At 43.5% G+C, this 72,089-nt stretch overlaps 1 long non-coding RNA gene across 2 annotated transcripts; it reads right to left on the bottom strand.

Annotated features, from left to right (window-relative positions):
* Positions 1–12,572: 12,572 nt before the first annotated feature.
* LOC135229523 (uncharacterized) lies at positions 12,573–64,942 on the bottom strand. 2 transcript variants are annotated; one of them, XR_010320208.1, is made up of 3 exons: positions 64,893–64,942; positions 20,979–21,482; positions 12,573–14,264 (listed from the first exon to the last, which is right to left on the bottom strand). It is a non-coding gene; the product is annotated as an uncharacterized LOC135229523 (long non-coding RNA). The 2 variants fall into 2 exon arrangements; XR_010320209.1 differs by lacking the exon at positions 64,893–64,942 and having other exon boundaries at positions 20,979–21,217; positions 21,335–26,007.
* Positions 64,943–72,089: the final 7,147 nt, after the last annotated feature.

The following is a 72,089-nucleotide window of genomic DNA, read 5'->3' as shown; positions in this document are numbered from 1 at the left end:
CTCTTTACCACTTACGCTAGGATGTCAGTAGGCAAGGTGCCCTTCCTCAGCATCTATGGCCCCTCTCTGGATGAGTTCATTCAGAGGAATCTCTTCCTTCTACCCCTGAGACACATCACAAGTATGAGGGGCCTGACAGAGAGCCTGGAGATGAAACGGGGGAGGCTTCTGGCTGGACCGCTTCCCCGTGGGTAGACAATAGCAGGTAGTCTCTCTGGAAGGTCTTAGCTTCTGTTGATTGACATGGGCAATACAGTAGGGGCGGTCCCTGGCCAGGTGGAGCTTGTGGGCAGATGCAACCTCTCCGGCGACGAATAATCCCGCTGCTGCTTTGTTTGCTGAAAACCTCCCCCCGCCAACTCGGATGGGCAGAGAACATTCACCCACACCTGCCAGGGGCCTTTCCTGGGACTAAAGATCCCAACCTGGTCTCAACGTCGTCACCCTCTCAGCACACACCTTTCCTGCACACATAATCCTGCCTTTCTCCGTCAGTGCCTTATCCTACTAGGAAACAAAGCATGCCGCTCAAATAGGCCGATGCCGGGGAAATTGAGGAGACACTGCCATTTTCCAAATTTTTGCTGTCTACATGTCCCCGCCTCCGGTGCAAGGCTGCGTATGTGGCCGGGCTCCGAAGGCAAGGCCGAAATCCTGGCAGCCTGGGCCCCGGCAGTCCAATGGTTTATGGACGTGGGGACACGGATGACCTGTTTGCCACATACAGGAGAAATCCTTGGGCCCTTCACTGGCTCGCCATTCAGCTCCACGACGTCCACTCCTGGCCCTGGCCTTCGGCCGGTGCCCCATTCAACGTGTGCTCAGGAGCCATGTTTCTCCACCCATCGCTATCATTCTGCCACCAGGGGATATGTGAGTGTGGGAGTCACCATTTGTCACTGGCAGCAGCGTCACAACTCACTAGACTTCCAGGGACCCGCAGACCTAGGCTGCCTTCTGCCTCAGGCAAGGTCCCGAATCCTTTATCCCAGATGCTGACACCTGGCCACTGGCCGACATTCATTTTGATCAACACAGAGGTCTGAGTGAGGGTCAGCAGGCCGGGTAGGTGAAGTGAAGGCCAGGTGGGCGGGACTAAGGCTTCTTTGCCATCACCATGGAGACAGTCTCCCCACCGGAAGAGTAGGCGCAGCTTATGATGGGCCTGGTGACAAGGCTCAGCCAATGGCAGAGATCCAGCCCACCAGGCAGATGACACAGGGCCCTCCATTGTGACCCAGGACACCTAGTGGCCACAGGATTTGAGCACACCCTGGGAAAGGCTAGGCAGGCACAAGGGAGCCCCTGGTGCGGACTGCTTCAGGGCATTGGCACAGCAGGCCAGGGTCCAATTTTCCCACTTTCCTCAGGATATCAGTACGCAAGACATCCCCACTCAGCATCTCCTGCCTCTCTCTCTGTCTCTCTCTCTCTCTGTATGTGTTCATTCTCTGAAATCTCTTCCTTCTCCCCCCCAGGCGCTTCACAGCTTGGAGTGCCTGACAGAGTGTCTAGAGACGAAAGGGCAAAGGGGGAAGGCCTCTGGCTGTACTGGTTGCCCAAGGGCAGAGAAGATCTGGTAGTCTATCTGGAAGGACTAGGGAGTAGTGACTGATTGGGGAGCTACATCACGGGTGAACCCTGGCCGGGTGAAGCTTGTTGACACTCCGGAGACTACTAATTCCGCTGATAACATTGTATTCAAATACCCGGCTGAGTGCCATGGGCAGAAAACATTGACACATACCTGCCAGAGGCCTATCCTGGGTCTGAAAAGTCCACCCTGGTCTCCAGCGACTCATCATCTCAGCACACACTTTGCCGGCACACATGGAATCCGCCTCTCTCCAGGAATGCTTCTCCTGCTAGGAAACACAGGATGGCACTCAGCCAAAGGAGAACACAGGCAAAGTCAAATGAAGCCCGCATTTTCAAGATTTTGCTTCTGCTGGGCCACAGCCCCCGGTGGCACACTGCATGCGCGTCACTTCTCCAAAGACAAGGCCGAAATCCGGGCGTCCAGGGCCCCAGCAGTCCAGAGTCTGCGGATGGCGGCATACTCTGCAGATGGTGCCACCTATTTGCCAAGCACAGGACGGAGGCCTGTGCCCTAGACTGGCTCCGCTAGGGCTCCACGACCTCAGCTATTTTCCGAGACCTTTGACCCGTGCCCTCGTGAGTGTGTGATCTCTAGTTACACTTCTCCTCCGACCACTCTCAATCCGCCACCTGCGGATACCTGAGCGTGGAAATCTACATCTATCACTAGCTGCAGTGTCACAGGTCACTAGGTGTTTAGGCTCAGGCTGACCTTGGCTGTCTTCTGCCCGGGCAAGGAGCGAAATCCTTCAAAGGAAATGAGGACACGTGGTCACTGGCCGACATCCTTTCTTTCATCCACACGGCCGTCCAGATGAGGGTAAAGAGGCCACGTAGGCCAGGTGAAGGCTGAGTGCGGGGCCTAAGGCTTCTTCCCCAATCACCATGGAGACAGCCACCGGAAGGCTGGCCGGAACTTCTGACGGGGACGGGTCACAAACACTGAGCCAATAGGAGAAGTCCAGCCTAACCGGCCAGTTCTGCAGAGCCCTCCATGGTACCCATGGACACACAACAGGCCCTTGTGTCTTTGGCCACAAAATCGAGGGCACCAGGGAATAACTTCACAGTAGCCAATCCCTGATGCGGACACGTTCGACACACTGGGACAGCAGGCAGGTACCTCTTTACCACTTACGCTAGGATGTCAGTAGGCAAGGTGCCCTTCCTCAGCATCTATGGCCCCTCTCTGGATGAGTTCATTCAGAGGAATCTCTTCCTTCTACCCCTGAGACACATCACAAGTATGAGGGGCCTGACAGAGAGCCTGGAGATGAAACGGGGGAGGCTTCTGGCTGGACCGCTTCCCCGTGGGTAGACAATAGCAGGTAGTCTCTCTGGAAGGTCTTAGCTTCTGTTGATTGACATGGGCAATACAGTAGGGGCGGTCCCTGGCCAGGTGGAGCTTGTGGGCAGATGCAACCTCTCCGGCGACGAATAATCCCGCTGCTGCTTTGTTTGCTGAAAACCTCCCCCCGCCAACTCGGATGGGCAGAGAACATTCACCCACATCTGCCAGGGGCCTTTCCTGGGACTAAAGATCCCAACCTGGTCTCAACGTCGTCACCCTCTCAGCACACACCTTTCCTGCACACATAATCCTGCCTTTCTCCGTCAGTGCCTTATCCTACTCGGAAACAAAGCATGCCGCTCAAATAGGCCGATGCCGGGGAAATTGAGGAGACACTGCCATTTTCCAAATTTTTGCTGTCTACATGTCCCCGCCCCCGGTGCAAGGCTGCGTATGTGGCCGGGCTCCGAAGGCAAGGCCGAAATCCTGGCAGCCTGGGCCCCGGCAGTCCAATGGTTTATGGACGTGGGGACACGGATGACCTGTTTGCCACATACAGGAGAAATCCTTGGGCCCTTCACTGGCTCGCCATTCAGCTCCACGACGTCCACTCCTGGCCCTGGCCTTCGGCCGGTGCCCCATTCAACGTGTGCTCAGGAGCCATGTTTCTCCACCCATCGCTATCATTCTGCCACCAGGGGATATGTGAGTGTGGGAGTCACCATTTGTCACTGGCAGCAGCGTCACAACTCACTAGACTTCCAGGGACCCGCAGACCTAGGCTGCCTTCTGCCTCAGGCAAGGTCCCGAATCCTTTATCCCAGATGCTGACACCTGGCCACTGGCCGACATTCATTTTGATCAACACAGAGGTCTGAGTGAGGGTCAGCAGGCCGGGTAGGTGAAGTGAAGGCCAGGTGGGCGGGACTAAGGCTTCTTTGCCATCACCATGGAGACAGTCTCCCCACCGGAAGAGTAGGCGCAGCTTATGATGGGCCTGGTGACAAGGCTCAGCCAATGGCAGAGATCCAGCCCGCCAGGCAGATGACACAGGGCCCTCCATTGTGACCCAGGACACCTAGTGGCCACAGGATTTGAGCACACCCTGGGAAAGGCTAGGCAGGCACAAGGGAGCCCCTGGTGCGGACTGCTTCAGGGCACTGGCACAGCAGGCCAGGGTCCAATTTTCCCACTTTCCTCAGGATATCAGTACGCAAGACATCCCCACTCAGCATCTCCTGCCTCTCTCTCTGTCTCTCTCTCTCTCTGTATGTGTTCATTCTCTGAAATCTCTTCCTTCTCCCCCCCAGGCGCTTCACAGCTTGGAGTGCCTGACAGAGTGTCTAGAGACGAAAGGGCAAAGGGGGAAGGCCTCTGGCTGTACTGGTTGCCCAAGGGCAGAGAAGATCTGGTAGTCTATCTGGAAGGACTAGGGAGTAGTGACTGATTGGGGAGCTACATCACGGGTGAACCCTGGCCGGGTGAAGCTTGTTGACACTCCGGAGACTACTAATTCCGCTGATAACATTGTATTCAAATACCCGGCTGAGTGCCATGGGCAGAAAACATTGACACATACCTGCCAGAGGCCTATCCTGGGTCTGAAGAGTCCACCCTGGTCTCCAGCGACTCATCATCTCAGCACACACTTTGCCGGCACACATGGAATCCGCCTCTCTCCAGGAATGCTTCTCCTGCTAGGAAACACAGGATGGCACTCAGCCAAAGGAGAACACAGGCAAAGTCAAATGAAGCCCGCATTTTCAAGATTTTGCTTCTGCTGGGCCACAGCCCCCGGTGGCACACTGCATGCGCGTCACTTCTCCAAAGACAAGGCCGAAATCCGGGCGTCCAGGGCCCCAGCAGTCCAGAGTCTGCGGATGGCGGCATACTCTGCAGATGGTGCCACCTATTTGCCAAGCACAGGACGGAGGCCTGTGCCCTAGACTGGCTCCGCTAGGGCTCCACGACCTCAGCTATTTTCCGAGACCTTTGACCCGTGCCCTCGTGAGTGTGTGATCTCTAGTTACACTTCTCCTCCGACCACTCTCAATCCGCCACCTGCGGATACCTGAGCGTGGAAATCTACATCTATCACTAGCTGCAGTGTCACAGGTCACTAGGTGTTTAGGCTCAGGCTGACCTTGGCTGTCTTCTGCCCGGGCAAGGAGCGAAATCCTTCAAAGGAAATGAGGACACGTGGTCACTGGCCGACATCCTTTCTTTCATCCACACGGCCGTCCAGATGAGGGTAAAGAGGCCACGTAGGCCAGGTGAAGGCTGAGTGCGGGGCCTAAGGCTTCTTCCCCAATCACCATGGAGACAGCCACCGGAAGGCTGGCCGGAACTTCTGACGGGGACGGGTCACAAACACTGAGCCAATAGGAGAAGTCCAGCCTAACCGGCCAGTTCTGCAGAGCCCTCCATGGTACCCATGGACACACAACAGGCCCTTGTGTCTTTGGCCACAAAATCGAGGGCACCAGGGAATAACTTCACAGTAGCCAATCCCTGATGCGGACACGTTCGACACACTGGGACAGCAGGCAGGTACCTCTTTACCACTTACGCTAGGATGTCAGTAGGCAAGGTGCCCTTCCTCAGCATCTATGGCCCCTCTCTGGATGAGTTCATTCAGAGGAATCTCTTCCTTCTACCCCTGAGACACATCACAAGTATGAGGGGCCTGACAGAGAGCCTGGAGATGAAACGGGGGAGGCTTCTGGCTGGACCGCTTCCCCGTGGGTAGACAATAGCAGGTAGTCTCTCTGGAAGGTCTTAGCTTCTGTTGATTGACATGGGCAATACAGTAGGGGCGGTCCCTGGCCAGGTGGAGCTTGTGGGCAGATGCAACCTCTCCGGCGATGAATAATCCCGCTGCTGCTTTGTTTGCTGAAAACCTCCCCCCGCCAACTCGGATGGGCAGAGAACATTCACCCACATCTGCCAGGGGCCTTTCCTGGGACTAAAGATCCCAACCTGGTCTCAACGTCGTCACCCTCTCAGCACACACCTTTCCTGCACACATAATCCTGCCTTTCTCCGTCAGTGCCTTATCCTACTCGGAAACAAAGCATGCCGCTCAAATAGGCCGATGCCGGGGAAATTGAGGAGACACTGCCATTTTCCAAATTTTTGCTGTCTACATGTCCCCGCCCCCGGTGCAAGGCTGCGTATGTGGCCGGGCTCCGAAGGCAAGGCCGAAATCCTGGCAGCCTGGGCCCCGGCAGTCCAATGGTTTATGGACGTGGGGACACGGATGACCTGTTTGCCACATACAGGAGAAATCCTTGGGCCCTTCACTGGCTCGCCATTCAGCTCCACGACGTCCACTCCTGGCCCTGGCCTTCGGCCGGTGCCCCATTCAACGTGTGCTCAGGAGCCATGTTTCTCCACCCATCGCTATCATTCTGCCACCAGGGGATATGTGAGTGTGGGAGTCACCATTTGTCACTGGCAGCAGCGTCACAACTCACTAGACTTCCAGGGACCCGCAGACCTAGGCTGCCTTCTGCCTCAGGCAAGGTCCCGAATCCTTTATCCCAGATGCTGACACCTGGCCACTGGCCGACATTCATTTTGATCAACACAGAGGTCTGAGTGAGGGTCAGCAGGCCGGGTAGGTGAAGTGAAGGCCAGGTGGGCGGGACTAAGGCTTCTTTGCCATCACCATGGAGACAGTCTCCCCACCGGAAGAGTAGGCGCAGCTTATGATGGGCCTGGTGACAAGGCTCAGCCAATGGCAGAGATCCAGCCCGCCAGGCAGATGACACAGGGCCCTCCATTGTGACCCAGGACACCTAGTGGCCACAGGATTTGAGCACACCCTGGGAAAGGCTAGGCAGGCACAAGGGAGCCCCTGGTGCGGACTGCTTCAGGGCACTGGCACAGCAGGCCAGGGTCCAATTTTCCCACTTTCCTCAGGATATCAGTACGCAAGACATCCCCACTCAGCATCTCCTGCCTCTCTCTCTGTCTCTCTCTCTCTCTGTATGTGTTCATTCTCTGAAATCTCTTCCTTCTCCCCCCCAGGCGCTTCACAGCTTGGAGTGCCTGACAGAGTGTCTAGAGACGAAAGGGCAAAGGGGGAAGGCCTCTGGCTGTACTGGTTGCCCAAGGGCAGAGAAGATCTGGTAGTCTATCTGGAAGGACTAGGGAGTAGTGACTGATTGGGGAGCTACATCACGGGTGAACCCTGGCCGGGTGAAGCTTGTTGACACTCCGGAGACTACTAATTCCGCTGATAACATTGTATTCAAATACCCGGCTGAGTGCCATGGGCAGAAAACATTGACACATACCTGCCAGAGGCCTATCCTGGGTCTGAAGAGTCCACCCTGGTCTCCAGCGACTCATCATCTCAGCACACACTTTGCCGGCACACATGGAATCCGCCTCTCTCCAGGAATGCTTCTCCTGCTAGGAAACACAGGATGGCACTCAGCCAAAGGAGAACACAGGCAAAGTCAAATGAAGCCCGCATTTTCAAGATTTTGCTTCTGCTGGGCCACAGCCCCCGGTGGCACACTGCATGCGCGTCACTTCTCCAAAGACAAGGCCGAAATCCGGGCGTCCAGGGCCCCAGCAGTCCAGAGTCTGCGGATGGCGGCATACTCTGCAGATGGTGCCACCTATTTGCCAAGCACAGGACGGAGGCCTGTGCCCTAGACTGGCTCCGCTAGGGCTCCACGACCTCAGCTATTTTCCGAGACCTTTGACCCGTGCCCTCGTGAGTGTGTGATCTCTAGTTACACTTCTCCTCCGACCACTCTCAATCCGCCACCTGCGGATACCTGAGCGTGGAAATCTACATCTATCACTAGCTGCAGTGTCACAGGTCACTAGGTGTTTAGGCTCAGGCTGACCTTGGCTGTCTTCTGCCCGGGCAAGGAGCGAAATCCTTCAAAGGAAATGAGGACACGTGGTCACTGGCCGACATCCTTTCTTTCATCCACACGGCCGTCCAGATGAGGGTAAAGAGGCCACGTAGGCCAGGTGAAGGCTGAGTGCGGGGCCTAAGGCTTCTTCCCCAATCACCATGGAGACAGCCACCGGAAGGCTGGCCGGAACTTCTGACGGGGACGGGTCACAAACACTGAGCCAATAGGAGAAGTCCAGCCTAACCGGCCAGTTCTGCAGAGCCCTCCATGGTACCCATGGACACACAACAGGCCCTTGTGTCTTTGGCCACAAAATCGAGGGCACCAGGGAATAACTTCACAGTAGCCAATCCCTGATGCGGACACGTTCGACACACTGGGACAGCAGGCAGGTACCTCTTTACCACTTACGCTAGGATGTCAGTAGGCAAGGTGCCCTTCCTCAGCATCTATGGCCCCTCTCTGGATGTGTTCATTCAGAGGAATCTCTTCCTTCTACCCCTGAGACGCATCACAAGTATGAGGGGCCTGACAGAGAGCCTGGAGATGAAACGGCGGAGGCTTCTGGCTGGACCGCTTCCCCGTGGGTAGACAATAGCAGGTAGTCTCTCTGGAAGGTCTTAGCTTCTGTTGATTGACATGGGCAATACAGTAGGGGCGGTCCCTGGCCAGGTGGAGCTTGTGGGCAGATGCAACCTCTCCGGCGACGAATAATCCCGCTGCTGCTTTGTTTGCTGAAAACCTCCCCCCGCCAACTCGGATGGGCAGAGAACATTCACCCACACCTGCCAGGGGCCTTTCCTGGGACTAAAGATCCCAACCTGGTCTCAACGTCGTCACCCTCTCAGCACACACCTTTCCTGCACACATAATCCTGCCTTTCTCCGTCAGTGCCTTATCCTACTAGGAAACAAAGCATGCCGCTCAAATAGGCCGATGCCGGGGAAATCGAGGAGACACTGCCATTTTCCAAATTTTTGCTGTCTACATGTCCCCGCCTCCGGTGCAAGGCTGCGTATGTGGCCGGGCTCCGAAGGCAAGGCCGAAATCCTGGCAGCCTGGGCCCCGGCAGTCCAATGGTTTATGGACGTGGGGACACGGATGACCTGTTTGCCACATACAGGAGAAATCCTTGGGCCCTTCACTGGCTCGCCATTCAGCTCCACGACGTCCACTCCTGGCCCTGGCCTTCGGCCGGTGCCCCATTCAACGTGTGCTCAGGAGCCATGTTTCTCCACCCATCGCTATCATTCTGCCACCAGGGGATATGTGAGTGTGGGAGTCACCATTTGTCACTGGCAGCAGCGTCACAACTCACTAGACTTCCAGGGACCCGCAGACCTAGGCTGCCTTCTGCCTCAGGCAAGGTCCCGAATCCTTTATCCCAGATGCTGACACCTGGCCACTGGCCGACATTCATTTTGATCAACACAGAGGTCTGAGTGAGGGTCAGCAGGCCGGGTAGGTGAAGTGAAGGCCAGGTGGGCGGGACTAAGGCTTCTTTGCCATCACCATGGAGACAGTCTCCCCACCGGAAGAGTAGGCGCAGCTTATGATGGGCCTGGTGACAAGGCTCAGCCAATGGCAGAGATCCAGCCCGCCAGGCAGATGACACAGGGCCCTCCATTGTGACCCAGGACACCTAGTGGCCACAGGATTTGAGCACACCCTGGGAAAGGCTACGCAGGCACAAGGGAGCCCCTGGTGCGGACTGCTTCAGGGCATTGGCACAGCAGGCCAGGGTCCAATTTTCCCACTTTCCTCAGGATATCAGTACGCAAGACATCCCCACTCAGCATCTCCTGCCTCTCTCTCTGTCTCTCTCTCTCTCTGTATGTGTTCATTCTCTGAAATCTCTTCCTTCTCCCCCCCAGGCGCTTCACAGCTTGGAGTGCCTGACAGAGTGTCTAGAGACGAAAGAGCAAAGGGGGAAGGCCTCTGGCTGTACTGGTTGCCCAAGGGCAGAGAAGATCTGGTAGTCTATCTGGAAGGACTAGGGAGTAGTGATTGATTGGGGAGCTACATCACGGGTGAACCCTGGCCGGGTGAAGCTTGTTGACACGGGGCAGCCTCTCCGGAGACTACTAATTCCGCTGATAACATTGTATTCAAATACCCGGCTGAGTGCCATGGGCAGAAAACATTGACACATACCTGCCAGAGGCCTATCCTGGGTCTGAAAAGTCCACCCTGGTCTCCAGCGACTCATCATCTCAGCACACACTTTGCCGGCACACATGGAATCCGCCTCTCTCCAGGAATGCTTCTCCTGCTAGGAAACACAGGATGGCACTCAGCCAAAGGAGAACACAGGCAAAGTCAAATGAAGCCCGCATTTTCAAGATTTTGCTTCTGCTGGGCCACAGCCCCCGGTGGCACACTGCATGCGCGTCACTTCTCCAAAGACAAGGCCGAAATCCGGGCGTCCAGGGCCCCAGCAGTCCAGAGTCTGCGGATGGCGGCATACTCTGCAGATGGTGCCACCTATTTGCCAAGTACAGGACGGAGGCCTGTGCCCTAGACTGGCTCCGCTAGGGCTCCACGACCTCAGCTATTTTTCGAGACCTTTGACCCGTGCCCTCGTGAGTGTGTAATCTCTAGTTACACTTCTCCTCCGACCACTCTCAATCCGCCACCTGCGGATACCTGAGCGTGGAAATCTACATCTATCACTAGCTGCAGTGTCACAGGTCACTAGGTGTTTAGGCTCAGGCTGACCTTGGCTGTCTTCTGCCCAGGCAAGGAGCGAAATCCTTCAAAGGAAATGAGGACACGTGGTCACTGGCCGACATCCTTTAACCAACACTGAGTCCCTGGTCAGCATCCTGGTGTCCTGGCAAGAAGAGCCAGGCACCTCCAGGAGCATCTGGAGGAGGAGACAAGGGCTGAAGAGAGTGCCACACCTACTGGTGCTGCTACACATGTGGGAGACCGGGCTGCAGAGGGTGCAGGCATGGCCTGAAGGTCAAAGGAGAAGCATCTGAAGACGTGCTAGGCCTCTTAGGCTGAGAGAAGGAGGATGTCTGGACTGAAAATATGCACCCTTCAGGGAAGAATTTCATTCAGGCTTCTTAAACCCACCTCTCCTGGAAGATCCATCCTTTTAGCCTTGTGCCCCTTCCACGCTCCCTCTATTACATGGAGAGATCCAGCCCTAGAGCACCAAGGTGGAAGAAGGCCCAGGATAGCTGTCCGAAGACATGGGGTCCACTCAAAAGCTCCCCCTGCCAAGGAGAGAAGAGGACAAGACTCATCTGCAGATGAGGTCTCAGGGCCCTGAGAACGAACATAATGTTTGTAAGGAAAGAGAAAAGGGATTTCAGTGGGACATGGAAGTCTGAGAAAGAGCCTCTGGACAGATAGCTCTAAGGGAGGTGTGATTGTGAAGGTGGGCTGGTCACTGAGTTCTTTGTAGTACAAGGTACCAGACAGAAGCCAGACTCTGGGGGGAACCTGCCTGCCAGTGAGCAGTGGGCATAAAACCCTAAACCAATGAGAATCGAATCCCTTCCCAGCAGCTTCTGCACAGATCAGTGATGTTTGCTTGGTCTTTGTCTTCTCTGTGGTCTAACCTGATCTGTTCTGAGATCAGAGAGTTGGAATGGAAAAGCCTGACTGAGATGAAACGAGCAAAGAGAAGACAAGGCCTCCTAAATCTGGTGAAGACAGAACACAGATAATCAAAGGTGAGGATGGGAAGAAACAGATTGAGTTCCAAGTCCAATCCACAGTATCCCAGGGCCTGGGAATCCCTGGAAGTGCCAGAGGTGTGTACTCCCTGGGAGATGTGACGCCAAGTGTCAGAGGAAGCCCTGTGGAGCAAGGAAGGGAGGGCAGGGCCTCTAGGATGGGCACTTCCCTACAGGCTGCCCATGTGAATTTCTCAGAGTGACCGTGACAGATCCTGAGAGGGACAGTTTGAGGCAAAGGAAAGTAAGTTTTCTGAAGAAGGCTGAATTCCGCCTTCTCCTGACAATGAAACAGAAATCCCGTCCTGCTCAGAGGTACTGAGTAGGAGGGATTGTGAATTCCCATCCTGCACAGAGGTTGGCTGGGAAGTTCAACTGTCTAAAGACAATGTGGCCAAAGTCTTCTTTATCTTTCAAAGATATATCTTTAACTTCTTGCAAATTCAATCCTGGATAAAAGCCTAGAATATACAAGCGTGGGTTTTTCAGGAGAGCAACAAGGGGAGAAGGTGATAGTGGCATATCAGAGAAGGAGAACAATAGTCTAATGGTCCCCGTGTTACTTAATGAATCACACATGGTGTCCAGCATTCTTCCTTATCTGTAGACATGTAAATGCAGTAGATGTTTGAGCAATAACTGAATTAATCCTCACAGAATTCTTTTTGGCCATTTCCAGGCATAGAGACCAGAAGAAGTCATTAGTTACAAGAGCAAGCAATAATTCGCTGGTCTGAATTTTGTTCAATTTCTGTGTTTGCCCTTCACAGATGGATAAAAGTCTCTGAATCTGGCATTGAAGACAGTGTTTTCTCTATTGTTATGGATTGAATAGTGTCCCCCAAAATATGTGTCAACCTGGCCAGACCCTGATTCCCAGTATTGTGTGGTTGTCCTGCATTTTGTGATCTGATGTGATTACTTATGTGTTGTAAATTCCAACCTCTGTGATGTTAATGAGGCAGGATTAGAGGCAGTTAGGTTAATGAGGGAGGACACAATCTACAGGATTAGGGTGAGTCTTGAGTCAGTCTCTTTTGACATACAAAGAGAAAAGTGAGCAGAAATGAGAGGGACCTCATACCACCAAGGAAGAAGTGCCTGAAGTGGAGCACGTCTTTTTGACCCAGTGTCCACACGCTGAGAATTTCCTAGGCCAGGGGAAGATAGATGACAAGGGCCTTCCCCCAGAGCCACAAACAGAGAAAGCTTTCTCCTAGAGCTGGTGCCCTGACTTCAAACTTCTTGCTTCTTAAACTGTGAGAGAATAAGCTTCTGTTTGTTAAAGCCATCCACTTGTGGTATCTCTGCTATAGCCACACTAGATAACTAAAAAACACATATATAAAATAGTCAAAACAGAAAAAAAGTTTCAAATACACACACATACACGTATGATGTTATTAACTTTAAAAGGTTTTACATTCTTATAACACATTTAACAATAGAGATTTGTATACAGAAGTTATAATAAGAGCCAGCCCCACATAAGTATATTGTACCAGCTCCCCTGAAGTGTCCAGTGTCCAAAGATACACATGTACCCTTTTACACACTGCTTTTTGCCGGGACACACGTAAGGACATTCATTTGTTTGTTTTTATGGAAATTAGGTCACACTCTACCCATGTTTTTCTCTGAATCACTCTTCACTTGACAATTTTTCATGGTTCCTCTAAATCAGCAGACATGGAAGAAGCACTCTTTTTGGTTCTTCTCATTTTTAACTCCCACCACTCTTCTGTCAGTTTGTTGTAGTGTGGTGGCTTGCATGTTGCTGTGATGTTAGAAGCTATGCCACCGGTATTTCAAATACCACCAGGTTCACCCATGGTAGACAGCTTTGAGTGGAGCTCTGGATTTAGACAGACTAGGAAAAAGGACCTAGTGATCTATTTCTAAAAAAAACTGGCCAGTGAAATCTTACAAATAGCACTGGAACACTGTCTGATTGAATGACAGAGGATAACCCCTTAGGTTGGAAGGCACTCAAAATACGAGTGGGGAAGAGCTACCTCCTCAAAGTAGATCCCACTTTAATGACATTTCCTGATGGGGCATAACTCATAATGAGAAGAAACTGATGCAAATATCCTTTAATAATCAGAATGTGGAATGAAGGAAGTATGAATCTAGGGAAATTGGAAGTCATCAAAAATGAAATGGAATGCATAAAGGTCAGTAATCCAAGGCATTAGTGAGCTGAAATAGCTTGGTTTTGGACATTTTAAACTAGACAATGATATGTTCTACTATGCCAGGATTGAGATACTAAAGAGAACGGCATCATATTCATCGATAAAAAGAACATATCAAGATCTTTTCTGAAGTACAACACTACAAGCAATAGGATAATATCCACAGGCCTACCAGGACGACCAGTTAATAAGACTATTATTCAAATTTACACACAAATCATGAATGTGAAAGATGAACAAGTTGAAGGTTTTTACCAAGTTATACAGTTTGAAACTGATCAAACGTGATGCATTGATCAATCATTTAGAATGCGAAGTTGAAAACAAAGCAGACAAATCAGCAGTTGGAAAATAAGGTATTGATGATAGAAATGACAATGAAGCTTACATGATAGAATTTGGCAAGACCAGTGACTTATTCATTGCACATACCTTTCATCAGGAACATAAACGGTGACTATACTTATGAACCATTCCAGGCAGAATAGACAGGAATCAAATTTGTGGAAGGTGATGATGGAGAAGGTCAATATCATGAGTCAGAATCAGGCCAGGGGCTGACTGCAGAACAGACGATCAGTTGCTCATATTCACGTTCAAGTTGAAGCTGAAGAAAATTAAAACAAGTCCATGAGTCAAAGTATGCCCTTGAGTATATCAAACCTGAATTTAGAGACCATCTCAAGAATAGATTTGATGCACTGCACACTAATGATCGATGACCAGATTAGTTGTGGGATGATAGCAAGGACATCATATATGAAAAAAACAAAAAGTCATTAGAAAGACAGGAAAGAAAGCAAACACCAAAGAGGATGTCACAAGAGACTCTGAATCTTGCTCTTGAATGTACAGTAGCTAAAGAGAATGGAAGGAAAAATAAAGTAAAAGAGCTCAATAGAATACCTGAAAGGGAAGCTGGAGAAGACAAAGTATGATAATATAATGTGAACAGATCTGGAGTTAGAAAACCAAAAGGGAAGAAAACACCTGGCATTTCTCAAGCTGAAAGAACTGAAGGAAATATTCAAGCCTCTAGGTGCAATACTGAACGATTCTATGGGCAAAATATCGAACAACACAGGAAACATCAAAAGAAGACGGAAGGAATACACAGACTCAATACACCAAAAAGAATTGGTCAACGTTCAACCATATCAGGAGGTAGCATAGGATCAAGAGCTGATGGTACTGAAGGAAGAACTCCAAGCTGCACTGAAGGCATTGGCAAAAAACACGGCTCCAGGAATTGATGGTGTACCAAATGAGATGTTTCAACACACGGACGCAGTGCTGAAGGCGCTCACTTGTCTATTCCAATATATTTGGAAGACAGCTACCTGACCAAATGACTGAAAGAGATCTATATGTGTGCCCATTCAAAGAGAGGTGGTCCAACGCAATACGGAAATTATCAAGCAATGTCATTAACATCAGACGCAAGAAAAATTTTGCTGAATATAATTTAAAAACAGTTGCAGCAGTGCACAGACAGGGAACTACCAAAAATTCAAGCTAGATTCAGAGGAAGACATGGAACATGGGATATTATTTCTGATGTCTGATGGATCTTGGCTGAAAGTAGAGAATATCAGTAAGATGTTTACCTATTTCTGTTTCCTATACAAGCACACTCAACTGTGCGGCTCATGACAAATTATGGATAGCTTAGCAAAGAATGGGAATCCCAGAACACTTAACTGTATTCATGCGGAATATGTACATAGACCAAGAGGCAGTCATTTGAGTAGGGCAAGGGGATACCGTGTGGTTTAAAATCAGAAAGTTATGTGTCATGGTGGTATCCTTTCACCATACTTACTCAATCTGTATGCTGAGCAAATAATCTGAGAAGCTGGTTTGTAAGAAGAACATGGCATTAGTTTTGGAGAAAGATTCACTAACAACCTATGATATGCAGCTGATACGACCTTGCTTGCTGAAAGTAAAGAGGACTTGAAGCAGTTACTGATGAACAGCAACCACTACAGCCTTCAGTATGGATTACACCTCAACATAAAGAAAACAAAAATTCTCACAACTGGACCAGTAAGCAACACCATGATAAACAGAGAAAATACTGAAGTCATCAAGCATTTCATTTAACTTGAATCCATAATCAATGCCCACAGAAGCAGCAGTCAAGAATTCAAACAATGTATTGCATTGGGCAAATCTATTGCAAAAGACCTCCTTAAAGTGTTGAGAAAGAAAGATGTCACTTTGAGGACTAAGGTGTGCCTGAGCAAAGCCATGATATTTTCTATCACCTCACATGCTTGAGCAAGTTAGACAATGAATACGGAAAACTAAAGAACTGATTCATTTAAAATATGGTGTTGGCAAAGAATACTGAATATACCATGGACTGCCAGAAGAATAAACAAATCCATCTTGGAAGAAGTACACCAAGAATGCACCTTAGAAGCAAGGATGGCGAGACTTCGTCTCACGTGCCTTGGACATATTTTCAGGAGGGACCTGTCCCAGGAGAGGCTCATCATGCTTGGAGAAGCTGAGGGTCAGAAAAAAAGAGGAAGGTGCTCAACAACATGAACTGACACAATGCCTGCAAGAATGGGCTCAAACATAGCAATGATTGTGAGGATGGTTCAGGATCAGGCGGTGTTTCATTCTGTTTTACACAGGATCGATGGCATCTAACAGCCACAACTAACATATGTATGCGTATATATATGTATGTGTGTGTGTGTGTGTGTGTGTATGTATATATATATATATACCCATTGCCGTCGAGTCGGTTCCAACTCATAGTGACCCTACAGGACAGAGTAGAACTGCCCCACAGAGTTCCCAAGGAGCGCCTGGTGGATTCGAACTGCTAACCTTTTGGTTAGCAGCTATAGCTATTAACCATTATGCGACTAGGGTTTCCATACACACACACACACAGAAACACACATATATATACACACACACTCATATATATGTGTGTGTGTATATATATATATATATATATGTTCTCTTCACTAGTTTTGCACCTCTAGAGATCCCAGGCTAAGACATTTGGTACCTACACTGGTTCTAGAGGAACCAAATCTTAAGGATGAGTTTTCTGAATTGATTCTCAAGTCTGGCTAATCTTAAAGGCACTGATAACTGTCTCCAGGAGTAAACAGGCTATTGTTAATCCATGGTGGAGGTGACAATAGAAATACGCAAAATACTACTACAACTGGATCAAATATTTGTGAGAGACAAGGCTCTGTCTGATTATATATTTGATACTTTTCTATAATTTTGTCAGCATAAGAATAATAAGGAAGCTGCTTGTTTGGTCCTGCTTTTGCTAGCCACACTGGTGAATGAAAGAAATGGACTCAAAGCTCAAGCACCACATACAAGATCTGAAAGCTGCCACTTGTGCCCAGAAAGAAAACCATATTTCTTATAGTAACAAGGCTAATGCTGCCAAAAATAAACTCAGATTCTTATCATTAGAGTGACTGAATTAAAGCGCCAGTTGAATATCCAACCTCAAATGGTGTCTGAAGTTAGAGTGAGGGCATTGATTGGGAAGAAATGGGATCCTGAAACTTGGGATGAGGACATATGGGCAGACAGTCAGAAAGCGGGGGACAATGAACCTCCAATTTCTGTTGAATCGCTCTTCCTAACAGAACCAGATCTTTTACTACCATCTGAAGAGATTCTCTAATTTTGCCTGCTAAGGCACCCTTCCCAGTAAAACAATTATCCCTTCCACCTCCATCTGATGAGATTACCCCAGCTGTGCCTGAAGTGTCTTGTTTGAGTTGTCTCCTGGGGTGGTGTCTGGGGCATTGCCTGGGGCATCACCTTAGGCAGATGCCTTATAAGACACGGCTGAACATCCCACTGCCACTGCCCATTTTTGCTTCTAGACCTATACCTAGGCTTCAGTCCCAACAAGCCCCAAAAGGTGAACTATAAAGTGTGACCCAGGAGAAGGTATGCTAAACTCCAAAAGAACTGCTTGATTTTTCTAATATATACATACAGAAACCTGGTGAATATGTGTGGGAATGGCTATTCCGGGTGTGGGATAATGGTGCAAGCAACATAAAGGTGGATTAGTCTGAGTTTATTGATATAGGCCCAGGAAGCATGGATTCTTCATTCAGTGTTTCAGCTTGAGAGGTTAGAAAAGGATCTCATAGTTTATTTGGTTGGTTTACTGAAGCATGGATTAAGTGGTGGCCTACAATAAATCAAGTGGAAATGGCAGATCTGCCATTGTATAATGTAGGAGAAGGTAACCAAAGGCTGAGGGAAATTGGCAGGTTAGAATGGATTTATTAGGCTGGACCCACAGACCCACACACGGAGTGCCCAGGGGGCTTTCTTTTTACCATAGCGGTGAGGTACAAATTTGGGAAGCAAGCCCCAGCTTTACTGAAGACTTCTGTGGTTGCTATTTTATGTAAGTAAGAGTCCACAGTGAGAACTGCCCTAACTGAATTAAGACACCTAACTACAATGCAGTTGACTGGAGCCCATGGTGGTAGCAGCCAAGTGGTGGCACTCAATCAACAAAGACAAGGTGGGTGTGGTTACCATAACAGACAGTAGAGTCAAAGCAGTAATCAGAATAGTCTGCTCGCATGGATTTATGGCATTGGCTACTTAGTCATAGTGTCCCTGGGAGTGAAAGAACTGGGAAATGTACATCTCCTGGTACCTAGTGTCTTAGACATCTAGTGCTCCTGTAACAGAAATACCACAAACGGATGACTTTAACAAAAAAAATTATTCCCTCACAGTCCAGGAGGCTCTATAAGTCCAAATTCAGGGTGCCAATTCCAGGGGAAGGCTTTTTTTCTCTGTCACTCTTAGGGGAAGGTCTTTGTCACCAATCTTCCCCTGGACAAGAAGGTTCTCAGCACAGGGATCCTAGGTCCAAAGGATGCACTGCTCCTGACACTTCTTTCTTGGTGGTACTGAGGTCCCCCTGTCTCTCTGCTCTTTTCTCTTTTATATCTCAAAAGAGATTGACTTAAAACACAACTTAATCTTGTAGATTGAGCCCTGCCTCCTTAACATAACTGCTTCAAATCCTCGCTCATTAACATCATAGAGGTAGGATTTACAATACATTGGAAAATCACACCAGCTGACAAAATGGTGGATAATCGCACAATAGTGGGAAGCATAGCCTAGTCAAGCTGATATATACATTTTGGGAAGACAGAATTTAATCCGTAACACCTAGTATGCAGCTATCGACCTGTTAATGCCTTTTTCTCCATACCTGTTTCGAAGTATCACCAGAAACAGTGTGCCTTCTCTCTGACCTAAGTATATAAGGACCAAATAATATAGAGGAATCTCTGTTACATTTTCTCCATCTTACCGTTATTTGGCCTCATAGGCAGACCCAGTCACTTAATTGCACGGCAGAATGAAGAGATTAAAGCCCCTACATTCTTGCCAGTGGACCAGGAAGGTAGCTGCTCAGACATCAGAGAGCCTCAGAGAGACAGAGAACAGGCGGCTCAAAAGAGGGATACCATAAAGTTGTTTTTCATACCCCCCCACCTCCCATAGTTGCATATGCTTTGCTCTGACCCTAAGAAGTAGATCAATCCTTTGAGAACTGCATTATGGGTTAGAACACCAACAAGGTCCCAGACTGAGTGACACTCCCATAGATTACATCCAAATATCACCGCAAAGTCTTCAAAATCTGAACCGACATCTGAGCCACAGCATACAGAAGGTGGGAAAGAACCTGCAGCCTGAACATAACTGGGTCAAGTGATTCCTAAAACAAACAACATCAACATTTTCTGTAAGTCTTGGAATCATAGACAAAAACTTTAAAAAGCTACTTTAACCACGCTCAAAGAAATAACAGGCACACCTTAGAAAAATAGAAAAATACATAGAAACCATTCACAAATGAAAATTTTAGACAGGAAAAATAGAAAAATAGAGATAAATAATTCACTTGATCAGCTCTACAGCGGAATGCTGTTGACAGACAAAAGGATCAATGAGATGAAAATAGTTCAACTGAAAATATCCAATCTGAAAAAAAAATGAACAGAGCCTCAAAAAAATCCAAAAATATCTAACATTTATTTATTGGAATTCCATAAGGTGTAGAGAAAATATGTGGTGTAGAAAAAAGTATCTGAAGAAATACTGGCTCAACACTTTCCCAATTTGTTGAAAGACATAAACTTACAGATTCAAGAAGCTCTGCAAACTCCAACAAGTTAAACTCACATAATTTTACGCCCAAATGCCTCACTGTCAATTGTGGAATAACAAGGACCAAGAAAGTATCTTCAAAGAAGCTAGAGAGAAAACAACTCATTTCACACAGGAAAAACAATTGGAATGACTCCGTATTCATCATCAGAAGCCATGGAGGCCAAAAGGCTGTGAAAACAACATTTTTTCAACACTAAAAGAAAAGAAACATTAACCCAGTGTTCTATAGGCTGTTATTTCCTTCATGAGTAAAGGAAAAATATTGACATTCTCAGGTGAAGGACGCTTAAGAGAATTCATCGCCACCAGACTTGTTCTAAATGAAACACTAAAGGAAGTTCTTCAGGTGGTAGACTTGGAATTTCAGGAATTATGGAAAGCAACAAAGTCGAAAGTACCTTCTGAAGTTCGCCCTTCAGCCAAAGATTAGACAGGTCTATAAAACAAACAGTAACACACGTGAAGAAAGTGTTTCTTAGTTCAATCGTGTGTATGAGACCAAAAGTGCAAAACCTGCCCAAAAGCACAGAAAAGAGGGCAGGATGGAACAGGAATCATGGCAGATGGAAACGGGGAACTGGAGCATAGAAGAGAATACTGACACATCATGAATATTGCCACCAATGTCACAAAACAATTGTGTATAAATGGCTGAACAAGAAAGTAATTTGCTCTGTAAAGTTTCAAGTAAAACACAATAAAAAATTTTTAAAAAGTGGTAGGTATCTGGGTAAACATATTATGCCAACCCTGCTGTCACTGCACAACACGGCGCAGGACTCCCCTCTTTGGAAAGACTTTCTAGCCTATTGGAAACACTTTGGAATATACTCTTGGTGGCAAATTAGTATTAGAGAATGGGATTAATTTTGAAAATATGAGATGTCTGTACTCATGTCTGGTGAATAAACTGGATAATAACATTTTCAGAGCGAAATGAGATGTTCTAACAGAAAAATAGGCCTGAATTCCCACGTGGGCCATGAGCCTACTACTCTGAAGGCCTTTCCCAGAGAGGCATTTCAGGCACTTCTAGAGCAGCAGGAGCACTGGGGAATGCATGTATCAACCTCCCCCAGGGCCTTCTCTGAGGGGTAAGTACCTGCTTTAGTACTGAGTTTAGTGGTTCATAAATAGTCATTCTGCATAAGGTCTTCGGGTTCAAGTCTGTAATCCAGCTGGGATTTCTGTGTGTGTTGCATCTCTGCATCAAAAGAACATACTTCTAGAAGCAGAATGCCAGGAGAGAGGCGGTTGGGCAGTTGGGGGCGGAGGGTGCTGCGCAGACAGGGGTGCCCAAGGGAGGCACAATATAGTCATTCTGCAGGAGGTCTAGTCATTCTGCATAAGAATTAGAATGCTTCTGTCAATGCATAATAGTTTACATGCAGGACATAAACAAAGTGACTGAAGGACAAAGTCGAATAGTAAACCAAGCCACTCCCCGTCAGTCCTTACCTGAGAGGGTCTTCACAAGGACTTCCGGGGATGGAGAAGGACACAGTAAACGCTGATTTATTTTACCTCTTCCTTCCTCAAGAAACAGGAACTGGTGTTAAGATGTCAGATGTCAAGCCCCAAACTCCTCTTCTGGTCTGTATTTAAGCTGTATAATAAAACTGGGAATCAGGCAATCAGCCGTGAGCAGACAGACCCAGGAGTATTCCCAGTGCCCCACATCTTTGAGCTCCAGTGAGATTCTGTTCTTAGTTATTACGTTAGCAGAGGAGCTGAAAGACTGAAATTCTGTGTTTTAAGGCAACTTGGGCTTCAAACAGTCACTTATTGCTAAAGTCGTATTTCTCTATGTTAGTTTATGATCCTTAACTCAAATCCGGAGTTTGGAGCTCATTTTGATAACTCCTCATTAGTCTGCATAGACTAGAGTCTGCTCACAGTCAGTGATGAGAATGGAGGAAACAAAGTCCCTAGCCCAGAGTAGGGACTGCTCCCCATATTTGGGGCAATGCCCCTGGGAAGCATTGGCGAGGTGCACTTTGGCCTCTGTGGCTTTGCCTTCTGCTCCTGGAATTGCACCCTGGGGGCCTCCATATGCAGACCCAGAGTCCCTGGGTGACCACAACTCCCGCCCTTCTGGGTCATCCTCCGGACACACATTGTGATATGCTTCCTGCCCTCCTTTCCAGCATAAGCTCTGCGATCACAAGTGGCAGAACCAGTTCTCAGGTCCAGACCCTAGACCTTGCCCTCCTTGGCCTTAGGCTTCCCCTAGTCCTGGTGGAACTTGCAAGCACCCGGCTGGGCGGGCTTGGGCCTGTCTCAAAAGGCTCATGGCGCACGCAGGTTCCACCTCCTTGGAGTCTGCGGGCTTGCGGTGGGCAGCCCGGCATCTCGTGCCTCCCTCGGGCGCCCCCTCTGAGCAGCAGCTCCCCTCCCCCTACCCCGCCAACCACCCAACAGTCTCACTGCCTGCTTTCTACTTCTAGAAGCACGTTCTTTTGATGCACACATGCAGCACAAACAGAAGCCCAGCTGGATTACAGACTTGAACCTGAAACGCACAACTTTAAAACTACTAGATTGGGGGAGGGGGTGTATTGGCAGTGAAAAAAGGAAAAAAAAAATAAGAAAAAGAACAATTACAAAAAAAGTATTAGAAGACTGTATCCTCACAATATGGACTCAAGAAGGCTGCGGATACACAACTGCGTAGATAGCATACTGTTGTCTCTTTCTTTGCAAATAAGTCTTAAATGAGGGAATTTGGTACCGGGAAGAGTTGCAGAGCCTGACTTTGGGGAAATCTGGGATTGATGAATTGGCTTGCATGAGGCTACAAGCCCTGATAATCAATATTTAAAGATGAGATTCGAGCACCCTAGAACATGCATCAGAATTTTTTCTAAGTAAATTAGCACCAGAAGATGCCTTTAACCACTAAATAAAGTGGGTCAGTAGTTCAACATCTCCCTACAAAGAAAACGGCAGACCTAGATCGTTTCCAGTCAGGTTCCAGCAAACATGCAAGAAACAGTCATTTTAATCTTGTACGTAGTCAACAGAGATTAGAAAATCATGAGATATTCCCCTAACTTGATCCTTAAGGCTAGTTTAAAATTGATAACAAACTAGAGAAGGATAGTAGAAGAAGAGTTAGAGGACAAGCACACTCAGTAACTGAGATGCAAAACCCTACGTAAGACGCCAAGCAAAGGAAATCCAGCAAAGTATAAACCACGTAACATGCCATGATCAAGGCGGTTGATTGTAGGCATACAAATTTGAGTGAACATTAAAGATTTAGTAATTTCATTCACCACATGCATAGGTGAAAGAAGAGAAGACATATCCTCACCTCAAGAGATGGGGGCAAAGCAGGTTGATAAAATCCAATCACACGGAGAGATAAGGGCTAGGAGCAAACATGGAACAGAAAAGGAGTTCCCGAACGTGGAAAACTACAACTAGCATGATAGTTCATGGTGACGTGTGGGACATTCTCTTTAAAATTAATAAACAATAAAATAAGGGTGCTTCTATCATTACTTTTATTAAACATTTAACACTGGAAGTGTAAGCTAGTACAAAAAAAGAAAAAGTATAAATGCTATTCATAGATTATAAGACTGTCTCCATTGAAAACTGTAGAAAATACTGGAATTAATAATAATCATAAATATAAAATAAATTGAAATTTCAATGCATCACCATCGAGCTGACTCTGTCATAACTCTTAGGTGAAAGCAAAGGACACTGATAGGGAAAGAGCAGGTTCGGGTGGGCTAGACCAAGGAGGGAAGAAAATTATTCTGCACTGGGCTGAACTTATAAGCACGGTTATGTGTGTTAGTTACCTAGTCCCTCCATAACAAAAAATATCACAACTAGATGGCTTTAAAGAACAGAAATTTACTTTCTCACGGTTTAGCAGGTAGTCGTTCGAATTCAGGGCATGGCTGTAGTGGGAGGTCCTTCCTTGTCTACCTCAGCTTCTAGTAGATGCCAGCAATCATTTGTGTTCCTGGCCTTCTAGAAGCATCTGTCTTCTTTGTCTGTCTTCCTTTTCACCTGTTTGTGTCTGTGTGTGTTCTGCTCCTTTTATAACTAAGAAGAGTTAGGCTTAGGACCCACCCTACATTGGTATGACCTCATTCACATAATAAAAGCAGGCCCCCTCTTTCCTAACAAGGTCAGATTTACAGGTACCGGGGTTAGGATTTCCACATACATTTTGGAGGGACACAATTCAATCCCTAACAGTCGACTTACCAGATACTCTGGATTGAGAGTACTCGCATGAACAGCTGAGAGTGGTTCCAATTCTTTGCTACATTCGTTGGCTGAAACTTGTCTCAATGGTCATCCATAGGAATGCTGGAGCAATTTATTGTGTAGGACCTAGCCAACCATTCCTAATCACGTCCATTGTGTGGAAAAACACACAATCCCATCACTGAAGCCTTGAGAAATTCATCGATAAGAATGGAATGGTGGTTGGAACCAAGAATTGTTTCATAGCCTAGATAACATGGTGTGGGTGTTAGATATTCACATGGAGATGTCAGGTAATAAAACTTCACCCCACATGGGGATGTCAAGAATAATACCAACAGCTAATGTTCATTGAGTACCTACACTGGTGCCAGGCACTCCTGTGCTTTTCCTTTCATGTTTGCTTTTCATGATGGCCATATGAGGAATGTATCATTATAATGCATAAAGAGGTCAATACAGAGAGTTAGGCTGACATTTCAATATATGAGTCTGGACCCAGGAGGAGTTTGAATGGATGGAGGTATAAACCTCACGTCCTTAGCTACAAATAGACAGCAGTAAACTCACTGAGGCATCCTACAGGGAGGGTGTCAATAGAGAGAGGAGCAGGCACCAAGCCCAAGGGTACTCTGGTATCTAGAAGCCTGCCAGGTGAACAGCAGCCAACAAGCCTCTCTGAAGTCCAGTGTGGTTCCTGGAGGGTTGTCTGTCCTTGCTCTCAGCTGCATTTCCCCAGTGCTCCTCCCACCTGCACTGGGTTGTCCCCTTCATGAGGACAGGGACAGTGTGTACCTTTCACCACTGTATCTGCATAACATAGACTATTTCTGGCCCATGGAATATACTGACTGAATGAAAAATAAACAAATGATAAGGACGTAAAATGCTTCGTAGTTGATACCTTGGGATACATTAAGGGGCTTCATGAGTAAGAGGGAGAAAAACTGATCAGGGCTGCTTCTGAGACCATCTCTTAGGCGTAAAGAGTGTTAAACAATAATTAAACAAAGAGATTTAATGGCAGAGATGTATGTTAAAAAGATGTAAGTATACATTGAAGATTACTAGAAACATGCACATTTATTATTGCAACTATAGTTCAAATTGTTAAAAAACATATACTACATGCACACAGAATATTATAAAGTAATTTAATGCCCTCATTAAAAAAAAACAAAAAAAATTTATCATGAGAAAAGACTAATGATGAATGAAAATATCAGGATATAATATCTGTGTTAATGTACATAAATGTGTGTGCTAATACACACATAAAACCAGTTGCCACTGAGTCAGTTCTGATTCATGATGACGCCAGTGTGCCAGAGTAGAACTGTACTCCATAGGGGTTTCAGTGGCTGGGTTTTCGGAAGTAGGCTGCCAGACCTCTCTTTCACAGCAATTCTGGGTGGACCTGAACTCCAACTTTCTGTCAGCAGCTCAAGATATTAACCATTTGCATCAACCAGAGACTCTAATACGCATACATGCCAATGTAAGTAAGATAACAGACATATCGGAACGTTAATAATTTATTCTATGCATTACGTATGTTTTCTTGTTATTTATTGCATATTTTCCCATTGCTTCCAAGTTTTTGAGGAATAGAATGTACTTCTGGAAAAATTCATGAGAGATTTTTAAGTAATGAAATAATTAACAGAAACAGAATGAGTAAATCTGTGGCAAGGCAGCCCATGAACCCAAGATTACAGTAACACTGGTATGAAAAGGAGAATTGTGGAGTCCTGAAGCTCAGTGGTCCCATGCATGCATCAGGAAAGAGGGAAGAGCAAATAAACGAGGAGAAAATACAGTGAGCCAGAGGAGTGGGAGCCCTCTGTTGTGGGCACAGTTTTCTCATGAAACTTTAGATGGACACAACGGGTGGGATTATCCACTTCCATCACAGAAACATTTTTATTACCCTTGATTTTAACGGAACTATGTTATAAAAACAAATGATAAAATAAAGTATAATAAAAGAATAAATCTCATAGTGGACTACTATCATTTTCCCCAGCCACTGAGGAGGGCAGGAGACACACACGGGAAAGAAGATGGAGCAGTGTGAAGAATCATGCTTAGTGAGGAGGGGAGTGTTTCTGAGACAGGCCTTACCTGCTACCACCTAGGGAAGTAGGCAGCCGTGCAGGACCAACTGGAAGAAATGGCACATTATTTCTGAGACCTACTCCAGCTCATAACAAATTATGGATAACATGGGGAAGAATGAGATTTCCAGGACACTTAATTGTTCTCATGAGAAACCTGTACATAGAAAAAGAGGCAGTCATCTAAACAGAACAAGGAATACTGCATGGTTTTAAGTCAAGAAAGGTGTGCATCTCCATTGTATCCTTTCACCATACCTATTCGACCTGTATGATGAGCAAATAATCCGAGAAGCTGGACTGTCTGAAGAAGAATAAGGCGTCAGGATTGGAGGAAGACTCATTAATAACCTGAGATATGCAGATGATACAATCTCGCTTGTTGAAAGTGAAGAGGCCTTAAAGCATTTACTGAAGAAAATCAAAGACTACAGACCAACAGCCTAACAACAGGACCAATAAGCAACATCATGACAACGGAGAAAATGTTGACATCACTAAGGGCTTCATTTTACTTGGATCCACAATAAACACCCACGGAAGCAGCAGTCAAGAAATCAAACGACACATTGCATTGGGCAAATCTGCTGCCAGAGACCTCTTTAAAGTGTTCAAATGCACAGATGTCACCTTGAAAACTAATGTGCGCCTGACTCAAGCCATGGTGTTTTCAGTCACCTCATACGCACACGAAAGGTGGGCAATGAATAAGGAAGACTAAAGAAAAATTGAAGGCACTGAATTACGGTATTTGCAAAGAATATTGAATATACCACGGACTGCCAAAAGAATGAACAAATCTGTCTTGAAAGAAGTACAGCCAGAATATTCCTTAGAAGCAAGAATGGCGAGGCTTCATCTCACATATTTTGGACATGTTGTCAGGAGAGATCGGTCCCTGGAGAAGAAAGTCATACTTGATAACAAGTGGCCACAACAACCGGCTCAAACATAACGACGACTGTGAAGGCGACAATAGGTAGTTTAACATACATTTTGACCCATACGAATTAAAATTTAAACAATTATTTCATGCCTTTTTGTAGCGGTTTCAGAATATACAATTAAAATAAATGTAAACAATTAATAGAAAAAATCTCTGAAAATAACATTTAATTTTTTAAAGTCACTGCTCCATAGCCCAAATCTAAATGGCTTGATATAAAGCACTGGTATTTGTGATTCACAAAAAGCAGGTACCAATTCCTGAACAAGAACTGAAGTGACAGGAGAAACTCCCCATGCTGTTAGAGCCCTGAGTATGGGCCCTAATCCAATAATCTGTCCTCATTAATTCCTTTTCATTTCATCTCTGTGAAAGAGGGGAGGGAGAAGGTGAGAGAGGGTTACATGTGCCTATTCTGTTCTTTAGCATCTAGTTCACTGCCAGGAACAACTATTCATAACAGGCTACAAAACATTAAAGTACAAATAAGGAGGAAAACCTCCTAGTATATATATGTATTAGGTGGCACAAAGAGTTAAGTGCTCAGCTACTAACTGAAAGGTTGGCAGTTTAAATCCACTCAGTTGCCTTGGAAGAAAGGCCTGGCAATCTACCTCCAAATGGTCACAGCTATTGAAAACCGTATGGAGGGCAGTTCTACTCTGAAAACTCACGGGGTCGTCATGAGTGAAAATCTACTCAACGGCAAGTGGATTGGTAATCTATATATGGCATAAATGTTCGGAAAATTAGTTTCTGAACATATACACGGCATACAGAATACACTGCACATTAGTATTATGTGCCAAAACCCACTGTCATCAAGTCGATTCTAACTCATAGTGACCCCAAAGGACAGAGTAAAACTGCCCCATAGGGTTTCCAAGGCTGTAAGTCTTCACTGAAGCAGACTGCCACATCTGTCTCCTGCAGAGAGGCTGGTGGGTTCGAACCACTGACCTTTCAGTTAACAGCCAAGTTCTTTAGCCACACAGCCGCTAGGGCTCACTGCTGTCATGTACAGTGATTACATAAGCAAATTCTGAAACAAACTGCCTGGGTTTAAATCCTAACTCAATCTATCAGCTGGTTGATCTGGGAATGTTACTTTATCTCTCACTGCCTCAGTTTCCCATTTCTAAAATGGGTCTTATTCAAAAGGTTGTTACGCAGGTTAAATAAAACACACAAGGCACTTAGAAAAAGGCCTTACACACAGAATGAACACAATAAATGTTAGCTTTCATAATTATTAAGGGAATACAAACAGCTTAGTTGAAGAAACTTCCATTGAGAAATAGTTGCGTTCCAAAATTCATGTGTAAAGTCATTTACATCAACTGTTAAAGTTGTATGTTTAGATTCAAGTGATTACTGAGGTGTGTTATGATCTTGAACAGAGTTCAGGGGACTATACAGGCTGACTCTGCATGCCCTTCTCCTGCACATCCATTCCATCTCCCTTGGAGCCCAGACATCATGTTATCAATTAAACCCCTCCCACACTGGTGGTGTACTGTTTAAGAGCTATGGCTGCTAACCAAAAGGTCATCAGTTCAAATCCACCAGGCGCTCCTTGCAAAGTCTATGGCACAGTTCTGCTCTGCCCTATTGGGCCGCTATGAGTTGGAATAGACTCAGTGGCAATGGGTTTTTAATGGGTATGAGTTAACTGTTCAGTGCTTAAAGACATACCCAAAGCAACCACGAACACAAAAGTATAGTAAAAAGTTCTTATTTCAGAATAGCAACACCTTTTTCTAACACAGTGGTGAATTAGGGTGGACTGTGGATCAAGAGGAGGCCTGGTGGCATAGTGGTTAAGAGCTCAGCTGCTAACCAAAAGGTCAGCAGTTCGAATGCACCAACTAGTCCTTGGAAACTCTATGAGGTAGTTCTACTCTATGCTATAGGGTCTCTATGAGTTAATATCAACTAGGGTCTGTACGGGTTGGAATCAACTTGATGGTGACAAGTTTGATTTGGTTTGGATTAAATTATGACCCTAAAAAACGTGTGTTTCAACTTGGTTAGGCCATGATTCCCACTATTGCCTAGTTGTCCTTCATTTTGTGATTGTAATTTTACTGTAAGAGGATTAGGGTGGGATTGTAACACCACCCTCACTCAGGTCACCTTTCCCTGAGGTGTGGCCTGCACCACCTTTTATCTCGCAAGAGGTAAAAGGAAAGGGAAGCAAGCGGAGAGTTGGGGTCCTCAGACTATCAAGAAAGCAGCACCAGGAGCAGAGCATGTCCTCTGGACCCAGGGTCCCTGCACCTGAGAAGCTCCTTGACCATGGGAAGGATAAGGACAAGGACCTTCTTCCAGAGCCGAAAGAGAGAGAAAACTTTCCCTTAGAGCTGATGCCTTGGACTATTAGCCTACTTTAATGCGAGGTATTAAATTTCTCTCGGTTAAAGCCATCCACTCATGGTATTTCTGTTATGGCAGCACTAGATGATGAAGACAGTGGGTAAAGGTGGAAGGGGTGGATGAAGGACAAAAAAAGAAAAATGGACAACAAGAGAAATATAAGAATTCAGAGAACTGTGAAAATTTAATTCCTGAATATACTTTCTTTCTCCTCCCTGTAACTGTAAGGACTTTTCTCATATACAGCATATATAAGTAAATCCTTGCAATATTTAAAACACTTAGATTTTTGTAAAACTCATTCTCTGAAAACTCATGGTGGCCCCATTAATTTCTAGCTTAAAAACAACTCAGAACTAAAAAGAAGCATAAATAAATAAATAAAGGCACTGCTGTCATTTGCGGGTGATGTTCTTTTCCTGCTATCCACAACCCACACACTTGGGAGTTAATTTTCCAGGGTCAGTGTTCACAGACCATCCTCTTTCTCTCACCACCACCCCACCACCCTTAATTATTTAGAAAAGGCAGGGCCAGTCAGTGCTCCAAACATCAAGATTTCTCTCTAAAATGCCAACTCGCACTTGGGGAGCAGGCTACATTCTCAGCTATCAGCAATTCCACTAGCCCCTGCAGATAAGGAACATGTCTCCACTGAACTGTTCGTTGTAATTAAAAAAACAAAAAAAGTAAAAAACTGTTTCTTAAAACCAGAAAAAAAAAAAAAAAAAACAGGCATTTCCCTATTACCCACCCACCCCACTCTCCCACACCGAGTGCTCCCCTCACCACACACACACTCAAATATTTCCTACCAAGGGTGTGTCCCAAGCTCGGGGTCTGGCTCCGCTCTTCTTTTACACCTCTTGGAGGCCTCTGGAGAAACCATACCTTTGGTTGGCAATTCCCTGAACCCTGCCTATTTAAGCTGGCACTTATTCAAAAAGGCAGGTGAGTCTTCAAGTCAGGTTTTTAAAAGGAGTTTAAGAGGAGCCAGGTGATATGCCTACTCACCCTCAAGTTTCTCAAAGGTAATAATTTCTTGAGATGTTTACAATGTCTCAACTATGGGTTAATTAAATCCCTTAGGATGGTGGGCATAGGAAAATCCTGCATCTCAATGCCCCCCACTTTGAAAAAAAAGAGGGGGAATCTCCAAAATTACAAATTTGAATTTCTACATACTTGATTGAACTAAGGAGTAAGTTCCTCATGTGTGTTATTCTTGGTTTGAGCTTGGTGGTGCAGTGGTTAAGAGCTCAGCTGCTAACCAAAAGGTCTGCTGTTTGAATCCAACAGCTGCTCCTTAGAAACCGTATGGGGTAGTTCTACTCCGTCCTATAGGGTTGCTAAGAGTCAGAATTCACTGGATGGCAATTGGTTTGTTTGTTTTTCAATCTTTGGCTGAAAGGTAGACTTTGTTATCAATTTATTAAATCAACTGGTAATTTGCTGGATATTTCTCATACAGGAACTTATGATGTCTTCAAATCCAGCCAATCAGGTTTAGGAAGAGAGAAACTTCTCTACCTTAGCCTCCCTGCCACTCCCACACCTTTTTCATTGATTTCCATGCCCTGTTTAAGTAACATCACTCCTCACTTCTCACTGTCTAGGTTATCTGAGCCAATTCATGGCAGTCAATTCCACCTGAGCCCTAGGATACCCTCATTTACATACTCTGCCCTGTTCCTTCACCAATGGCTGACCTCACATCTCCCCTTGAATGTCTACTAGGCATCTCAAACTTAATGTGGTTCAAATAAAATTCTTCGTCCAAGTGTCTTATCTACCTCCCAGTCTTCCTTATCTCAGCAAATGTTCTCACTATCCTCTGGATTGTTCAGGACAAAAACCTAGAAATCATCCTTGATTTCTCTCCTTTATTCAAATCTTGCATCCAATCCATTGACACATATTCTGGACTCTTGGAGCTACCTTAAAATAAATCCTGACTCTATCCACTTCTCACTACCTCCACCTTACAGCCACCATCATCTCTTGGTGAAAACTGGACTCCGTGCCACCGATCTTCCCTCTTACAGTCTACATAACAGCATCACCTCAGTGCCTTCTCATGGCAATTAGGAAAAATTCCCAAATCCTTCCCATGGTCTTTCATGATGCGGGGCTTGCCCACCATACTAACCTCATTTCCTAACAGTCTTCCCTCGGTTCACTCCACACTAGCCATGACTTATTTCCTGAGCTTCCTCAAAACATGCCAGAACACTTGGTTATTAAAGGGCCTCAGAAACAACTCTTTCCTTTATTGGCAATATCCTCCCTCCAGAACTTCATACAGCTATTCTCTCCTTTGATATAGGTCAGTTATCTCCTCAAATATCCTGATCCCATAAGCCTTTACTAACTATTAATCTAAAACAGCTCACCCCACTCATTCCCTCACATGCAACTCTGTCTTATTTTCAAAATATTTAGCTCTCCTTGACATTTTTTGTTAATTATTACCTGTAAATGTATTTTTTGTGGTTGAGAATATATGCAGCAAAACATACACCAACTCAACAGTTTCTACCTGTACAATTTAACGACATCGGTTACATTCAAGTTGTGCAACCATTCTTACCCTCCTTTTCTGAGTAGTTCCTCTGTCATTAGCATAAACCCACTGCTCCTTAAGGTTCCTATCTAATCTTTTCAGTAGCTGTTGTCAATCTGATGCCATATAGACAGTTCTTAAAAGAGCATATGCTCAAGGTAGACCATTTTTATTAGTTAAGTAGCTAATGTTCTGGAGCCCTCGTGGCACAGTGGTTAAGTGATACGGTAGCCAAGCAAAAGAAGAGCAGTTTGAATCCACCACCTGCACCTTGGAAACTCTATGGGGCAGTGCTATTCTGTCCTACAGGGTCTCTGAGTCGGAATCAACTCAATGGCAACAGTATGGTGTTTTCTTTTTTATACTTCAGTTTTAAGATGATTCAAGGGAAGGCTTTTGGTGTAATGTTTAAAGATTATCTCACGGCAATAGTTTCAGGAGTTCATTCACCCTCAATGGCTCCAAAAAGTCTAGGGTTCATGAGAATTTTAAATTCTGTTCTGCATTTTCCCCCTTTTGATCAGGGCTTTGCTATGGACTCTTTGATCAAAATGTTCAGCGACAGTAGCCGGGAACCTTCTGGTTCTTCTGGTCTCATGGCATGCTAGATGTTCTTTTAAAAAACATGAGTGGATGCTGGAGGTTATCAAATACTTATTTTATTACACCTATTAGTATAACCACATTTATTTTTCCTGTACATATGGCAAATTGTACTGATTCATTTTTGAATGTTAAACTAACCTTGAATTCTTGGGATAGACCCAACTTGGTCATAATATATTCTTCTTTAGAGTATTGCTGGATTTGTTTTGCCTATTTCTTTTTATATTTTGCATCTATGTTCATCAGTGACATTGGCCTGTAATTTTCGCATCTTGTGCTGCTCTTGTCAGGTTTTGGTATCAATATTCATTCTACAAGCTTTATAAAATGAGTTTGGGTATATATTTCATTTTATATTGAAGAATTTGTGAAGTATTTCTTGAATATTTGGCAGAATTTGCAGGAAAAGCCATCTGACATGAAGTTTTCTTTTTGAGAATAGTTTGAGCTCCAATTCAATTCTATTAACAATTGTGGAATTACTTTTGCTTCCTGTTTCTTCTTGAATCGTTGTTATTAACTTACATGGTATGATACGTTTGCCTACTTTACCTAAATTTGCAAATTTATTAGCTAATATGGTTCATAACATTCTCACATTATCTTTAAGTTCTGCAAGATCTGCAGTCATTTTCTTTCTAATTCCTGATATTCGTTATTTATACCTTCATTCTTTTTCACTTGATCAATCTTGCCTAAAGTTTGTCAATTTTACTAGCATTTTCTAAGAATTCACTTTAGTCTTCGTTGATCGTCTGTTGCATGTATCCAATCATTAATAGAAACAAAAATTCCTATGAATGTTTGTTTCTGTTTTTTTCCCAACATTTTGAATGGATGTTTAACTCACTTATTTTTCAAAATTTGTTCTTTCCAATTATATTTTTAAGGCTATAAGTTTCCTATATTATATTGTCTGTACTGCACCAATTTTTATATGTACTATGTTCATAATTGTTCCCTTCAAAATATATTCTAATTTTCATTATGATGTCTTTTTTAATGCCTAGTATTTTAAAATATCCAAGCACATGGAGCTTTTGTATTTTCTTTTTCTAAGATGGTTTTTTTTTTAAACTATGCTGTACTTACACAGTATCCTCTATATTATTGCAGACTCTTGAAATTTGTTGAGACTTGCTTTATAACACAGTATACAGTTAATTTTTATAAACACTATGTATGTGCATGAGATGAATGTATATTCTTTAGTGGTTAGATAATGCACACACATACACATATATCAATTTGGTATTTTTATACATGTTAAATCTTCTGTATCCTTGACAATTTATGGACTTCTATGTTTCTGAGGGGTGTGTTAAAAATCTATTATGATGCATGATGTCAAAAGGAGCCCCAGTAGTGCAGTGGTTAAGCACTCAGCTGTTAAACCTTTTGATTTGATCCACCAACTATTCCACAGGAGAAAGATATGACAGTTTCCTTCCATAAAGATTACAGCCTTAGAAACCCTTTGGAGAAGTTCTACTCCATCCTATAGTCACTATGAGTCAGAACTGACTCAACAGCACATAAGAAAAAATGTATGATGTGATGGAAACTGAGCAGTACGAAGGTATAAGAATTGAACCTACATCCAGGGTCAAAGGATGAAGGACAGAGAAAACAGCAGAGACATCCAAAAGCTTGGAAAAAAGGGGGCTGAGAGGACAATGGTTGGTGGTTTAAGGGCTTTGAAGGGCTACCACATATACTGAGGAATCTGAAGTGCAATACTCTTGCCTAAGGATGAAGACATGCTCATAAAGATCCTGACAAAGCTTTAGGCTTGCACCTCTGGCTGATCTTTGGGCTCCACGGGGGCAGGAAGTGAAGGCTAAGGCAGAGTTTTAGGCACTCTTGCTTAGCACTGAAAGAACACCCCAGTTCAGAGCCAATCTGCAAAGACTGGGATAATGTTACTTTTTCTTTTTGGCTACAAGCATTTAAAGAAATCACTGTCAGGTCATGAACTGACTGCTGTCATAACAGAACAGAACTTCAGTGTCCACACATGAGAAGACATACAATCTTTGCAGAACTAGTTTGGAAACATCACTAAGCAAATGGATGACTGGCCCTCAACAATTAAAAAAAAAAAAGCAAACTCTAATGACTGGAGGGAATCTGATTTCCAGAGTTACATTATAATATTTAAGATATCCAGTTTTCAACACACTATTTTAAGTCATAAAAGGAAAAAGAAAAGGATGGTTCATTTGTTAAGAAGAAAGAAAGAAGAGAATGAACAGAAAGCATCCCTAAGGAAACACAGATATTGGGATTACTAGACAAAGATTTTAAACCAATTGTCTTAAATTTCCTCAAAGAGCTAAAGAAACCATAGACCAAAAAAAAAAGGAAACCAAGAGAAGAATGTATGAACAAGTAGAAAATATTAATAAAGAAATATTATACAAAAGAACCAAATAGAAATTATAGAGCTGAAAAGTAGAATAGCTGAAATAAAATTTTCATTAGAGGAGCTCAACAGCAGATTTGAGCAAGAAAGCAGGAAAATGTAAACTTGAAAAAGCACAACTGAAATTGTTCTAACTGAGGAGCGTAAAGGAAAAAGAATGAAGAAAATGAACAGAGCCTAAGGGACCTGCGGGACAACATCAAGCATACCAATATACTCATTAAGGAGTCCCAGAAAGGAAAGAAAGATGAAAGGACAGAAAGAATATTTGAAAACGTAATGACTGGAAGTCTCCCAAATGTCATCTAGATATCCAAGAAGCTCAATAAACTCAAAGGACAATAAATACATAGATATCCACAGAGAGACATAATCAAAATGTCAAAAGACGAAGACAGAAACTTGAAAGTAGCAAGAGATAAGTGACCCCTAATGTACAAGAAGAGAGTCTCAACAAGTTTAACTGTTGATTTTTCATCAGACACCATTGAGATGAGAAAATAGTGGGATGATGTATTTAAGATACTGGAAAAAAAAATACAGAAACAAAACTATGAACCAAGATGTCAGTATCTAGCAAAACTATCTTTCAAAAATAAAGGGGAAATTAAGACATGCCCAGATACACAAAACCTGAGGGAGTGTGTTAGCAGCAGAACTGCCTTATGAGAAATGCTACAGGGAATCATTCTGGCTGGCATGGAAGGACACTAGACAGTAACTGGAAGCCATAAAAAGAAACAAAGACTCCATAAAGGTAACTACTTAGATAAAACAAAGTCAGTAATATTTTTATATCATGCCTCTCTTTTTTTCCTATATGATTTAAAGCACGAATGCATAAAAATACTTACACATCTCTCTTAATGGACACACAATGTATAAAGATGCAATTTTTGTACCAGCAACGTAAGTAGGGGAGGTAACTGAGCTGAATAAAAGCAGAATTTTGTATACTGTTGAGGCTAAATTTGTATTAATTAAAAGAAGATTGTTATAAATATAAGATATTAATTGTAATCCTCATGCTCACCACTAAGAAGTTAAAAAATATAAGGAAAGGAAACAAGGAGAGGATCAAAATTGTACACCTGAAAAAAAATCAGTCAAACACAAAAGTGGACAGTAGTGAAGAAAATGAGAAACAAAATACGTATATGACCTACTATTACAAAGTAGAAGATATAAGTCCTTCCTTATCATGAATTGCTTTAAATATAAATAGATTAAATTCACAATTGGGATCATTAAAGTTGTGTGTTAACTTTGTTGGACCATGATTCTCAGTGCTTTGGCAGTTATGATGTAGTTTAGCAGTCGTAAAACGATGCAATCACTTCCATGATGAGATGTGATATAATGTGATTACCTCCATGATGGGATCTGCTGTGAGTAGCCAATCAGATGTTTCCTCAGGGGTGTGGACTGCATCCAATATAGGTGGACTTTCTGGCAAGGCTCTTGAGCTTTTGCTCACTCTGAATCCTGCAGCTGGCTCCTCTTCATCTGATCTCAAGTTTTTGGGACTTGAACTCTCAGCTTACCTTCCAATTTGGGGATTCATCAGCCTCCGCAGTCTGTGAGCCACGGGCTGCCAGCTTACCTGCCGATCTTGAGATTTGTCAGCCTTTGCAGCCTGTGAGCCACAGACCTGTTGTATGACCTGCAGATCTTCAGTTCTGCAGTCCCTGCATCTATGTGAGTCAGGAGAAGCCACCAGGCTGACCCATGGACTTGAGACTTACCAGCCTCTACAGCCTCGGGAGCCATTTCCTTGATATAAATCTATTTATATATAAATACATACATATATATATATATCACTGGTTTTGCTTCTCTAGAGAACCCAGCCTAAGATACCAATTAAAAGACAAACACTGGCAGAATGAATAAAAAAATCATTCAATTGCTATCAAGCTGATCTGACTCAGGGTGACCCCTCGCCCCATGTGTGTCAGAGTAGTAGTGACACACAAGTGTGTCAGTTCAACGGCTAATTTTTCAAAAGTAGATCGCCAAGCCTTTCTTCCGAAGTGCCTCTGGGTGGACTCAAACCTTCAACATTTTGGTTAGCAGCTGAATGCATTAACCGTTTGCACCTCCCAAGGACTCTATGTTTATTTCTGTATTACTTGTCTTTATACTATATACATACACACACACATAGACATCCATGAGTGGTTCATACAGATGCTTTGGACTTCGACTAGCAGGGCTCTATTAATTATTGATAGAAAAGTACTGATACCAATTACAAATGCGTATTTGTCCATTTCCCCTTTCGGATTTATTAGTTTTTGTATTTTGGAGCCCTGTTGTTAAATATGTACACATTTAGGATGGTTGTATCTTTTTGGAGAAGTGAACCTCTATTATGTTATGTCCCTACCTATTCCCAATAATACTCCTTTTTCTGAAGTATAATTTGTCTGATATTAATATAGTACTGCAGTAGAACTGGATAATTTTCAACCATTTCAAGAGGTAGCATAAGATCAAGAACTGATGGTATAAAAGGAAGAAATCGAAGCTGCATTGAAGGCATTGGTGAAAAAACTATCCTCTCTCCACCATCTTCACTAACCCTGACACCAACTGTCCCTCACACAGCACTCCCTACTTCTCTGCTGGGTTCAATAATTCATTGCAACGGCCACACAGAGCTCACAGTCCATATTCATGATTATGGGGTTTATTAGGGAAGTAACAGTTATAACTCAGGCTCAAAGATACTCAGAATACATTTCTTCTATCAGGACAACCTCTTCCCTCCTGTGCTCATAGGCGTGCCTCTGCCTGGCCTTGGGCCTCTCTCCAAAGGCACTCAGCTTTCCTTCTCCCTGGGCCAGCATCTCCTATAGCCGGGTCCCTGTTGCTTGGTCTCTCCTGCCATGGCATCTTACCGTCTTCAGGGTTACAGCTTCCTCTCTCTATCTCAGTCTCCTGCTTCTAGGAGCTTCTCAGTGCAGGGATCTCAGGTCCATAATATATGCTCAGCTCCTGGCTGTTCTTCCTTGATGGGAGTTGAATCCTCCTCTTTGCTCTGGAACTGGTTCTCTTTGAAGGGAAAACTAAACAATCCCCTTGGTGAGCCACAACTACCCTATCACACAGTCCTGCCCAAGCGCCAGGGTGGATGTTATAAGACCATGGCTAGAAAGGCCACACAAAGTAAACAATCACATCACAGCACCTTGGACTCATTTTTCGAGCGAAGTATCAAAAATCCCATACGAACAGATTGGTAAAGAACATAATCAACGGCAAGAACATTTTCATAATTATGTTTTCTGTATTTGGAAGAAATCTATAGCACTATTCTTATTTTGCCAGTTCACAGGGATCACAGAGATTAGTGGTAGATATTGCAGTACCGGAAAACTCTCTGGTGAAACAGTCTGTGAGCAGTCTTACAAACACGGATATTCCACCAGAGTCAAAAGAATGACGTTACATTAATCATCATAGAGAACATTTCAAGATCTAGCCTGAAGTACAATGTTGTCACTGATAGGCTAATATCCATACACTTACAAGGAAGACCAGTTTATATGACTATTCAAATTTATGCACCAACCACCAATGCCAAAGACAAAGAAATTGAAGATTTTAAACAACTTCTGCAGCCTGAGATTGATCAAACGTGCAATCAAGATGCATTGATAATTACTGGTCATTAGAATGTTAAAGTTGGAAACAAAGAAGGAAAAGTAGTTGAAAAATACAGCATTGCTGATAGAAATGATGCCAGAAATCTCATGAAAGAAGTTTGCAAGACCAGTGACTCATCCACTGCAAATATTTTTTTTCAACAACATAAACGGCAGCTATACACGTGGACTTTACCAGTTGGAATACACAGGAATCAAACTGACTACATCTGTGGGAAGAGAAGATGGGAAAACTCATATCATCAGTCAGAACAAGGCCAGGGATCGATTGTGAAACAGACTGTCAATTGCTCATATGGGAGTTCAAGTTGAAACGGAAGAAAAGTAGAATAAGTCAAAAAGGGCCAAAGTATGACCTTGAGTATATCTCACCTGTATTTAGAGACCACCTCAAGAATACATTTTATGTGGTAAACACTAATGACTGAAGACCAGGTGAGTTGTGGAATGACATCAAGGACATCACACATGAAGAAAGCAAGAGGTCCTTTAAAAGACAGGAAAGAAAGAAAAGACCATAATGGATGTCGGAAGAGACTCTGAACCTTGCTCTTGAATGTCGAGTAGCTAAAGGGAAAGGAAGAAATGACGAAGTAATAGAGCTGAACAGAAGATTTCAAAGGGTGGCTTGAGAAGAAAAAGTATTATAATGACATGTGTAAAGATCTGGAGATGGATAACCAAAACGGAAGAACACACTCAGCATTTCTCAAGCTGAAAGAACTGAAGAAAAAATTCAACCCTTGAGTTGCAATACTGAAGGATTCTACGGGTATAATATTAAATGACGCAGGAAGCATCAAAAGAAGATGAAAGTAATACCCACAGTCACTATGCCAAAAAGAATTGGTCGACCTTCAACCATTTCAGGAAGTAGCATATGATCAGAAACCGATGGTACTGAAGGAAGAAGTCCATGCTGCACTGAAGGAATTGGTGAGAAAAAAAAGCCTCCGAGAATTGATGGAATACCAACTGAGATGTTTCACCAAATGGATGCAGCACTGGAATCGCTCACTTGTCTAATCCCAAGAAATTTGGAATACAGCTACCTGGCCTACGAACTGGAAAGGATCCATATTTACGCTGATTCCTAAGAAAGGTGATCCAACCAAATGTGGAAATTATCAAACAACATCATTAATATCACATGCAAGTAATATTCTGCTAAAAATCATGCAAAAGCAGCTGCAGCAGTACATTGACAGGGAACTGCCAGAAATTTAAGCAGGATTCAGAAGAGGACATGGAAGGAGGGATATCACAGCTGATGTCATATTGATTCTGGCTGAAAGCAGAGAATACCAGAAAGATGTTTACCTGTGTTTTATTGACTATGCAAAGGCATTTGACTGCTTGGGTAATAACAAATTATGGATAACATTGCGAAGAGTGGGAATTCCAGAACACTTAATTGTGCTGATGAGGAACCTGATCAAGAGGTAGACGTTCAAACAGAAAAAGGTGATACTGCGTGGTTTAAAGTCAGGAAAGGTGTGTGTCAGGGTTGTATTCTTTTACAATACTTATTTAATCTGCAAATAATCTGAGAAGCTGGACTTTACCAAGAACACGACATCAGGATTGGAGGAAGACTCATTAACAACCTGCATTTTGCAGATGACACAACCCTGCTTGCTAAAAGATAAGAGGGCTTGAAGCACTTACTGATGAAGATCAAAGACCGCGGCCTTCAGTAGAGATCGCACCTCAACATAAAGAAAACAAAAATCCTCACAACTGGACCAATGAGCAACATCATGATCAATGGAGAAAAGACTGAAGTTGTCAAGGATTTCATTTTATTTGGATCCACAATCGACACCCATGGAAACAGCAGTTAAGAAATCAAAAGATGCACTGGCATCAGGCAAGTCGGCCCAAAAGACCTCTAAAGTGTTGAAAAGCAAAGACATCACCTTGAAAACTAAGATGCAACTGATCCAAGCCACGGTGTTTTCAGTGGCCTCGTATGTGTGGGAAAGCTGGCTGATGAATAAGGAAGACCGAAGAAGAATTGATGCCTTTTAATTGTGTTGGTGAAGAATTCTGAATATACCATGAACTGCCAAAAGAACGAAAAAATCTATCCTGAAAGAAGTATAACCAGAATGTACCCTAGCCTAGAAACAAAGATGGCTGGCTAGACTACATCCTACATACTTTGGACCTGTTTTCAGGAGGAATTAGTCCATGGAGAAGGATATCATGTACTATTTCTTTGGACTATCTAAGACCTGAAGAACAAAATCTCATGGTCCAAATTAACGTTTTTACTTACTAATTTTCAAATGTAGCCCTGGTGGAACATTTGCTTAAGAGCTTGGCTGAAACTAAAAGGTTTCAACCAGCCTCTCCTTAGAAGCCCTGCTATGCAGTTCTATTCTGTCCAATAGGGTCACTGTTAGTTAAAATTTAATCCACAGCAATGAGTTATTTAATTTTCAAATATAAATTTTTTGTGTTTATGTCTAAATTCTAAAGTAAATTTTATTTTATAAACTTCCGGTTTTATAAATTTATTTTCTATTATTCAAATTTATTATTATGGCAGAATCAAATTTAAAAAGTGACATTAATTTTCAATCCAGGCAAAATGAAACGGCAATAACTAAGTGCCGTACAAAAATGGAAGCCTGCAGAAGATAAAAAGAAAATGATCTGTGAATCCCTAAAGACTATTCCAAAATTCGTTTTTAGAATGTAATAAATCAGCAGAGACTTCTTGCATTAAAGGTACGTGCTTAATGGGTGGGAATCATCTTACTAGTACCACTAGTGCTGAAATTAACGATGGCAATACTAATATAACAGAATTTGTTCAAAATTCTGCAACTATTTCTTGCTGTAGTAAAAAAAAAAGAAATTAGTAATGATCTAGAAAGTGAAACTAAGAATATTAAATTGTCACATCTGCAGAGCGCATAAATAACAGAAATGCAGATCCTGCCTTGTGGAATAATTTTCTTCCAATGAAGTAAATTACTGGATCAAAAGAGGCCCAAGTGATTGTCAACATCACAGTTGTCCACTTGTAAATTTGTGTTGAAAATTCCTGGACGGTAAACAAAGTTCTGTAGCCAGAATTTTTTCTAGAGTGCAAAGTTAATGATGAAAATTATAAGAGGGAGTGGCTACTGCAATCTCAATCAGTCAGCTCTGTGTATTGTTTTGTTTGCAAACCTACTAACCAAACAAACAAACCCGTCATCCTCATTTAATTCTCGAATTGTTACAGATGAATTTAGCAATTGGTGCAAATTGAATAGGATCGGTAAACATGAAAATAGTTCAATTCACAGAGATTATGTTATCATATTTAAACCAAACACATTGTTCTGGCTTAATTTATGAACTGGAATCACAAATTAATGAACATCAGTATTGAAAAGCCATTTTGTAATGTGTCTTTGTTGTCCTAACAATCACTGAATGTGGACTATCTTCGTGAAAAAGAAATGAAGTCTTTGGGTCCCCACGAAATGGAAAATTTTAAAGTTGGCTTCAACTTGTTGCTCATTTGATCTATTTTTAGCAAGTCACATCTCAAAACACGGTAACACAGGAAAGGGCAATCCATCCTATAATTCTAAAATAATGTGTAAAAAATTTATAATCTTGATAAGTGATGAAGTTCAATCAACTACTGTCAGTGAAATAAGCATAGCTCGATATTTTATTTTGTCTGTGGATTCCACTTCTGAGCCTTCTCATACAGGCCAGCTAAGGATTGTTTAAAGATCCGTATCTCCAACAGATAGAAAACCTGTGTGGTGATTTATCACATTTGCTAGCTTAAAAAATCTAAAAAATCATACTGGTAAAGACATTGCAAAGCAAGTGTTTCACTAATTATGTGAAGTTTGCAAAATTGATTTTTCTAAGTGCAGAGACCAATCCTATGACAATGCTGCCATTACGTCACTGCATTATAAAGGCATACAACAGAAAATTCTGGAATGAAATTAATATGCCATTTTCATACCAAGGTGCTGCACATTCACTTAATTTTGTAGGATGTATCACAATAGATTTTTTTTGTCCAAAAGCAATTGATATTTTTTCTAATATTCAGTTACTTTACAAATTTTTTGCCACCTCTACTCACTGCTGAGCTGTTCTTAAAACACATTCAGGCAATGATTGAGCATTAAAATGTCTAATACACATTGGGAAGCACATGCTATAGCAACAAGTACAATTCTAGGTGCCACACAGAATATTGCTGAAGACCAGACACAAAAAGGAAACACCAAAACAGAAGCTAAAATCATCGCTGCCTTAGTCATCTAGTGCTGCCACAACAGATACCATAAGTGGATGGCTTTAACAAAGAGAAATTTATTTTCTCACAGTCTAGTAGGTTACAAGTCCAAATTCAGGACGTCAGCTCCAGGGGAAGGCTTTCTCTCTCTGTTGATTCTGGAAGAAGGTCCTTGTCCTCCATCTTCCCATGGTCAAGAAGCTTCTCAGGCGCAGGGACCCCGGGTCCAAAGGACATGCTCTGCTCTTGGTAGTATGAGGTCCCCAACTCTCTTTCCTTTCATCTCCTGAGAGATAAAAGGTGGTACAGGCCACACCCTAGGGAAACTCCCTATATCTCGGATCAGGGAGGTGTTAAAATCCCACCCTAATCCTCTCAACATAAAATTACCATCACAAAATGGAGGACAACCTCACATGGCCTATCCAAGTTGATACACACATTTTGGGGGGACATAATTCAATCCATGACATTATACCCTTTGGCCCACCCCCAAATCACATTCTTGCAAATGGAAAACATATTCATCCCATCACAAACCAAAACCAAATCCACTGCCGTCCAGTTTATTCTGACTCATAGCGACCCTATAGGACAGAGTAGAACTTCCCCATAGAGCTTCCAAGGAGCGCCTGGCAGATTCGTACTGCCAACCTTTCAGTTAGCAGCCATAGCACTTAACCACTACGCCACCAGGGTTTCCTCATCCCATCATAGCATAGAAAAAGTCTTAAATCAAGTCCAAGTCCAAAATTCAAAAATCTCTCTTCATCTGTGAAATCTAGGACACAAGTTATCTGCTTCCAAAGGTACAATGGCATAAAAGGCACAAGCTAGACATTTGCATTACAAACTGAAGAAACTTGAGGGAAAGAAGGCGTAACATGCACCAAGCAAGTCAGGAGAGCACATCCCATTAGCCCTCAAAGACATTGCAAACCAAGTGTTTCACTAATTAGGCGAAGCTTGCAAAATTGATTTTTCTAAGTGCAGAGACCAATCCTATGACAATGCTGTGAAATGTCACTGCATTATAAAGGCATGCAGCAGAAAATTCTGGAATGTAATGAATACGCCATTTTCATACCAAGGTGCTGCATATTCACTTAATTTTGTAGGATGTATCACAATGGATTTTTGTCAAAAAAATGATTTTTTCTTCTATTCAGATATTTTACAAATTTTTTGCCATCTGTATTCACCGATGACCTCTTCATAGGAAATGATCAGCATTAAAATGTCTTTCTAATACCCACTGGGAAGCACATGCTATAGCAATGAGTGCAATCCTGGAATCACACACTCAGATTCTAGGTGCCATAGAGAATATTGCTGAAGACCAGTCACAAAAAGGAGATCCCAGAACAGAAGCTTAAAACGTCGCCAACAAAATGGAAACACAGCCCATATATTTATGTTTGTTATGTATAATAATATATTGCATCATTTTCATTTGACGAGTCAATTCTCCAAGATTCAGAAGTAAATTTATAGACATGCATGGATCTCTACCAGCTATTAACAAGATATTTACATAAGAGAATATTTTGAAAACACAATAAAACAAATACTGCCAAATACTGATTATCAAGCACTTTATTGTTGCAGAAGCATTAAAAGAAACAAGTAAATGACAGAAATGCTCCAGAAGTATTGAGTGCCAGGGATCAATTTCACACAACCATCCTCACTGACACACCTGAATCTTGCATGAAATGAAGGGTGAAGATGTATGAAGTTCCTTCTGATATTTTTTTCCTTCTTAATGTGAATATAACTGATGAAGAATTCCTGAAGGTACCCAATAAACCAGCACAGGCTTATCCTGACGAGGAAACCCTGGTGGCACAGTGGGTAAGTGCTACGAATGCTAACCAAGAGGACGGCAGTTCAAATCCACCAGGCGCTCCTTGGAAACTCTATCGGGCAGTTCTACTCTGTCCTATAGGGGCAGGATGAGTCAGAATCGACTCGACGGCAGTGGGTTTGGTTTTTATCCTGATGACTTAAGATAAACCTTTATGGAGAAGTGCTACAATTTCATTCTTACATTAGAATTAAGTTTAGAGATTCAAGACAAATTTTACTCATGTAGGCGTGTAAACCAAAAAACCAAACCCATTGCTGGTGAATGGATTTCAGCACATAGCAACGCTATAGGACAGAGTAGAATTGCCCCCATAGGGTTTCCATGGAGCAGCTAATGTATTCAAACTGCCAAGCTTTTGGTTAGCAGCTGAGTTCTTAACCACTGCACCACCAGTGCTCCGAATATACTCTGGCCCAGTAGTTCAAATGCAACAGCCGCTCCTTGAAAACCCTATGAGGCAGTTCTACTCTGACCTATAGGGTCATTATGCATCAGAATCGACTCCAACCCAACGGGTTTGTTCTGCCTACTGCCTCATCCCTATTTCATTTTCTCAGAGATAAGTTTCTGTGATAGTGTCAGATTCAGGAATGTGATTAAAAATGTCTCTTGTAGGGGTGGGGACAAGATGGCAGAATAGTCAGATGCTTTGTGTAGCCCCTCTTATAACAAAGACCCAGAGAAGTAAATCGATTATATATGACAATCTAGGAGCCCTGAACATCAAAGGTGAAGTTACAGAATTGGACTTAGTGGCAGGGGGAGGGGGATATGGTTCAGAAGCAGTGAGACGTTGACAGATCTGACCCGGCAGAAACCAGCACTCTGCAGGCTGGATTGAATAGCATGTGCGGTGACACAAGCAGTGACGCTCGGGACATGTTTTTCACATCAGAAGAGACCGAGTGGTAGAAAGTCTACACAAGCCCCCAGAACCAGTGAAAAACGGTGCTAAGTTGGCAAAAGATAAGTACATGCATTTAAAATGCCACACAAATCAAAAATCATCCCCTTTGGGAAGAACATCTCTCCCATTTACCTGCTTCCTCCCTCTCTGTTTTTAGTCTTAGACCAGCTTTGGCTATTTCTGGGTCCCCTGGGCCAGAAGTAGGAACTATCACATGCCCTGGAGCAGGAACAAAGAACAAAAAATAATCTGCCAGCTTCCCTAAGCCAGGAACTCAGGGAAGGCACAGACATAAGGGGTCCAAAGACTCTGAGTGCCTTTCACCCTTGCATAGATCTGTGTGGGCCCATGTCAACAGCGTAGGCCCTCATTAGCACACTACAACAGGGTATATACCTGAAGCCTGTTTTCAACTGTATCAGCTATAAAGTGGAGTGGCAGGTTCGGGATATTTGACAATGTTCTGCCAATTAAACAGGGTCCTCACCTACCCACATCAGTGACCTGAGGGTTGGTGGCTCCACCCACGTCACCTAGCCACCCAATTCAGGAGTCCAAGAATAAGTGGTGAATCCCAGTCCTTACAACCAACAGCATTGGGTGCCCATGGTCTGGCTGCAAAACCCACACACCTATGTGCTCTAGGGGACAGGGACATGCTTTCCTCCCAGACACTCAGGGGCAGTCATTCCCCCCACAGTAGCCAGACACCTGTACCTACACCAATCAACCCTGTCTATGCAGGACTGTAGGTGAGAGCCTACACCACACACTTGGTGACCGACTACGTGGACAACTGAGCTGAATCCATACAAGAAAAGTAAAAGGGCTCCTAGGCTCACATACCTAGTAACAGCTCTGATCACCTGGTGACAGGATGTAAGAGCTTCAAAGGTGCCAATAATCAAACTAGCTCAACCAAGCAGCCTATTTGGGCATATTAAAATAAAACAAGAAACTAGGACACAATACAACAACAACAACAACAAAACCAAACCCAGTGCCATCAAGTAGGTTCCGACTCAGTATGCAAACATAAAATAAATGAATATAATAACTTATTGATGGCTCAGAGACAAGTGTAAACATCAAATAACATAAAGAGGCAGACCATGATGGATTCAGGAAGCTCCCAAAACAACAAATCAAGAAAACTTCCAAATGAAAAAAAATTCCAGGAATTACTGGAGGTAGAATTTAAAAGATTAATAGACCGAGCCCTTCAAGAGATCCAGGAGGAGATCAGGCAAAACGAAGAATAAGCCAAGGAACACACAGATAAAACAATAGAGGAACTTAAGAAAGTTACACAAGAGTATAATGACAAATGTAACAGGCTGCAAGAATCCATAGAAAGACAGCAAGCAAATCCAAAAGAGTAACAATAAAATTTCAGAATTAGACAACCCAATAGAAAATGAGAGGAGCAGAATTGAGGCACTGGAAGTCAGAATTAGTGAGACTGAAGATAAAGCTCTTGACGCCAACTTATTTGAGGAAAAATCAGATAAAGTAATTTTTTTAAATTGAAGAAACTCTAAGAATTATGTGGGACTCTATCAAGAGTGATTGGAACACTAGAATCGGGGCAGGGGGTGGAGGGATAACAGAAAACACAGTGAGAATTGTTGAAGACTTCTTGGCTAAAAACTTCGCTGATCTTGTGAAAGATAAGAAGATATCTATCCAAGATGCTTACTGAACCCCACCCAAGGTAGATGCCAAGATAAAGTCACCAGGACATATAATAATCTTGTTTGCCAAAACCAAATATAAAAAGAGAATTTTAAGAGTAGCTAGGGATAAACAAAAAGTCACCTATAAAGAAGGGTCAGTAAGACTAAGCTCTGACTACTCAGCAGAAACCATGCAGGCAAGAAGGACATATACAAAGCCCTGAAGGAAAAAAAAAAAAATTGCCTGCCAAGAACTATATATCCAGCAAAACTGTCTCTCAAATGTGACAGTGAAATTAGGACATTTCCAGATAAGCAGAAGTTTAGGGAATTTTTAAAAACCTAACCAATATAACAAGAAATAATAAAGGGAGTTCTCCAGTTAGAAAATCAATAACATCAGCTAACAACCCAAGACTAGAACACGGGACAGAACAACCAGATATCAACCCACGTAGGGATGTCACAAATAAATCAAAGCTAAAACACTGAAAATGTAGAAACAGACACATCGATCTGTAAAAGATGACAACATTAAGAGAAAAAAGAGGGACTAAATAATGTAGTCATAGATCTTTCATATGGAGAGGAAGTCAAGACGATATAAAGAAATAAAAGATTGGTTTAAATTTAGAAAAACAGGTAAATGTTAAGGTAACCCAAAGGAAACTAACAATCCTACACATTAAAACAAGGAAAACATAAATTTTCGGCAAATACAAAAGCAACAACAAGGAAAAAGATGAAAGACTAAAAAGAAAAACGATTCAGCACAGAAAAAATTAATTAGCAGTAAATACAAAGGCAACAAAAATGAAGAGGATGAAAAGAAAATGCACAAAGAACAACGACTCAACAGAGAAAATTAAGTGGAATAAGGAAAATGTCAACAAGACATTCACAAAAAAGACGAAAATGACAGCACTAAACTCATAACTATGAATAATTACGATAAATGTAAATGGTTTAATTGCACCAATAAGGAGACAGAGAGTAGCAGAATGGATTAAAAAACATGATCCGTCTGTATGCAGACTGCAAGAGACACACCATAGACTCAAAGACATAAACAAACTAAATCTCAAAGAATGGAAATATATATATATATCAAGCAGACAACAATAAAAAATAAGAGTGGCAATATTAATCTCTGATAAAACAGGCTTTAAAGTAAAATCCGCCACAAAGGAAAAGGAAATACACTATATAATGATTAAAGGGTCAATATACCAGGAAGACAAAATCATAATAAATACTTACATACCCAATGACAGGGCTCCAAAATACATAAAACAAACTCAAACAGCATTGAAAAGAGAAATAGCTCCACAATAATAGTCGAAGACTTCAACATACCACTTCTGATGACAGACAGGATATCCATAAAGAAGCTCAATAAAGACACGGAAGATCTAAATACCACAATCAGCCAACTTGATCTCATAGACTTAAACATAACACTTCACCCAACGGTAGTCAAGTAAACTTTCTTTTCTAACGCTCATGGAGCATTCTTGAGAATAGACCACGTATTAGGCCACAAAGCAAGCATTAACAGAATCCAAGACATCAAAATATTACACAGCATGTTTCCTGACCATACAGCCATAAAAGTCAAAATGCTGTCGTTATCATACATTTTAATTTCTTACATATTTTAAACCCAATAAAGTCTATTCTTATTATGTTATGCAGTCAGTAATCCTCTATTTTTACCCATTTCATTAACTTTCATTCCTTCTTGCATCTTAAGCCTTTCACCCTATTTTCTTTCTGCTTGAAGAATACCTTTGGAATTTTCTTTAATGTGGGCATCCTGATGTTAACTTATCTAGGTTTTGTTTGTCTGAAAACAAAAGGTCTTTGCTCGTTCATGAAGGATGTTTTTCCTCAGCATAGAGTTCTGGGTTGCCATGGATTTTCTCTCTGTAATTTAAATATACCATCTTATTGTCTTACGGTTTTCACTATTTCTGTACAGAAGTCATCGGTCAGTTTCTTTGTTTGTCCTTTAAAGATAATCTTTTAGTAGTGTTCAATTATTTGCTTTTTGTGGGGTTTTTTGTCTTTAGCTTCAGCAGTCCTACTATGAATTTCTTTGTATTTACCCTACATGGGTCTTATAAGGAAACCCTGGTGGCGTAGGGATTAAGCGTTACGGCTGCTAAGCAAAAAAAAGGTCAGCAGTTCGAATCCACCAGGCGCTCCTTGGAAACTCTACGGGGCAGTTCTACTCTGTCCTATAGGGTCGCTTTGAGTCAGAATCAACTTGACAGCAGTGGCTTTGTTCTTTTTTTTTTTTTTTTTTTGGTTTGGGTTTTGTAAGTCTTCTAGAATCCGTGACTTGATATCTTTAATCATTTGAGGAAAATTCTCAGCCATGATCTCAGTTTTTCTGCCTCATTCTTTTTCTTCCTTCTTAAAGTATTTTATGCTAGATATTCTCATTGTATTCTCTGTATCTTATTCCTTTTTATGTTATATATATTTTTCCTTTTGTCTATGCCTGTATTTTCTTCCAACATGTCTTCCAGTTCACTAAATCTCTCTTCAGCATTTGTAATCTGCTGTTATATACATACATTAAGATTTTAACTTCAGCTATAGTTTTCAGTTGACTTTCTAAGTTGATCTTTTTCGTAGTTTCTAGTTTTTTGCCAAATTTCTAAGTCTTGCCTTTATTTCTTTGAACATAATAGAGCTATTTCACTGTCTTTGTCTGATAGTTCAAATATCTAGTTTTTCTGTGGATCTCATTCTGTTATTTGTTGTTTCTACAAGTTTCACTCTTTTCTTTCTTTTTTTAAAAAATTGTTGATTATATTAGAGAGGCGAGGCCAAGATGGCAGAGTAGGGAGATGCTGCCAGTGATCCCTCTTACAAAAAAGACCCGAAAAAACAAGTGAAGCGATTATATTTATGACAAGCTAGGAGCCCTGAACATCAAAGGCAAAGTTAGAAAATGGACTCAACGGCAGGGGGAGGGAGAGACTATTTGGAAGTGGAGAGGAGTTACTGGACCTGAATAGCCAGGAACCCTCAGGCACCATTCCCTGGAGCGACTGCAGTGGGGCTGGCAGTAGTGTTCCAGAGGCGCTTCGCTCAGGGAAAGACAGCAAGTTGCACAGACTACTCACACCTCCAGAACAAGAGAAGAATGGCACTCTCAGCAAAAGCTAATTACTTGTGTTTATTTTACCACGCCCCCAACCCCCAAGCTGGTTTCAGTGGCTGTCAACTTCCCTGGGCCTGAGATAGGCCCCGGTACCACTCTGAGCCATTCTTCCGTCCTTGAAGAAGGTATAAGTTCACAACTGAGGGAAAGATAATCTGCTAGCTCAATTAAGCTGAGGAGCTCAGGACACAAGCAGCTCTTGTTCAGGCACAAACGGTCCATGGGCTTTGAATACCTTTCACCCCAGCATGGACCTGTGTGGGCCCATTTCAGGAGAATAGGCCCTTGTTGCCAGACTGCAACTGTTTCAGCTGGACGGTGGAAAGATGGGTGTTTGATGTTTGACACTGCTTTGCCTATTAAACGGGGTCTTCACCTACCCACATCAGGGGCCTAAGGACTGGTGGCTCCACCCACAATACCTAGCCACCTGTGACAGGGCTCCAAGGATAAGTAGTACCTCCCAGAACTTACAACCAAAAGCATTGGGTACCCATCGCCCTTCTGCAGAACCCACCCGTGTGCTCTACAGAACAGGGATGTGCTTTCCTCACAGACACTCAGAGGACAGCTGTCAGACCCCTGCCTTGATCAGAGTCTGACCCCCTACTGCAGCCAGATACTTCCGCCTACACCACTAACCCCTGCCCCTCTAAGACTGTAGGACAGAGCCTGTACCACACACTTTATGACCAACTACCTGGGCACCTGAGTTGAATGCATACAAGAAAAATAAATGAACTCCTAGGCTCATATGCCTGGTAACAGTGCTAGCCATCTGGTGATAGTACATTAGAGCTTCAAAGGTGAAAATAATCAACCTAACGCACTCAAGCAGCTTATCTGGGTATACCAAAACTAAACAAAGGAAGAAGCTAGGATACAAAAAGCAAGCATAAAATAAACTAATACAATAACTTATAGATGGCTCAGAGACAACAGTCAACATCAAATCACATAAAGAGGCAGACGCGGGGGCAGGACCAAGATGGCTGACTAGGTAGAAGCTTCCGCTTATCCCTCTTGAAACAAAGACTTGAAAAAACAAGTGAATTAATTACATAAAGGACAATCTACAAACCCTGACCATCAAACACAGAACTAAGGAGTTGACCTGAGTGACAGGGGAGTGAAAAGCCACACTGCAGCAACGACCGCTTCCGGAGCCAGTGTCCCACACCACAGCCTTGAGCCCTACCGGTTTCCTGGTGTCAGAGTGGTGGGACTGATTGTGGCTTACTGAGACAGGGAAGCACGGATGTAGGCCTAACCTCAGGACCAACCTCAGAGGGGACCCAGGCAGCACACGCAGGCTCCACACAGACGCGGCTGGCAGGGAAATGAAAAACCACGGGGAAGCAGCAACTGGTTTTGGAGCCTGGAGTGCAGCGCCCCAGAAAGGAAACCTTGGTGCTGGGTGTTGGACTAAGTGTGGGGGAGCTGATTGTGGCTTCCTGAGATGGTGTGAGCATGAATGCAACCCTAACCCTCTGGGACAGTCTCAGCAGGGATACAGCCAGCACACGCAAGCTACACAATGCTCTGGAACCTCAGAAAAAACAGTTCTCACCAAACAACATAAGTAACTTTGTATATTTTGCCAGGCTACTCTCTTCTATATATCTGATTCCACCCCTCATTGCCCCAGCCAGCTTCATTAACATTGGAATTCTCTGTGCCAGACAGTGAAGTGCACTGCTGGATTTTTTTTCTTCTTTCTTTTCTAACCCATTCTCCTGGCCTGAGAAAAGTACCATTTAACAATCAAAGAAAAAATCCTTCCCTGACTTCCCTAAACTGCAATTGACAATACAGAATCAGCTCCATCCAGGCATTAAGAGACCCATAGTCTTTGGCTTTCACCCTACAGGTAACTAGGTGGCTATTACAATGCAAAGGCAATTCTGATAGAGATCTGACCATAATTGTTTTAGCTCAGCAGTGGAAAGGCAAGTTTTGGAGGTCAGATACCTCTGTACCTATTAAACAGAGCCCTCACTGGTCCACACCAGCGAAAAGAGGGCTGAGACTCCACCCACATCACCTAGCCACCTGCTAGAGGGGTCTGAGAATAGTGACATCTACCCAAGCATTGGGTGCCTAAGATACAGCTGCAGAGCTCACCCACCAGAGCGCTCTAGAGAATAGAGCCACACCTACCTCACTGACACTTGAAGGAAGGCTGTCAGCATCCTGCCCTCCTCGAAATGTGACCCCCTGCCACTAATAGAAACTGGCACATACAACCATCACCACTACTCCTCTAAGATAATACGTGAGAGCCTACACCACACACTAGGTGACCAGCTATCAGGACACCTGAGCTGATTCTATTCAAGAATAGAGAATGGGCTCATACACTTATATACCTGGTAACAGCTCAGGCAAGCTGGTAATAGGACGTAAGTGATTCAAAAGCTACAGCAATCACGATACCACAATCTAGTAGCCCATGTGGGTGTATTGTAACAAAACAAAACAACAAGACTCAGTGAGCAAATACAAAAGAAAATATTACAAAATCTTATAGATGGCTCAGAGACAGCAGTCGACATCAAATCACATGAAGAAGCAGACCATGACTGCTTCTACAAACCCCCAAATCAAAGAATCAAAATCATTCCCGGATGTAGATACATTCCTAGAATTGCCAAATGTAGAATAAAAAAAAAATTGTATACACAATGCTTCAAGACATCAGGAATGACCTCACAAATGAAATAAGGCAATCTACAAAAAAACCAAGGTATACACGGATAAAGCAGTTGAAGAAATCCAAAAGATCATTCAAGAACATAGTGAAAAAATTAATAAGCTGTAAGAATCCATAGAGAGATAGCATTCAGAAATCCAAAAGATTAACAATAAAGTCACAGAATCAGACAACTCAATAGGAAGTCAGAGGAGCAGACTCGAGGAACTGGAATGCAGAGTGGGGGAGCTGGAAGATAAGACAACTGACACAAATATAGTTGAAGAAAAATCAGATAATAGAATTTAAAACTACGAAGAAACCCTAAGAATCATGGGGGACTCTATCAAGAATAATTTGCGTGTGACTGGAGTTCCAGACAGGGAGGGGTAACAGAAAATACAGAGAGAATAGTGGAAGATCTGATGGCAGAAAAATTCCCTGGCATCGTGAAAGATGAAAAGGTATCTACCCAAGATGCTTCTCGAACCTCATACAAGATAGATCCCAAAAGAAAATCACCAAGACATATCATCAAACCTGCCAAAACCAAAGATAACGAGAAAATTTTAAAAGCACCCAAGGATAAACGAAAAGTTACCTACAAAGGAGAATCAATAAGTTTGCACTACTCGGCAGAAACCATGCAGCCAAGAAGGCAATGGGATGACATATATAGAGCACTCAAAGAGGAAAAACTGTCAGCCAAGAATCATATATCCAGCAAAACTCTAAAACATGAAGGTGAAATTAAGATATTTACAGATAAACGCAAGCTTAGAGAATTTGCAAAAACCAAACCAAAACTGCAAGAATTACTAAAGGAAATTCTTTGGTCAGAAAATCAATAATATCAGATACCAATACAAGGTCACAGAACAAAACATCCTAATATCAACTCAGATAGGGAAATCACAAAAACAAAATAAGATTAATTAAAAAAAAAATTACTCAAAACAGGGAATCATTGATGTCATTATGTAAAAGATTACAACAGTCAAAAAAGAGGGACTAAATACAGGAGGCATAGATCTTACATATGCAGAGGAAACCAAGGTGATATGGGGTGAAACAAGTTAGGTTTTTACTTAGTCAAACTGGGGTAAATATTAAGGTAACCACAATGAGGTCTAACAATTCCATACTTCAAAATAAAAACCAAGATAAACATAACGACTCAGCAAAATAAATTCAACTACTATAAAAGGGAGGAACACACATTCTACAAAGAAAACTCAACACAAAAAAGTAAATGGAAAAATGAAATTGTCAAAAACAGGCAACAAAATGACAGCACTAAACTCATACTTACCTATAATTACACTTAATGTAAATGGACTAAATTCACCAATAAAGAGACAGAAAGTTGCAGACTGGATAAAAAAACACGATCAGTCTGTATGCTGCATAAAAGAGACACACCTTAGACTTAGAGACACAAATAAACTAAAACTGAAAGGACGGATAAAAATATATCAAGCAAACAACAATCAAAAAAGAGCAGGAGAGGCAATATTAATTTCCAACAAAACAGACTTTAAAGTTAAATCCACCACAAAGGATAAAGAAGGACACTACGTAATGATTAAAGGGACAATTTACCAGGAAGATACAACCATATTAAATATTTATGCACCCAATGATAGAGCCGCAACATTCATAAAACAAACGTTAACAGAATTAAAAAGTGAGATAGACACCTCCACAATTATGGTAGGAGACTTCAACACAACACTCTCGGTGAAGGGTAGGAAATGCAGTCAGAAGCTCAATAGAGACACAGAAGATCTAATTGTTACAATTAAACAACTTCACTTCATAGACTTATACAGAACACTCCACCCAACAGCTGCAAAGTATAATTTTTTTTTTAGTGCACATGAAACATTCTCTAGAATAGATCACATATTAGGTCATAAAACAAGCCTTTGCAGAATGCAAAACACTGAAATATTACAAAACATCTTCTCTGAACAAAAGACCGTAAAAGTAAAAATCAATAACAGAAAAACCAGGGAAAAGAAATCAAATGCCTGGAAACTGCACAATACCCTGCTCAAAAAAGACTGGGTTATGGAAGACCTTAAGGAGGGAATAAAGAAATTCACAGAATTCAACGAGACTGAAAACGCTTCCTATGAAAACCTTTGGGACACGGTGAAAGCAGTGCTCAGAGGTCAATTTATATCAATAAAGGCACACATATTAAAGAAGAGCCAAAATGAAAGAACCGTTCCTACAACTTGAACAAAGAGAAAGAGAGCAACAAAAGAAACTGTCAGGCACCAGAAGAAAGCAAAAAATAAAAAGTACAGCAAAATTAAATGAATTAGAGAACAGAAAAACAATTGAAAGAGTTAACAAGGCCAAAAACTGCTTCTTTGAAAAAAATTAACAAAATTGATAAAACACTGGCCAGACTGACTAAAGAAATACAGGAAAAGAAACCAATAACCCGAATAAGAAATGGGATGGGCCATATCACAACACATGCAACTGAAATTAAAACAATCATATCAAATTACTACAAAAAATTGTACTCTAACAAATTTGAAAACCTAGAAAAAATGGATGAATTCCTAGAAACACACTGCCTACCTAAACTAACACACACTGAAGTAGAACAACTAAATAGACCGATAACAAAAAAAGAGATTGAAAATGTAATCAAAACACTCCCAACAAAAAAAAGCCCTGGACCTGACGGCTTCACTGCAAAGTTCTACCAAACTTTCAGGGAAGACTTACCACTACTACCGAAGGTATTTCAAAGCATGGAAAAGGACGGAATACTACCTAACTCCTTCTCTGAAGCCAGCATAACCCTGATACCAAAACCAGCTAAAGACAACACAAAAAAAGAAAATTACAGACCTATATCCCTCATGAACATAGATGCAAAAATCCTCAACAAAATTCTAGCCAATAGAATTCAACAACGTATCAAAAAAATAATCCACCATTATCAAGTGGGATTTATACCAGGTATGCAAGGTTGATTCAATATTAGAAAAACAATTAATGTAATCCACCACATAAAAAAAGACAAGAACCAAATAATTTTATCAATTGATACAGAAAAGGCATTTGACAAAGTCCAACACCCACTCATGATAAAAACTCTCAGCAAAATAGGAATAGAAGGAAAATTCCTCAACATAATAAAGGGTATTAGTACAAAGCCAATACCCAACATCATCCTAAATGGAGAGAGCCTGAAAGCATTTCCCTTGAGAAGGGGAAACAGACCAGAATCCCCTTTATCACAGCTCTTATTCAACCTTGTGCTAGAGGTCCTAGCCAGAGCAACTGGGCTAGACAAAGAAATAAAGGGCATCCAGATTGGTAAGGAAAAAGTAAAATTATTTCTATTTTCCAACGACATTATCTTATACACAGAAAATCCTAAGGAATCCTCAAGAAAATTATTAAAATAGAAGGGTTCAGCAGAGTTTCAGGTTACAGTATAAACGTACAAAATCAGTTGATTCCTCTATATCAACAAAAAGAACATTGAAGAGGAAATCATCAAATGAATACCATTCAGAGCAGCCCCCAAGAAGATAAAATACTTAGGAATAAACCTCACCAAAAACTAAAACCGCTATACCAAGAAAACTACAAGGTACTACTGCAAAAAAACAAAAGGAACCTACGTAATTGGAAAAACATACCTTGCTCATGGATAGGAAGACAACATTGTAAAATTGTCCATTCTACTAAAAGCCATCTATAGATACAATGCACTTCCGATCCAAATTCCAATGACATTTTTTAAAAAGATGGAGAAACAAATCACCAACTTCATATGGAAGGGAAAAAAGTCGTGGATAAGTAAAGCATTACTAAAAAAGAACAAAGTGAGAGGACTCACTCTGCCTGATATTAGAACCAATTATACCGCCACAGTAGTCAAAACAGCCTGATACTGGTACAACAACAGACACATAGACCAATGGAACAGAATTGAGAATCCAGATATAAATCCATCCACATATGAGCAGCTGATATTTGACAAAGGCCCAGTGTCAGTTAATTGGGGAGAAGATAGTCTTTTTAACAAAAGGTGCTGGCGTACCTGTATATCCATCTGCAAAAAATGAAACAGGACCCATACCACACACCATGCACAAAAACTAACTCCAAATGGATCAAAGACCTAAACATAAAATCTAAAACGATAAAGATCATGGAAGAAAAAATAGGGACAACATTAGGAGACCTAATACATGGCATAAACAGAATACAAAACATTACTAAAAATGACGAAGAGAAACCAGATAACTGGGAGCTTCTAAAAATCAAACACCTATGCTCATCTAAAGACTTCACCAAAAGAGTAAAAAGACCACCTACAGACTGGGAAAAAGTTTTCAGCTAAGACATCTCCGCCCGGCACCTGATCTCTAAAATCTACATGACTCTGCTAAAACTCAACCACAAAAAGACAAACAACCCAATTAAAAAATGGGCAAAGGATATGAACAGGCACTTCACTAAAGAAGACATTCAGGCAGCTAACAGATACATGAGGAAATGCTCTTGATCATTAGCCATTAGAGAAATGCAAATCAAAACTACAATGAGATTCCATCTCACTCCAACAAGGCTGGCATTAATCCAAAACACAGAAAATAATAAATGTTGGAGAGGCTGTGGAGAGACTGGAACACTTATACTCTGCTGGCGGGAATGTAAAATGGTATACAACCACTTTGGAAATCAATTTGCCGCTTCCTTAAAAAGCTAGAAATAGAACTACCATACAACCCAGCAATCCCACTCCTCGGAATATATCCTAGAGAAATAAGAGCCTTTACACAAATAGATATATGCACATCTATGTTTACTGCAGCACTGTTTACAACAGCAAAAAGATGGAACCAACCAAGGTGCCCATCAATGGATGAATGGATAAATAAATTATGGTATATTCACACAATGGAATACTACACATCGATAAAGAACAGTGACGAATCTGTGAACTACTTCATAACATGGAGAAACCTGGAAGGCATTATGCTGAGTGAAATTAGTTGCAAAAGGTCAAATAGTGTATAAGACCACTATTATAAGATCTTGAGAAATAGTTTAAACTGAGAAGAACATATTCCTTTGTTGTTATGAGAGGGGGGAGGGAGGGGGGGTAGGAGAGGGGTATTTACTAAAGAGATAGACAAGAACTACTATGGGTGAATGGAAGGACAACACTCAACACAGTGGAGGTCAGCACAACTGGACTAAACCAAAGCAGTTTCCTAAATAAACTGAACGCTTCAAGGTCCGCAAAGCAGGGGCACATGTTTGGGAACCATGTTTTCAGGGGATATCTAAGTCAACAGGCATAATAAAATCTACTAAGAAAACATTCTGCATCCCACTTTGAAATGTGGCGTCTCGGGTCTTAAATGCTAACAAGCGGCCATCTCAGATGCATCAATGATTCTCAACCCACCTGGATCAAGGGAGAATGCAGAACACCAAGAACATAAGATAATAACGAGCCCAAGAGACAGAAAGGACTACATGAACTAGAGACTACATCATCCTGAGACCAGAAGAACTAGATAGTGCCGGGCCACAACCAATGACTGCCCTGACAGGGAACATAACAGAGATCCCTTGAGGGAGCAGGAGAACAGTGGGATGCAGACCCCAAATTCTCATAAAAAGACCAGACTTAATGGTCTGACTGAGACTGGAAGGACTCTAGTGATCATGGCCCCCACACCTTCCGTTTACCCACTACGGGAACCATCCCCAAAGCCAGTTCATCAGACATGGATTGGACTAGACAATGGGTTGGAGAGGGATGCTGGTGAGGCGTGAGCTACTTGGTTTGGGTGGACACTTGAGACAATGTTGGTATCTCCTGCCTGGAAGGGAGATGGGTGGATAGAGGGGCTTAGAAACTGGCAAAATGGTCACAAAAAGAAAGAGTGGAAGGAGGGAGTGGGCTCTCCCATTGGGGGGAAAGTAATTGGGAATATGTAAGAAGTTGTGTATAAGTTTTCATGTGAGAGACTGGCTTGATTTGTAAACTTTCACGTAAAACACAACAAAAAATATTGAAATAAAAAAAAAGCTGACCCATGATTGCTTCAACAAGCTCTCAGAACAAAGACTCAAGGAATCTTCTGGATGAAGGTGCAATCCTGGAATTACCAGATGCAGAATACAAAAGATTAATATACAGAACTCTTAAAGACATCAGGAAGGAAATGAGGCAAAATGCAGAACAAGCCATGGAACACACAGATAAAGCAGCTGAAGAAATTAAAAAGATTACTCAAGAATATAATTAAAAATTTAATAGGCTGCAAGAAACCATACAGAGACTGCAATCAGAGATTCAGAAGATAAACAATAAAATTACAGAGATAGAAAACTCAACAGAAAGTAAGAAGAGCACAATTGAAGAACTGGAAGGCAGAATAACTGAGATTGAAGATAAAACACTTGGGACCAATATATTTGAAGAGAAACCAGATAAAAGAAATTAAAAAATGAAGAAATCCAAAGAATCATGTGGGACTTTATCAAGAGAAATAACTATGAGTGATTGGAGTACCAGAACAGGGAGGGCTAACAGAAAATACAGAGGGAACTGTTGAAGATTTGTTGGCAGAAAACTTCCCTGATATCATGAAAGATGCTCATCGAATTCCACATACGGTAGATCTCAAAAGAAAGTGACCAAGACATATAACAATCAAACTTGCCAAAATCAAATATAAAGAGAATTTTAAGAGAGGCTAGGGATAAAAGAAGTCACCAACAAAGAAAAGTAAATAATAATAAACTTGGACTACTCAGCAGAAATCATGGAGGCAAGAAGGCAATGGGATGACTTACATAAAATATTGAAGGAAAAAAATTGCCAGCCAGGAATCAAACCATAACCCTGGCCCTCTGGCCCTCTGGCCTTAGCCCTCTAACTCTAGCCCCTAAGCCCTGAGCCCCAAAGCCCCTAAGACCCTAAGCCCTTAGGTCCTAACCACCAAGACCCTGAACTCTAGCCCTAACCCAAACCGTAACCATATACCCTAAACCCTACAATCTAAACACCTACACCCCAAAACACTACACACAAAAACCATACACACTAAATCCTATACTCTAAGCCCAAAACCCTAAACCCAAACTTCAAGCCCCAAAGCCCAAACCCAAAACCTAACCGTAAGCCCTAAACCCTAACACCTAACCCTAAACCCTAACCACCCTAACCCTAACAACCCTAACCCTAACGACCCTAACCCTAACTACTCTAGCCCTAACCCTCGAACCCTAACCCTCTAATGCTAACCTGAAACCCTAACCCAAAACCCTAACCCTCTAACTCTAACCCTCTAACCCTAACCCTCTAACCCCAACCCCCAAACCCAACCCCAAACACTAAACCTCAAATCCCTAGCCCTAAACCTAAGAATAAGCCTAAGCCTAACCCTAACACAACCCTAAACCCTAAACCATAACACTTAAAACCCTAACACGTGAAACCCTAACACCCTTAGCCCTAACACATTTAACCCTAACATCCTAAATGCCAAAACCCTAAACACTAACACCCTTGACCCCAACCATTAACCCCTAAACCCTAACTTAAAGCCTAAGTCATCTAACCCTCTAACCCTAATACCCTAACTCTAAACCCTAAAACCTACACCCTAACCCCAGCCCCCAGCCCTAACCCTCACTCTAAGCCTTAAACCCTAAACCCTAAGGCCTAAACCCTAGGCTCTAAGCCCTAAGCCCTAAACCCTAAGTCCTAAAACCCTAGACTCTAAGCCCTAAGCCCTAAACCTAACCCTCTAACCCTAAACCCTAAAACCTTACCCCAAACCCATCCCAAACCCCTAAACCTGAACCCCTAAACCCTAGCCCTAACCAGTAACCCTAAATCTCTAAACTATACCCCTAACCCTCTAACCCTAACCCTCTAACCCTAACCACAACACCAACCCCAACCTCTGAACCCCCAAACCCTAACCCCCAACCCTAAGCCTCTGAACCCTAAGCCTAAACCCTCTAACCCTAAACCCTAACCTTCACCCCCTCACACCCTCACCTTCTCACTCCCTCACTCTATAATCTTCTCAACCTCTAACCCCCTCACCCTCTAACCCCTCACCCTGACTCCCTCAATCTCTAACCCCCAAACTCTAAACCCCAACCCTCTAACACCCACCCTCTAACCCCAACCCACAAATCCCAAACAAACCCAACCCCAAGCCTAAACCTAAATCCCTAAAGCCTAACCCAAACCCTAATGACTAAACCACAAAACCTTAAACCCCCAAAACCCTAAACACCAAACTGCAACCCCTAACACCTAACCTGTAACTCCAAACTCTAACCTCAAACCCTAAACCTAACACCTAACCCCAACCCAAAAACCCTAACCAAAAAACCCAACCCTAAACTCTAACCCCCAAACCCCAACCCCTAACCCAAACCCTAAGGACTCTAACTCTAACAACCCTAACCCTAACATCCCTAAGCCCAAACCCTAACCCTTTTTGTTAGCAGCCATAGCACTTAACCACTAGCCACCAGGGTTTCCATGAGCAGTCACAGGAATAGACACATGCACACCCGTGTTCACTGCAACATTATTCACAGTAGCAAAAAGATGGGAACAACCTAAGTGCTCATCCACAGAGGAACGGATAAACAAACTACGGTACATACACACAGTGGAACACTACACGACAATAAAGACCAATGATGAATCTCCGAAACATCTCACACCATGGATGAATCTGGAGCGCATCATACTAAGTCAATCACAAAACGACATATACAGTACGTGACCACTATCATGAAAACATTTACGCACAGAAACAATCTTTGATGTTCACCAGGGAGACGAAGAGTGGGTAGAGAAAAGCCAACTAAACAATAACCAAAAAAACCAAACCCACTGCCGTCGAGTTGATTCCAGCTCATAGCGACCCTATAGGACAGATTAGAACTGCCCCATAGAGTTTCCATGGAGCGCCTGGTGGATTTGAACTGCAGACCTTTGGTTAGCACCGGTGGCTCTTAACCACTACGCCATCAGGGTTTCCAACCAAACGACACATATGTGGTAACTCTGGTGAAGGAAGAGACGGTACACAAGACTGGGAATCAACCTCAGCCTCACTCTAACCCTAACCCTAAACCACTTGTGCCCGAGCCTAGTAACCCCAGCCCTAACCCCAACCCCCAACCACCTAAAACCTATACCCCTAAACCTGACTCCCAAACCTCTAACCCCCAAACCTGGACCCCTAGCACCAAACCCTAACCCCTAACCCTAATCCTCCAACCCTTCTGCATCTCTGGGCCTCTCGACTCTCCGTCTATTTTCTACCTCCAAATCGTACTAACACTCAGTGGAATTTTGAAGTTTGAGCTGTGCTTTGCTTCTTGTTGTCTCCACCGGTCCCATCAAGGCACTGCATCATTTCTTTGCTCTGCTTCACTATTCAGTTCCAAAACCATGGCTTAGAATCGCCTGTCACTGAACTTCAGCGATTCGGTGCAAGGCCGCGAGAGGGCGTGCGCACCGCCGGTTCTGTTCTGCCCACCAGGCCCTCCGAGCATGGGAACCTCCTGGACCTAAGCCGGGACGACCTGGGTACCGCTCCAGTGGCGACAGCAGAAGCTTTTCTTCCCGAGGGACCCAACGCCCCAGGGCGCTCTCTCAATACTCCCATTAATGCTGTTATTATCCTAACCCACTCCTTCTGCGAGACCTAGTGGGTCCTTGACCAGGCCCAGCCTTCACGACCTGCACCCCCCTGCCGTGGTCACGTACAGGAACCTGCAGGGCCGCGCCCTCCCCGCCCAAGCTCTGCCCCTCCACACCCTGATGCCCTGCAGGCCTCTACTAGGTCCCCGCCCAGAGGAGAGTTGTCGCCCTGCACGGGGTGGGGGGACACGAGTGAACATCCGGAAACCACCCCCCAAGCATGAAGCCGACTGCCCGTATTGAGACCATGTGAGCAGGGCTGCCCCGCCGACTGGAGCCTGCAGGACATCACTCACGTTTGTCAGCTTCTCACTGCCCTCTGGGCTCAGGGTCCCAGAGCAGCCAATCCCCCCGGGGCGGGGGGGGGGCAGTCCGTCCGCAGGGGCTGGAAGATCGGGTTGGCGCCCATGGCCGGAGCGCTTAAAACCCTTATAAACCCTTATAAACCCTCATAAACGGCCAGCTCCAGACCTTCAAATGTCAGCCCGAGAGACACCTAATCTCCTCCAACCTAAAAAAAAAAAAAAAAAAAAACACGCTGCCGTGGAGTCAATTCTGACTCACAGCGACCCTATAGGACAGAGTAGAACTGCCCCACAGAGTTTCCAAGGAGCGCCTGGTGGATTCAAATGGCCAATCTTTTGGCTAGCAGCCTTAGCACTTAACCACTACGCCACCAGGGTAACCCACTGAACCCACTGCCACCAGGGTAGAGGCTCCAAATCCCGCCAGTGTGAGGAACCCTCAAATCCCCTCAGCACCAGAGATCGCGTCCACAGCGACCGGTACACAGCGCCGCACAAATGTTTAAGTTAACAAACAACATGGTTGCTCAGGACCCCTTCCTGCTACCCCCACCCCCGCCTCCCAGAGGGGGAGCGGGACCCGGCATCCACACTGTTAACAGACACTGAATCGCTGCTGCTTCCACAAGGAGTAGGATCCCCACGCTGCTCCACAGATTCCGAGGACCCCTTCCTTTCCAGGTGGGGCCGGGGCCGCGCCGACGCCCCAGCCCCGAGAGTAGACCAGCCGGCGCGGGCGCGGGCGCGGGGTGCCTCAGCCTCCCAGGCACAGCGCCCAAAACAATAAGGGGCAGCATGGCCTTGGGCGGGGGATCCCTCTCTCCCCTGTCCCTGGCACCCTACGGAGTCTGGTGGGGGTGGGAGGACGAATGGGGGCGAGTGCCCCGCCCTCAGTCTGGAATCTCACCCCCCCCCCGGGCGAACTCTGGGCCTTGGTTTCCCCCCTGGCACAGGGAGCAGGTGGGGGGCGGGGGGGGCAGGCGCCCATCCCCCAGCTTGGCCCGCAAACCCGCCCCTGGCAGAGGAGGGACCTTGGCGCAGCCCTGGACACGGCCTTTCTCCCCAAGCCCTTCAAGCCCCCAGGCCCGAGGGCACTCCGCAGCTGGATCCCGCGGCTGGACCCCCCCCCCCGCAAATCCATGGGGATGTAAATTCCCAGACCAGCTGAGTCTCCCGGGCCAGAGGCTCCCTCTCTCCCTCTCGCAGCCCCTAGAGTGGCTGCGTCCGCCCGCCCCCGCGCCGCATCCGCCCCTGGGGATCACTCGGGACGGGGTACGCCGGAGGGGGCGATGCGAGCTGCTAACCCAACGTCCGGACTCCCCAACCTCTGGAGCCCACGGGATGCTGGCACTGGGACCCGCCCTCCTGGCGCCTTCCCTCCACACCTTCGAGGGGCCGGGCTTGTTCAGTCTGGGAGCGGGTCCCTCCACCCAGCTGCCGGAGTTTCCTACCTTTCAGAAACCACGGCACAGAAAGCAGCACGAACACCGTCCGCTGTAAGGAGCGCCATCGGGCTGGGGCCCCTCACCGCCCGTCCCAGCGCTTCTGTGAGTAACTGGCTGGACGGCGAGGAACATGGCTGCCGGCCCCGCCCAGCGGCCCGGGTGTGGGGCGGGCGTGGGGGGGTTGGGCCTCCAGAGGGGAGGGTGGGGTCTAGAAGCAAGGACAACGCCAAGGTGTGCGGGGTGAGGAGACGGGAGACGTCAGGAGAGGGCCCTCTCCCGCGCAGAGTTAAGTATTGGAGGTGCAACGGTTAAGTGCTTGGCTAACTGAAAGGTGGGCCGTTGTAACCCACCAGCTCAGAGGTTGAAAAGATCTGGAGATGGGCTCCCATAAAGATTCTAACCAAACAAAATCCAAACCAGTTGCTGTTGAATCAATTCCAACTCATAGTGACCCTATAGGGCAGAGCAGAACTGCCCCATAGGGTTTCTAAGACTGTAAGTCTTTACAGAAGCAGACTGCCATGTCTTTCTGCAAATAACCAACTGGTGGATTCGAACTGTCCACCCTTTGGTTAGCAGCCGAGCTCTTAACCACGGTGCCAGCAGGGCTGCGCCATAAAGACTGCAACCTAGGAAACCTTGTGAGGCAGTTCTAAGCTGTCGTACAGGGTTGATATGAGTCAGAATCTCTTGATGGCACACAACCATGATTGTACTAAGAAAAATTCCTCCAAGCAGCTGTCTACATGACCCCTGAAGCACACATGCATGCACGCTATCAAAGCAGTGCGGCCAAAGACAGGAAATTGGAATAGAGACATTATAGAGTGGACAGTGAAAAGTGATTTCTGAGGGGCATGAAGCTCAAGCAGAGGAGGTAGCATACAACTAAATGCCCTTCTCCTTCTATTGTTCAATGGTCTTGAGAAAGAATGTGTCCCAGGAATTAACTGTAGCCCAGGATAACTTGAAGACAGCAAATACAGAGGACCAGTCAGGATGCTTCTGCAGTGGTCAGGGTGAGGAGTGATGGTGGTAGTGCAGGTGGGAACGGTGGGCAGGCTTGAGGTGTACTTTGGAGCTTGAGCTGCCAAGAATTGCTGGTGGATCAGACGTATGGGATGAGGGGAATGGAGAATCAAAGGTGACTTCTAGAATTCAGGCTACCATGAGAGCATGGTCACCAGAGCCATTCTCTACCATGTGGAAAACCATGGAGGAACAAACTTGAGAAAATGACCAAAAGATTTTTTCTGGACATGTTAGATTTGGATGTCTGAGGTCATCCAAGTGTGGAGAACAGTTCCCAGCTGTGGATACCACTCTGAGGTAGAGTAGTTTTCCAGGTTCTAAGAATTTGGAGATCATCAGCCTATAGCTGATTTGAAAGCCACTGGTGGTGCGATGATTATGCATTTGGGTGCTACCAAAAGGTCTGCAGTTTGAATCTACCAGTCGCTCCTTGGAAACCCTGTGGGGAAGCTCTACTCTGTCCTATAGGGTCCCTATGAGTCAGAATCCACTCGATAGCGACTTTGTTTTGTTTTAATACTAAGCTCAGAAAAGTTGTGTGTCAGGGTTGTATTTTTTCACAATACTTATTCAGGCAGTTCGAATCTACCAGCCACTCCTTGGAAGCCCTGTGGGTCAATTCTACTCTGTCCTTTAGGGTCGCTATGAGATAGAATCGACTCAACAGCAGTGAATTTAGTCTTAGAGGAGCTCTTTGTCTGTCAAAGCTGAGAGTTTTACTTCATACTTTTTAAAACTGCCATGTCTCATGTTACGTGGCTACCCTTACAGGAGCATTTTTGGTGCTAACTTGACTTGTCCTTGGTGAAGGGCTCTGTATTCATTTTCTAGGGCTGCCATAGTAAATTACCAAAAACTCAGTGTCTTTAAAAAAACATATAATCCATACAGTCCAAGAAGCTGTATTATATGAAAAGAAGGGGCATCAGGATTAGAGGAAGACTCATTAACAGCCTAGACATGCAGATGACACAACCTTGCTTACTGAAAATGAAGAAGACTTGAAGCGCTTGCTGATGAGGATCAAAGACTTCAGCCTTCAGTATGGATTACACTTCAACATAAAGAAAACAAAAGTCCTCACAACTGGAACAATAAACAGAGAAAATACTGAAGTTGTCAAGGATTTCATTTTACTTGGATCCACAATCAACACCCATGGAAGCAGCCATCAAGAAATCAAATGACATATTTTATTGGACAAATCTGCTACAAAAGACCTCTTTAAAGTGTTAAAAATTGAAGATGTCACTTTGAGGACTAAGGTGTGCCTGAACCAAGCCATGATATTTTCAATCGCCTCATATGCATGCTAAAGCTGGACAATGAATAAGGAAGACAAAAGAACTGAAACTTGAATTATGTTGTTGGTGAAGAATAATGAATATACCATGGACTGCTAGAAGAATGAACACACCTGTCTGGGAAGAAGTACAGCCAGAATGCTCCTTAGAAAGGTGGGTGGCAAGACTTGGTCTCACGTCCTCTGGACATATTATCAGGAGGAATCAGTCCCTGGAAAAAGACATCGTGCTTGGTAAAGTAGAGGGTCAGTGAAAAAGACAAAGATCCTCAATGAGACAGATTGAGACGGTGGCTGCAACAGTGGGCTCAGACATAGCAATGAGAAAGGCCCAGGGCTGGGCACTGTTTCGTTCTGTTGTACACAGGGTCGCTATGTGTTGGAACGGCCCAACAGCACCTAACAACAACATCATAAACTCACTAGATCTCCTGGGGATAGCATGTCATATTCAGTGTAGAATAGATAGAGTTTCTTTGTTTGTTTGTTTACCATATTTACTAATACTATGATTTACATTTGATAACTTCCACATTCTGTTGGATCGCTTTTCTTTGGAATGGACACAAACGTGCGTCTCCTGCAGTCTGTTGGCCAGGTAGCTAGCTTCCAAATTTCTTTGCATAGTGGAGTGAGCATCTACAGTGCTGCATCTGTTTGTTGAACCAACTCAGTGGGTATTCTGTCAGCTCCTGGAGCCTTGTTTTTCGCCAGTGTCTTCAGTGTAGCTTGGACTTCTTGCTTCACTACTACCAGTTCTTCATCATGTGCCACCTCATGAAACGACTGAAAGTTGACCATTTCTTTTGGTACTGTGACTCTGTGTATTCTTTCCATCTTTTGTGTGTGTGCTTTAAGTGAAACTTTACAAATCAAGTCAGTCTCTCATACAAAAATTTGTATACAGCTTGCTATGTACTCCTAGTTCCTCTCCCACCAATGAGACAGCACACTCCTCTCAATGCTGTATTCCCCGTGTCCAGTCAGCCACTTTCTGTCCCCCTCTGCCTTCTCATCTCCCCTCCAAACGGGAGCTGCCCACATAGTCTCATGTGTCCACTTGAGACCAGAAGCTCACTCCTCACCACTATTTTTTCTATCCTATAATCCAGTCCAATCCCTGTCTGAAGAGTTGGCTTTGGGAATGGTTCCAGTCTTGGGCCAACAGAAGGTCTGGGGACCATGACCTCCAGGGTTCCTCTAGTCTCAGTCAGATCATTAAGTCTGATTTTTTTATGGGACTTTGAGGTCTGCATCTCACTGCTCTCGTGCTCCGTCAGGGATACTCTGTTTCATTCCCTGTCGGGGCAGTCTTCGGTTGTAGATGGGCACCATCTAGTTCTTCCGGTCTCAGGCTGATGTAGTCTTGCATTTACGTGGCCATTTCTGCCTTTTGGACTCATAATTACCTTGTATCTTTGGTGTTCTTCATTCTCCTTTGTTCCAGGTGGGTTGAGACCAATTGATGCATCTTAGATGGCCGCTTGATAGTGTTTTTAAGACTGCAGACGCCACTCACCAAAGTGGGATGCAGAATGTTTTCTTAATAGATTTTATTATGTCAGTTGACCTAGATGTCCTCTGAAAACATGGTCCCCCAACTGCTGCCCCTGCTACTCTGGCCTTTGGAGCATTTGGTTTATTCAGGAAACTGCCTTTCATTTAGTCCATTTATGCTGACCTCTCCTTTATTGTATGTTGTCTTTCCCTTCACCTAAAATAGTTCTTGTCTACTATCTAAATTTGCGAATATCCTTCTCCCTCCCTTTCTCCCCACCCTCATAACCATCAAAGAATACTTTCTTCCCTGTTTAAACTATTTCTTGAGTTCTTATAATAGTGGTCTCATACAATATTTGTCCTTTTGCAACTGACTAATTTCACTCAACATAATGCCCTCCAGATTCCTCCAAACTATGAAATATTTCACGGGGGGGGGGAGGGAGGGAGGGAGAGGTTTTTTTTACTGATTAATTAGTAGTTAAGAACTGCTTTAGGTGAAGGGAATGACAACACTCAATACATGCAAGGTCAGCTCAATTGGACTGGACCAAAAGCAAAGAAGTTTCTGGGATAAAATGAATGCTTCAAAGGTCAGCAGAGCAAGGGCGGGGGCTTGGGGACCATGGTTTAAGGGGACTTCTAAGTCAATAGGCAAAATAATTCTATTATGAAAACATTCTGCATCCCACTTTGAAATGTGGCGTCTGGGGACTTAAATGCTAACAAGCAGCCATCTAAGATGCATCAATTGGTCTCAACCCACCTGGAGCAAAGGAGAATGAAGAACACCAAGGTCACACGACAACTAAGAGCCCAAGAGACAGAAAGGGCCACATGAACTAGAGACCTACATCATCCTGAGACCAGAAGAATTAGTTGGTGCCCGGCCACAATAGATGACTGCCCTGACAGGGAGCACAACAGAGAACCCCTGAGGGAGCAGGAGATCAGTGGGATGCAGACCCCAAATTCTCATAAAAAGACCATACTTAATGGTCTGACTGAGACTAGAGGAATCCTGGCGGCCATGGTCCCCAGACCTTCTGTTGGCACAGGACAGGAACCATCCCCGAAGACAACTCATCAGACATGAAAGGAACTGGACAGTGAGGGGGAGAGAGATGCTGATGAAGAGTGAGCTAATTATATCAGGTGGACACTTGAGATTGTGTTGGCATCTCATGTCTGGAGGGGAGATGGGAGGATAGAGAGAGAGGGAAGCTGGCAAAATTGTCACGAAAGGAGAGACTGGAAGGACTGACTCATTAGGGGGAGAGCAAGTGGGAGTACGGAGTAAGATGTATGTAAACTTATATGTGACAGACTGACTTGATTTGTAAACGTTCACTTGAAGCTCAATAAAAGTTAATAAAAATATATATATATTAATGGTCACCTAATGGTATTAAAAATATGATATTCAAGTCAGCTATTATAGAGACATCTTTGGTTTAGGCTCTGTAAAAACCAATATGCCTATTGTTCATAGGAGACACCTGTGATATCTCACTGGTTTCTAGTCATGTTTGTAGAGCAAGTCAAAGTTTCACCCAAGCTTCTGTCAGTATTAATTATATAAAATACATATGGGTTGGGACGGGTGTGTATCATCACCATTATCATCAGCAAAAGCACTTTTTTTGCATTATCACTAAATCAGTTAAAATTTGTGTTAACTGGGTTAAAAAAAAAAAAAAACCTGAGTTCAAACTTGTATAATAATTACAGGTGCATGAACCCCTTCTAGAATAAATAAACAATTGACCTAATTAGACAACATCTGGTTTAATTCATGCTCCAGAAATAATCACGACAAATGGGATTACTGTTATTGGTGAAATGGTTAGGTTATATCCTTAGAACTGGGCTTGAACTCTATCCTAGTTGATTGACAATCCACAAGTTTCATTGACTTAAAATGTGGGGATATTTCTCATTTATAATACCTCTTGGGTGTGAGTCAAGTGCAAATCTGCTCTGTATTATCATCTTTTCTAATTTCATTTCTGGTTAGCAGCTCTTATGTTAGCCACTATCATGGCAAATGCATAGGAATATGGATGGAACCAGGTAAATGGCACTTAATTCTTCTGTTTGAATGTGGAATCTTTCACTTCATTCATATTCCATTTGCCCAGCAAGTCATATGGCAAATCCTGACGTGAAAGAGATGAGAAATACCCCGCTACTCAGGATGCACCAAGGATAACCCTCTCCCTTGTTTCTAGGTATAGTGAATTAATCATATACTTCATATACCATTAGGTCTGTATTTGGCTTCCATATCATGTTCCTATATTAGTCATGGAATTGACTCGAAGGCACTGGGTTGGGATATTAGTCAGAATTTTACTACAATAATGATGCATAAAAGACAACCACAAAATCTTAGTGACACGTAATAAAAAGTTTTTCATGCAACTCTACAGATCAGCTAGGTTTTGAGTTCAGGTTGTTTCCATGCATCTCTTAATTTCCTTGGACAAGTTGAAGGGACAGCAGACACTTGAGGCAAGTTCATCTCATGGTAGAACTTCAAGCTTTCAGAGGAGAAGTCTCTTACAGACTAGGCTGGGAAACACCACACTCACACTCATATCCACATTCCATTAACCAAGTAACATGGCCAAGACTAGTGTCAATGGGTCAGGAAATATACTCCTCCCATGGAGACAGTGTAGGTCTGGGGGGGTGGGGGCAAGCAGGGGAATAATGTCAATATTTGGTGACTAATAATCTAATCTACACAAGTTGCATTCACTCATCCAAGAAATACTTTCTGAACACAAATATTTTTTTCAGATACCAAAGCAGGATGTCAAAGTATATGCATTCTAGTTGTTGTTAGCTGCCATCAAGTTGGTTCCGAGTTATGGTGACTTTATGCATCATAAAATGAAAGATTGCCATGTCCTGTAACATCTTCATGATCTTTGGTATTTTGAGTCCATTGTTGCAGCTATTGGGTTAATCCGTCTCACTGAGGGTTTCCCCCATTTTGGTTGGCTCTCTACTTTACCAAACATGGTACCTTTTTCTAGCAATTGGTTTTTCCTGATGACATGTTCAAAGTAAGCAATTTGAAGTCTCACCATCTGTCATGGATTGAATTGTGTCCCTCCCCCAAAATATCTGTCAACTTGCCTAGGTCATGATTACCTTGTGTGATTCTATGATTGCCTATCATTTTACGATCTGATGTGGTTTCGCTAAGTGTTGTACACCCTATCACTATGATGTAATAAGATGGATTAGCAGAAGTTATGTTGATGAAATGTATAAGATCAGGTAGTGTCTTAAGTGAATCTCTTTTGAGATACAAAAGAGAGAAGTGAGAAGAGAGACATGGGGGCCTCATACCACCA

This window comes from Loxodonta africana, unplaced genomic scaffold (genome assembly GCF_030014295.1).
Source record: "Loxodonta africana isolate mLoxAfr1 unplaced genomic scaffold, mLoxAfr1.hap2 scaffold_34, whole genome shotgun sequence".
In the NCBI taxonomy this organism is placed as follows: Eukaryota; Metazoa; Chordata; class Mammalia; order Proboscidea; family Elephantidae; genus Loxodonta; species Loxodonta africana.
Note: the sequence above shows the minus strand (reverse complement) of the source record. Positions and strands in the feature narration are given on the sequence as shown.